Source organism: Ylistrum balloti, unplaced genomic scaffold (assembly GCF_031769215.1).
Source record: "Ylistrum balloti isolate Yb309-2 unplaced genomic scaffold, AGI_CSIRO_Ybal_v1 Utg370204, whole genome shotgun sequence".
Taxonomy (NCBI): domain Eukaryota; kingdom Metazoa; phylum Mollusca; class Bivalvia; order Pectinida; family Pectinidae; genus Ylistrum; species Ylistrum balloti.
In genome coordinates this window covers 1,079,183-1,140,130 of record NW_026782177.1, presented here as the reverse complement: position 1 = coordinate 1,140,130, position 60,948 = coordinate 1,079,183, and the positions used below count along the sequence as shown (strand labels likewise).

Here is a 60,948-nt window from a genome sequence, read left to right as displayed (position 1 = left end):
ATAGATCCATTCAAATATGATTCCCAATTTGCTGATAACTCTTCCCTTATCTTTTCATAGTTGTCATGGTTGTACATCAGTTTCCTGGTATTCTCCTGTTGATTATCACTGTTACATATAAACTTAAGTTAATGTATCCATGAACGCTTTTACCAATGGTGCTATTAACCTGTGCATTTTCCACAATGTTTTCCTCATTAGTAAATATGAGGTCCAATATTCTTTCGTGGCTTTCCATTTAACATGTTATCAATTGATAACATATGCATACGTACTTAATTAAATATGTGTGTGTAATAACAACTAAAAGTATGATAAATAAATGTGACCGGTACCAGGTGAATACGGAGTTTTAATTCTGCGCCAAAATGCCAAAACACTCTCAACGTCACAGGAAGTAGCATGGGAGAGCCTCCATCTGAAAAGGGAAGCCGCCATATTGTGTCGGGGTCTCGGGAAGTTAGGTACGGCTAGTCTGGTGTCGCTAGCTCAGCTTTCCAAAATTCCACTTTTCAGCCCCAAAATGCCACTGGCACAACTTGCAGATCCATGGAGGCGGATGGAGATGGTCCACGAAGCAGAGGTAAGTATATGTGTACATCATTTCTGTGTATATGCCATGGAAACATATCTGAGCCAAGGTTATTTATAGAAAGTTGTTTGACAGCGTTTGTGAAAATTGTTACTATACACGTTGTACGCCAGCCAGCATCTTTATGATGTTAATTCATAATGAATTATTCGTTTCTGACCAGTTGCTTTATTTTGACAGGCTGCCTCTACCGAAGACATGCTTGTGGACGAGCAGGTAAGAACTGAAACAGAATGCGGAAATGCATCTGACAACTAAAATGACAGTCAGTGGTAATTGCGGTTCATGTCAAATAACTGAGCGGCTCCGGGATTTGTATAATTTTCAAGAGACTTTGCGCATTTGATTTTGTGCACAGGAATGTCATCAGCAGAAAACGAGACATGTAAACCAGGAATGTTACACCATATTAAGCACTGAAATAAAAATGGACCAATATCTCAGTCTTTCATAATGAATAATAATTTGATCTTTCAAAACCGTTAATTGCTAAGTCACTACGTAACGATTTGTTTCCTCCTACATTGTATGATATATCAATTCCATTGTAAATCAATTTTAGATATGGACATAGAGGCATTGTTTCGCCTGCGACAGTGCCATTCACACATAACCTACCACATTGGGATACAGGGTGACCATATTAATTGTACAATTGGAAATGTTTTGCCTGTTAATCGTCCAACAATTATTAACATTGAGTGATCCTGCCAAATTCAGTGGTCTACCGATTTCAATTCTCACCAGAATACCCAGAAACTTTTGAAGCTGCCTTGTATGATATATTCACTTGTCACTGAAGAGACAAAAACAAAACTATAAAAATAAGTAAGAGTTTATAAAGACCCTGAGATGTTATGATTATTGTTTATATAGAAATAATAAAGAATTTCCTGTTTAACATTTTTGGACACAATTGGTTTGTAATAAGTGGGACTCTCTAATGGTAAAATTGGATCCCTGCATTCTAATTGGTTGTAGTTATGGAGTCTTAAATCTGAAAAGAGGCATATTTCACATTAATTGAAAGACTTCATATTCAGTTTTGAAGTGTTTCAGCTGATTTGCATAGAATATAATATCTTATGGGGTAGAAGTTGTATTAGTATATGAGATGGTTGAACCACATATCAGCTATCTTACGATGTGGTTACCATTAAGCTGACCAGATTTTGTTGATAAAACAGACAATGGAAGGCAATTTATCAAGATATTTGGTGAAAAATTTAATAAAGCTTGCAAATTAATTATGCAAACATAATTCCTTATTTTTTTTTATAGTATTCTGATTGTTCAAAATACATAAAATAGCAAATATCTAACTTGTTTGGCTCTGGGCATTCAAAGATTGTCTATGCACAGATATAGGGCCTAACTTAACAATCTCTCCATTGAAATCTGTTGGTTAAATATCAGTGAAGCAATCACTATGAATTTGTACAGTCCATTGGTGCAATTGGTTATTGAAAATTTTCGGGGAAGCATAAAGTCACTGTCATGTCTGTTTGTTGTTCCACGTGCAGAGGATAACTGCGCACATTTAAACTAGGAACATGAAACTAAGGCAATGTGCAGTGTACCAAATTCAGGACCCTTGACCCCTTAATTGCACAGTTTCCTGACTGCCCTTAGTTAAAATTTTATGTCTGGATTAGAACTTTGTATTTAAGCTAGTGCAATAATGAAACTTGGTGTATACATTCATCATACATAGACAACATGCATTGTACCAAATTCAGGGCCCTCGACCCCCTCCATAATTATTGCCGTTTGATAGAAATTTTCTGACCGGAGCATAAGTTTAAATTTGATCACGGTTAAGCAAGAATCACAAAACTTAGTGTATACATTGATCATACAAAGACAATTTTGCTGTGTACTGAATTGAGAGCCTTTGACCCCTTGATTACAGAGTTATTGCCCTTTGTTAAAAATATCTTTTCCAGAGCATAACTTTGCTTGCATTTAAGCTAGTATAATGAAACTTGGTGTACACATTAATCATACAAAGACAATGTGCAGTGGACCAATGGTAGGGCTTTCAATCCCGTAATTACATAGTATTGCCCATTATTAAAGTTTTGTATGTTTTGGGTATTACTTTGCCTGCATGTAGATAAACTAGATTATTGAAACATGATATATATATCAGTCATACAAAAGCAAGGTGCAGTGTAGCAAAGTCAAGGCCCATGACCTCTCGGACATTGCCCTGTGCTAAAATTTTGTGTCATGAGCATAGCTTTGCTTGCATTAAAATCATGAGCATGGAACTTGGGGTATACATTGGTCATACTAAAAAAATGTGCAGTATACCAAATTCAGGGTGTGCTACCCCTTAATTACAGAGTTATTGTCCTTTGATAAAATTTTATGCCCAATAAAGTCAATTTTGGGGAGCATTCATCAATTTTGCTGATACTCTTGTTTTTTTGTTTCCATCACTGAAAACTTTTGAAAAGTGTTAGATATTCTTTACATTGTTTCATTCAGATTAGAGGAACACTATTAAGATTATAAGATATCCACTCATAAAATATACTACATACCAATGTTCATATCATAAAGCCTGTGTAGTGAACTCATCCGTAAAATCACATATCTCGGACAATGGGTTTGCCACAAAACTTCATCCTCTTCATCATCAACACCACTTTGGTCATCGCATATGTCCTCATCATCATTGTATTACAAAATGAGATTTCCCATCAGAAATGTCTGTATTTTTTCTACACGTTCTACATCACATAGTTCCAGACTCACCATCATATTCCAAACATTCAAACTCGTTCTTCAACTCCATTTGAAATTTTCTGTTCCTGGCATTTGATTCATATTTCTGATTTCTTTCTTTCTTAGTGGCATTTAGCTTTATCCTTTTGTTATGTGTATTTTGATACTGTAACACATTATTTAAGTTCACTTTGAGTGCATTGTGAGCAATAGATCCAGGGTTATGATATTTTTGTAGTTGCATGTTTACGTATAAGGAATAGGATTTCAGGTTTGCAGACAATGTTTTTAGGAACCAACAAAGTCTTTAATTCTTATTAAGCTGTAGAATAGTTGAGTAAATTCATATATAGGTCTTTATAGTCAGAAGACTTTTAAGGCCTTATGACCTCTTGTTGAGAAAAACACACAAAAGATGATTACTGATGGACAGGAAATATTAAGTAGTGATAAATCTACATGTGAGTCCAGAGTCCTGTTCTCATAAAAAACATTTGAAAGTACTTCCTTTGTACATTGCAAGAACCATTGTTTTTTAACAAAGTAGAAAAGGACGCATGAAAATGAATTGTAGATTGATAACTAATAAAGGCATCATGATATTAAGTCTTGTATCGCACTGTAGGTATTTATTTTTGCCAAATTTTCTTCGCAACAGCTCACAATTTTTTACCTCTATGTCCACTGACCATTAAAGCATATGAGTCTCTTGTTCATCATTAATACATCAAAAAATTGGCTTTCACCTTTTTATTACATGGTTGTAGCTTATTTAAATTTAATGTTTTATTTTTCCCCCTTTCCCTAATCCCCTCACAGAAAACTAAAAACCAAATGATAATGAAGAAATGGTTAAGTGAAAACTACGTGTCTTTTCAATACCGTGGGAAAGATGTTGAGTAACTTTTGTGTTTTCAGAATGACAATGAAATGGACAGAGAGATTGATGTTACCAATCTTATGAGGGATGGAGAAAGAGTATCAGCATCTGACTTCGAACTTTTGAAAGTGCTGGGACAGGGGTCCTTTGGAAAGGTATGAAGTACTGGGACAACTTGTATACAACTTTTGTATGAAGTATAACTGTAACAGGGTGTATTCAGCATTTATGTTTATAAATAAGTGCAAAGTTGAGAAACACGCTCAAATACCAATTTCAGAGATAAAAATGCCCTTTTTTGGGTCAGCTGTAATGCCGTTTTATACTTTGAACAGTAATGATGTGAGATTTTTCATGTCAACAAATTTTAATTATTTGGAAATAGTACAGGCATATGCAATTGAATAAGACATGGCTTATCTTTTCTATTGGTGATAAAGGTATACATCATACGAATACAGACATTGTTTAGTTAGGATATTAGTCATAAACACTAACAAACACTCATTTACACACACTCTTTCATTTCACTTCATTCTACTGCTCACATTGTCATATCAATATCATAACATATAGACTCAGTGATAGTAACAATGAGTAATAAAAAAATCACTGTACATTATTTGATTTTGTTTATAGGTGTTTTTGGTGAGAAAGGTAACAGGAAGTGATAGTGGTGGACTCTATGCAATGAAAGTGTTGAAGAAAGCAACACTTAAAGGTAATGCAGTCTAACCCACAATTTTTGTGTTGCAGTCTAACCCACAATTTTTGTGTATTGATTCTGATTGGTGAATAAAAGATTATGCAGCCTTCCCCAGAATTCTAGTGTAATTGATTCTGTTTGGTGAATAAAAGGTAATTTAGCCTTACCCAGAATTTCAGTGTAATTGATTCTGTTTGGTGAGTTACAGGTGAAAAGCACAGGGATTTGGCACAAATACCCAACCCATGCTATAGATACATGCATTATAGCGGCAAGGGGTGTAACTTATGTTTTTTTTTTTATGTCGTCAATCACTGATGTACACCATAACCCAGTCTTGGCCCGGATCACAAAACCAAGTTTAGGAAAGTAATTTATATCTCAAGAACAAAAAGACATCAAATAAATTTCATATTTTCTGTAAGAATCTATTTCAATATATTAAAAGTCTTACACTTTGAATGAATTCAACTCCAATTCTTATTTGTTTATATAAGGGACATATGCTGTATATATCAGCAATTTGCTTTTTTGAGGGGCAAAAATTTGAATGCATTACTGAAATGTTAATGAAGTGTAACAATACACAAACAACACTGTAAGAGTGTATAACATAAAAAAAGAATACAATAAAAATTTGTATTTGGTATATTTACATGTATGTCCAGTAAATGAATTTAATCTTAAACTAATATGTTAATGGCAAACTAGTATTCATATCAAGCTGCATAGCGCGGTAGTTATCACTTGTTTTTGTCCTTGTTGTTGCGACAGCCATGCACAAAGTAAACAAAACACTGATTTACAGTCAACAGACTACAGTGTATTTTATTTCAAGTCTGGTTGCCTGATTCTTTATAAATTCACACTGGCTCATTAACAATGTTCAACATAAAAAAGGAAATTTTGGTAGAATTAAGAAGGGATGGACCACAAAATGTATTTGACTCAACAGTGTTTGAATCCACCGTGTTTAATTTAAGGTGAAGAGAAAAGATTGTGACAGTACAAAACAATAAACTCATCCAATGTATTCAATTCAAATGTGTTAGACACAAGCTAGTTTTACTGTAGACATGTTTGTTTTCATTAGACCTACCTCAGGCAAAGTTAAGGCTGATGCTGTGTAAAGTAATAAAGGAAAAAAATAACATATATTTTTCAAAATTATTTTCTAATAAAAAAATGCCCTATAGGGTAAAGTATAACAGCTGATTGACCTCTTTATTCATTCTTTTTATCAGGATTCCAGGGAGAAAGTGAGTTCAGATGTATATATTAATAATAGATATACACGTTTTTAATATTTTGTTTTTTAATAATTACAGTTCGAGATAGACAGCGGACAAAGATGGAAAGGGACATTCTAGCTGATGTTAATCACCCTTTTATAGTAAAATTGGATTATGGTAAGTAATCTTCCTTGGTTCTGTGGAGCCCTATCATTATGATATGGGATGTTATCATCCTGTTTATGATATTCTGCTTATCATCATACTCTTTCCATAAAGTGTTTATCATGATATGGTCTGATGTGAATTATTGTGGTATTTTTAGGTCAGCTAAGCAAAGGTTTCATGCTGACTTATCATGTATCTGTTATCTTTTTAAATTTTGTTTACTTCTTATGGAAAAACTCCCAAACTAATGTCATTGAATGTTGGCAGAATCCTTCCATGGTGGAAAAGTTATACAAAATTGTAAATTATATGGACCCCAACCCCCAGTGGCCTGATAGAAGAAATGGAGCAATTTCTTTAAAACCCTTCCCCTGCAGGAATTATTGGATTTGTCCAAATTTGATCTGTAGCATGTTTGGGTAAAGGGGAATCAGTTTTGTATGAAATATATATTTTGGCCCCCTTGGACAGGAGAGGAGCTCAATAGGAAAGAAGAGTTATTTCTTTGAAACAGTTTAGATCCCCATACCATAACATGTATAGTATTGCAGGTCATAAAGAGACAAACACAATCATGATGTAAGAATTATCCTTGGGGTCTAGCTCTACTCCTAGGGACTCAGTTTGTTGGTAATTTCTTTGAAACAGTTGAGATCCCCATCCTGAAACCATATTGTAATGCTGGGCATCAAGTGATAAACCCATTAATGATGTAAGAATGAAAAACCATTCACGATGTAAGAATGAAAAGTACTGCAAGGATGTATAAGATATAGCATATAATGTTCTGTCATTTTTCAGCATTCCAAACGGAGGGCAAACTCTACTTGATACTGGAGTTCCTGCGAGGAGGTGACCTCTTCACACGTCTGTCCAAGGAGGTAGGGACATTTTTATTACTGGGCCAAAGGGTCATGATCCGTTGTCTTATCAATTTTTCCTATAAATTGCAAATAGTCATGAATGACTGAACTGATTTTAATCAAATTTTGTCTAACGCATTCTTGGTGGGGAGGGGAACCAATGAGAATTGTAGGATATTGTCGAAATTTGGTCTAAAGCATCCTTGGGTGAAGAAAAATCAGTTTTGTATAAAGCATGGGTTATCGAGCACCCTGGGGCCAGAGGGGTGGGCCCAATAGGGAAAATCTATCAATAACTTTAAAATCTATCTTGCTGTTTAAGAAATGCAGGATAGTGTCAAAATTTGGTCTGAAGCATCCTCAGGTGAAGAAAATCAGTTTTGTATAAACTGTGTGTCCCTTTTAAAAACCTTCTTCTGTAGGAATACCTGGATGTTTTCTTGATTTGACCTAATGCATGCTTGGATGAAAAGGAATCAGTTTGTACAAATGGTGGATTTTAGCCCCATATGGCATGAGTGATGGTCAAGTTTGATACAGGGAAATAGATACAGATGTTTTAAGTGTTTCTCCCTTAGTTGAAATATATCAATTTCAGCAAATCTAACTTGGTGAGTGATTCAGGCCATATGGGCCTTTTCTATTACTGTGTAATAACATGTTCTGCTGTGTAATAACATGTTCTGGAGGACTTTTAGGTCTCATGGTGACCTATTCTAATACCCTTCATGAAAACTAGATTTTTTATTATAATTTGTTTAATTTCCATTGGAAATATTTCAAACTTGGTTAGAATTATGAGAGAAGGATGGCGGCTTGATGGTATACCCATTTTGATCCTGACTGACCCCAAAGGGCTGATGGGCGTGGCCAAAAAGAAGTCAGATTGACTTAAATTTCAAAAATCTTCCTCTCAAGACCTAGATAAAGTAGAATCAAATACCCTTCACGAGTGGAAGCATCTTAAAGTGCTTTACCAAAAATTGTGAATTTCATGGCCCCAGGGTTGCACATTTTCCGGTGGGAAGGAAGGGGGGGGGGGTTAAATTTTACTATCGTGTATATAGGAAAACTAGATGTTTCAGCATCATTAGTTTAATTTCCATCAACAACACAAATGATACTAGAACTGTCACCAACAGCAACACAAATGATACCAAACCAATCACTACAACATAAATGATAATAAATGTGTCATGATGTTTTATTAAGTAGATTTCAGTATTTTAGCAAACTTGTGATTCTAACACAGATGATCAGCTTTGAGCCATTATTTTTCTTTAGGTGATGTTTACAGAGGAAGATGTCAAATTTTACCTGGCTGAATTAGCACTAGCTCTGGACCACCTCCACTCTTTAGGCATTGTCTACAGGGACCTCAAACCAGAGAAGTCAGTATGCCTGTTCTAAGTACTCCCCAACAATATCTACTATAATCCTCACAAAAATATCTACTGTAATTAGAGGTGAAACGATTCACCGATGCATCAATGAATTGCCCAAGCCTGAATGGTATCGCGATACCTATATTATTTTTAAAACCGTAGTTATTTCCCCTGACAAACGTATATGCTATGCTAAAATGGACAACAAAACTTGTGATGAACTGAAATTTGTATCTGCACCGGCAGCGTTTAAAGCTGCATGTTGACGAAATTTCAAATTTAGAGCATACAAATCAAACGATAGGCGGGAAACAGATAAATCACACATATTTTGCAATGAATGTGGGCAGAAACTGAAGTATTCCGGGAACACTACCAACATGACAACACATTTACGAGACATCGGTAGTACACACGACACGAACTATATGTCAGTCAGTGAGTACAGATTCATCATCTTCAAGTACGTCTGCTGAAGGCCAGTATAAACCAGTCCAGCTAGTGTCATTCAAGTCGATGTTTCACAGAAAATTCAAATGTGATAGCACACGTCACATGCCAAATCGATCACAAAATCTATCGCCATGTGGATACACTTGTCTTTTTAAAGAAGAATTCAAACCTAAGTAAACAAAAAATAAACAAGAGGAAGCTTTTTTTCATTGCTGAGCTTTTATTCAGTAATAATTATCATGTATTTATTTCACGAGGATTGAAATGTGGCATTGAAATCTAAAGGTAGTCCGCATTGTAGAAGTGTGATATCAGATAATTATATAGTTTTGTCTCCAATGTATCGTGATACATAAAATATCGTGACCCATGTATCGCAATACGTATCGTATCATCACTACCCTGGCAATACACAGCTCTAACTATAATCCTCACTACTCCCCAACAAGATCTACTATAATCCTTACAACTATATCTACTATAATCCTCACTACTCACCAGCAATATCTACTATAATCCTTACAACTATATCTACTATAATCCTCACTACTCCCCAACAAGATCTACTATAATCCTTACAACTATATCTACTATAATCCTCACTACTCCCCAACAAGATCTACTATAATCCTCACTACTCACCAGCAATATCTACTATAATCCTTACAACTATATCTACTATAATCCTCACTACTCCCCAACAAGATCTACTATAATCCTTACAACTATATCTACTATAATCCTCACTACTCCCCAACAAGATCTACTATAATCCTTACAACTATATCTACTATAATCCTCACTACTCCCCAACAAGATCTACTATAATCCTTACAACTATATCTACTATAATCCTCACTACTCACCAGCAATATCTACTATAATAATCACAACAATATCTACTATAATCATATTCCTTTGTTTTTCAGCATATTACTAGACACAGATGGCCATATCAAATTGACAGACTTTGGGCTCAGTAAGGAGTCAATATTCGATGAGAAGAAAACCTATTCCTTCTGTGGAACAGTTGAGTATATGGCTCCAGAAGTTGTCAACAGGAAAGGTCATGGTACAGCTGCTGATTGGTGGTCTTATGGTGTCCTGATGGTAAGTTGGCAAGAACAAATGGTCTTATGGTGTCCTGATGGTAAGTTACCATGTCAGGAACAAACAGATTCTACCAGTAGTGTCAGTAAAGATAGAATAAGATTCTACCAGTACTAATCCTGTAGTGTCAGTAAAGATAGAATAAGATTCTACCAGTACTAGTCCTGTAGTGTCAGTAAAGATAGAATAAGATTCTACCAGTACTAATCCTGTAGTGGCAGTAAAGATAGAATAAGATTCTACCAGTACTAGTCCTGTAGTGTCAGTAAAGATAGAATAAGATTCTACCAGTACTAATCCTGTAGTGTCAGTAAAGATAGAATAAGATTCTACCAGTACTAGTCCTGTAGTGTCAGTAAAGATAGAATAAGATTCTACCAGTACTAATCCTGTAGTGTCAGTAAAGATAGAATAAGATTCTACCAGTACTAGTCCTGTAGTGTCAGTAAAGTTAGAATAAGATTCTACCAGTACTAATCCTGTAGTGTCAGTAAAGATAGAATAAGATTCTACCAGTACTAGTCCTGTAGTGTCAGTAAAGATAGAATAAGATTCTACCAGTACTAATCCTGTAGTGTCAGTAAAGATAGAATAAGATTCTACCAGTACTAGTCCTGTAGTGTCAGTAAAGATAGAATAAGATTCTACCAGTACTAATCCTGTAGTGTCAGTAAAGATAGAATAAGATTCTACCAGTACTAGTCCTGTAGTGTCAGTAAAGTTAGAATAAGATTCTACCAGTACTAATCCTGTAGTGTCAGTAAAGATAGAATAAGATTCTACCAGTACTAGTCCTGTAGTGTCAGTAAAGATAGAATAAGATTCTACCAGTACTAATCCTGTAGTGTCAGTAAAGATAGAATAAGATTCTACCAGTACTAATCCTGTAGTGTCAGTAAAGATAGAATAAGATTCTACCAGTACTAGTCCTGTAGTGTCAGTAAAGTTAGAATAAGATTCTACCAGTACTAATCCTGTAGTGTCAGTAAAGATAGAATAAGATTCTACCAGTACTAGTCCTGTAGTGTCAGTAAAGTTAGAATAAGATTCTACCAGTACTAATCCTGTAGTGTCAGTAAAGATAAGATTTCTGTCTGTCTGCAGTCACCAATTTTATTTCAACCACCTCTTCTCAATAACCAACTGACCAAAAGTCATCTTTGGCTGGTTTGTTGCTGGGTAGAAGCTTGACAAAAATTTTGAAAAAACTGTTACACATATTCAAAGTCACATGTTGCATTTGTTAAAATCTTTAAACAATTTCTTCTGATCAACAAAGAGGTCCACAAGCATATTAAACTGATAGGTTCTGGAATGAATCCTGGCAGTTTAGCGATAAGAAAGAAATGGCCTTGACCCATAGTCAATGTCACAAGGGTTAAATTTGTTTTCCCTGGGAAATGTGTTAGCGAGGCATACTAAATTTGGCTCCATTTGTCCATGCTTCCATCTGACCATCTGTGTAAGGTCATTCTCCATTTTTAGCTCACCTGTAAACAATGATCTGAAGGGCAAGTAAGCTTCTGCTGTCCTGGGTCATCCGTCCAGCTATAACTAAGTTTTTCTGCTATATTGTTTGACCAGCTTCTTTCCTTGATTTCAAAGAAAGCTATCAATTAAATTTAACTGGAAACATCATAAGAAAGTCTCAATTCAACATTGCACAGATGAAGGGGCTGGCTACTAAGTGACAGAACCCATATGGAGTAATTTGTCATATTGCTTTAAGCATCTACTATGGAACATATGCACAGATATTGTACTGTTTGTCATACAGATCCAGGTGAGCGATACAGGCCCTATGGGCCTCTTGTTTGTACAGTTATCAAGCAAGTAATGTAGTTAGTAGTGCCTTTTGCTATGGAGAAGTTCTCCGTTTAGATACTTCTTCTGTTATAATGGAAACAGAAAGGTCGAACCAGGAAGCTTATGTTTTTTCCAAATCAGCATATGGGGATGGTGAGGTGGTGTAACAGTTTGGCTGTCTGGGATTTGTTGGTGATTTGGTGCTGTATGTTGTGAGTTTAAGGGCCAGACCGGGCAAGAGTAAAAATTGTCTTTCTTCAGTTATTGTGATACAATGTCAAATATCTATGTATAAATATGTTGAAATTTAAAGGTTGAATTCACAGTGCTTAATGTTTAGGGCTTAATGTTTGGAGTTATTTTAATGTGACTGTGTGTCTTTTAAACAGCACGGTGTGGGAGATATTGTCACCTTCTGTGATATCTTGTTAGGATGTTAAAACGTCTTCTTCTGATCAACTGAAAGGCCTAGAAACCTACAAGAAAATACAAACATGTCAACAGTTATGATCCAAATTCAAATTTAATTAAAGTAAGGAAAAATATGAATAAAAGAAAGATTTCCATAGAAACTCCTGAAAAGATAATTGGAGAAGACCAGGTGTTCCAGATTAGTAAGTGTCCTCTGCTCCATCAATGACACAGTTACATTCTCAAATGAGAACAAGGTATACAACAGAACCAACAGGCAGACTAACAAGCATCAATCACGTCCAGCTTCATCTCACATAAAGAATTAGAATATTTCTGAATGAGATAACTATGGCAACGGTAAAACTTTCTTATGAACCTGCATCTTTTGAAACCTGATGTTATGAGTTTGTCCGTCAATTGACGACTTCTGGCACTAAAAATCTTGTATATCGAATCAACTAAGACTTGTCAAAACTATAGATTGAGTACAGAGGAATGTTGCTATCCAGAAATGGAAAATTCACAGTAGGAAAATAGAAATCTTTCTGGTTATCATACAGCTTTATGGAAAGCTATCCATATTTGACTAATGTTTTTTAATGTGGAATCCCAGCTGAGTGATGCAGGCCCATTAGGCCTCTTGTTATTGTCCTTTTATTGATTTTTTTTTCTTTCCAGTTTGAAATGCTGACAGGTGCATTGCCGTTTCAAGGATCAAATAGGAAAGAGACAATGACTCAAATTTTGAAGTGAGTTGAATCAACTACATTTTGAAGGAAGAATTTTAATCACAACAGCATCAGAATAAGTTTATGTTTCTGGATTCATGAAAACTTACATTGATGCTGTTGTATTTGATAATCTCACCTGATTTTTTTCTATTGCACAATCATCCAGTATACTTCTGTGAATACATTCAAAGAGTAAAGGTTTCTTAGATCCACCAAGTGCACAAGTGAATGGTGTTGACTCTACTGCCTGAAGCAACTACAAGAATGAACATTTTCAGTGAAACTCTGTTAATTTTCTTCCTTTTTTTTCATTTCAGAGCAAAACTAGGAATGCCACCATTTTTATCCCCTGAAGCACAATCATTACTCAGAGCTCTATTTAAACGGAATCCACAAAACAGATTGGGTAAATCTTTTTATCACTGATCCGACAGTAAATGACAACCAGACTCCTCTATATCACTGATCTGACAGTAAATGACAACCAGACTCCTCCATATTACTGATCTGACAGTAAATGACAACCAGACTCCTCTATATCACTGATCTGACAGTAAATGACAGTCAGACTCCTCTATATCACTGATCTGGCAGTAAATGACAGCCAGGCTCATCCATATTACTGATCTGACAGTAAATGACAGCCAGACTCCTCCATATTACTGATGTGACAGTAAATGACAGCCAGACTCATCCATATTACTGATCTGACAGTGAATGACAACCAGACTCCTCCATATCACTGATCTGACAGTAAATGACAACCAGACTCCTCCATATCACTGATCTGACAGTAAATGACTGCCAGACTCCTCTATATCACTGATCTGACAGTAAATGACTGCCAGACTCCTCTATATCACTGATATGGCAGTAAATGACTGCCAGGCTCATCCATATTACTGATCTGACAGTAAATGACAACCAGACTCCTCCATATTACTGATCTGACAGTAAATGACAACCAGACTCCTCTATATCACTGATCTGGCAGTAAATGACAGCCAGGCTCATCCATATTACTGATCTGACAGTAAATGACAGCCAGGCTCATCCATATTACTGATCTGGCAGTAAATGACAGCCAGGCTCATCCATATTACTGATCTGACAGTAAATGACAAGCAGACTCCTCCATATTACTGATGTGACAGTAAATGACAACCAGACTCCTCTATATCACTGATCTGACAGTAAATGACAGTCAGACTCCTCTATATCACTGATCTGGCAGTAAATGACAGCCAGGCTCATCCATATTACTGATCTGACAGTGAATGACAACCAGACTCCTCCATATTACTGATCTGACAGTAAATGGCAACCAGACTCCTCCATATCACTGATCTGACAGTAAATGACTGCCAGACTCCTCTACATCACTGATCTGGCAGTAAATGACAACCAGACTCCTCTATATCACTGATCTGACAGTAAATGACAACCAGACTCCTCCATATTACTGATCTGACAGTAAATGACAACCAGACTCCTCCATATCACTGATCTGACAGTAAATGACAGTCAGACTCCTCTATATCACTGATCTGGCAGTAAATGACTGCCAGGCTCATCCATATTACTGATCTGACAGTGAATGACAACCAGACTCCTCCATATTACTGATCTGACAGGAAATGACAACCAGACTCCTCCATATCACTGATCAAAAGAAGCAGTTAGCATGCCTAAGGTTCAAAATATATAGAATTTGACATCTGACTGTGACATGTTGTAATAATTCTTTCAGCTTCTAATATTCAAATATTTTCATGTCAAATAAACAAACATTAAATTGCTCAGTAGTTACTTACCTTGTTGAATTTCAATCAAACTTTTCTTCTTGCAGGAATGGGAGCCAATGGTATTGAAGACATAAAAAAACAGCCCTTTTTCTCGACCATAGACTTTGATAGACTGATGACAAGGAAAATTAACCCACCATTCAAACCAGCTGTTGTACAGACAGATGATGCATTCTACTTTGATACAGAATTTACTTCCAGAACACCTAAAGGTAAATATGGTCTGTAGTGCTGTTATATCAGAACACCTAAAGGTAAACATGGTGTGTAGTGCTGTTATATCAGAACACCTAAAGGTAAACATGGTCTGTAGTGCTATGTTATATCAGAACACCTAAAGGTAAACATGGTCTGTAGTGCTATGTTATATCAGAACACCTAAAGGTAAATATGGTCTGTAGTGCTGTTATATCAGAACACCTAAAGGTAAACATGGTCTGTAGTACTATGTTATATCAGAACACCTAAAGGTAAACATGGTCTGTAGTACTATGTTATATCAGAACACCTAAAGGTAAATATGGTCTGTAGTGCTGTTATATCAGAACACCTAAAGGTAAACATGGTGGTAGTGCTATGTAAATATGTCTGCTGTTATATCAGAACACCTGGTAAACATGGTGTGTAGTGCTATCAGAACACCTAAAGGTAAACATGGTCTGTATGTTATATCAGAACACCTAAAGGTAAACATGGTCTGTAGTGCTATGTTATATCAGAACACCTAAAGGTAAACATGGTCTGTAGTGCTGTTATATCAGAACACCTAAAGGTAAACATGGTCTGTAGTGCTGTTATATCAGAACACCTAAAGGTAAACATGGTCTGTAGTGCTGTTATATCAGAACACCTAAAGGTAAACATGGTCTGTAGTGCTATGTTATATCAGAACACCTAAAGGTAAACATGGTCTGTAGTGCTATGTTATATCAGAACACCTAAAGGTAAACATGGTCTGTATCAGAACACCTAAAGGTAAACATGGTCTGTAGTGCTATGTTATATCAGAACACTTAAAGGTAAACATGGTCTGTAGTGCTATGTTATATCAGAACACCTAAAGGTAAACATGGTCTGTAGTGCTATGTTATATCAGAACACCTAAAGGTAAACATGGTCTGTAGTGCTATGTTATATCAGAACACCTAAAGGTAAACATGGTCTGTAGTGCTATGTTATATCAGAACACCTAAAGGTAAACATGGTCTGTAGTGCTATGTTATATCAGAACACCTAAAGGTAAACATGGTCTGTAGTGCTATGTTATATCAGAACACCTAAAGGTAAACATGGTCTGTAGTGCTATGTTATATCAGAACACCTAAAGGTAAACATGGTCTGTAGCGCTATGTTATATCAGAACACCTAAAGGTAAACATGGTCTGTAGCGCTATGTTATATCAGAACACCTAAAGGTAAACATGGTCTGTAGTGCTATGTTATATCAGAACACCTAAAGGTAAACATGGTCTGTAGTGCTATGTTATATCAGAACACCTATACTCAGACATCTTTTTCATTTCAGATTCCCCAGGAATTCCTCCAAGTGCAACAGCCCATGAACTGTTCCGTGGCTTTAGTTTTGTAGCACCTGCATTACTACATGACAACTCCGAAATCCCTCATCCGTTAGATAATGAAGTTAGCCTTAAAAAGGTAAATATTCATAAATGATTTATCAATTCTGATGACATTTTTGTCTACTATGAATTAGTACATGGCAGTTCAAACAGAGAGTGATTTTTCCCCCCTCAGAAATAGACATATTGAGACTTAATCCTTCATATGAAGTGGTTTTTATCCGAAACTTGTGTCATGTGGCGGGGTCTGTTATTGGTCATTTCTAAATGAATAATGGTTGCAGGCAGCGAGGTTACCTCTAACACTAGATATACGTTAATATTTTTATATTCTTAATGGCCCGTCAGCACATAAAAGGTCATTAGGGTCATCAACACATAAAGTTGGAGTATTTTATTAGCTCACCTGGCCCAAAGGGCCTAGTGAGCTTATGCCATAGCGCGGCATCCATCGTCCGTCTGTCCATCTGTCGTCCATCTGGCATCCTTCAACTTTTCATTTAAACAACTTCTTCTGAAATACTGAAAGACGTAGAGTTATCATATTTGGCTGGAAGGTTCCTTTGATGAAGCCAAACAAAGTTTGCAAAAAGAAATGACCTTGACTCATATTCAAGATCACAGAGGTCAAATGTGTTAAAACCTTTAAACGACTTCTTCCAAAATACCAGAAGGCTTAGAATCATTATATTTGGCTGGAAATTTCCTTTGATGAAGCCCAACAAAGTTTGCAAAAAGAAATGACCTTAACCCATATTCAAGGTCACAGACGTCAAATGTGTTAAAACCTTTAAACGACTTCTTCCAAAATACCGGAAGGCCTAGAATCATTATTTAGCATCCTTAAGGAAAGGGGAACATTATTTGTATAAATGGTGTGTCCCAGCCATTAGGTGTAGCACACCTTAAGGGACTTAATATCTGGGTCGTATTTTTGAAACAACTGGTTGAGATATCAACCCGATAACCATAAAAACTTTTACTAAGCATCAAAAGAGAAAAACAGTTATGATAGAAGAATTTACACATTGGTTTTGCCCTAGCAAGGAGATTGACTGACACAGCTACGCAAGTAAACCATCGTTGGGCTTTTAAGATCCATGTGATCAATACAAGTTCTTGTTTTTTGTAGAAGTGTGGTGGAATTCTGTGGCAATGGGGCATGCTATGTAGGTTTCTTCACAGGACACACATGCTTCATACAATTATATTATCAATTCAGTCATTGTATCTCGCTAAAAAACCTGTAAAAATAGGTAAAGGTGTAAATAGGTGTCATAAAATTTCAGATGTACCTACACATGCATTGTATATAGCATACCATAATTAAGTGGGACAAGAACAATGTCATTAACCTGGACTTTTGTGTTGTAACATATAATAACTAAATGAACCCTTTATAATCTGTAAAATTTTAAATGTTGTTCTTGGTTCAATATCCAGCCCAGATATCAGTGGCAATTCCTTAGACATTGTTTCAGTGAATTTTATATTTTATACAAATGTCACTTATTTGATGGAAAATGTATTAAAAATTTCAAACTTGGCTGTTAGTAGTCATCATCTATAAAAGTGTTTGATTGTTTTGCATGTGATAGATTATATATCACATTTAAATTTATATATACGGTGATTACAAACTCTGTATGTTAAGCATTTCATTAATATCAGTGCTCTTTTTTTCAGTTGCCAGGTGTGAAGTCCATTCAGTTTTCCGATGAATATGAAATGAAAGAGGTACAGTACATGTTTTACGTCTAATAAGTTTCAAATAATCCCATATCAACAGATGATGAGCTATTCAAATTGTTCTGTGTCTGTGGTCCATTGCCCTCCACCCGTCTGTCTTAGAACAAACACCAGCTACACACATTGATACAGGTAGCTCATACTGGAATCATCAAACGACTATCAGTGTCAGGTACACCAATTGATGGCTCTTGTAGCGTGTACTATACCATTTATGTGAATGACAAATATGAAGAATGTATGACTGTGAAATGGTTTTTTTCAGGATATTGGTATAGGGTCCTATTCTGTATGCAAACGCTGTATCCACAAGCTGACAGGAGGCAGCTTTGCTGTAAAAGTAAGTACATTGTGTCTGGTTTTCTGTCCTCATTTTGAACAATGTTAAGATAAAAACATTTGTTTTAGGCTGTGTCAGGGGTTTACATTGTTTTGAGTCGGCAGCCATTATCACAATTTTAATGTAGGTAGTACATCAGCTGTTGATCAGTTGTAGAACTATAGCTACCTCAATTGAAATTTACTGAAAGACCTTGCTTCAGCTGAATTTCTTAACCATTTTTCATGATCGATTAATTATCAAGGTGGATGATGTGGACCCAGCTGGTTTCACTTTGCTGTGTATTTGTTTAGTTTGACAAAATGAAAAATATGTGTTTGTTTCACTAGATCATGGACAAAGAGAAGAGGGACCCCTCCGAAGAGGTGGAAATTTTGCTCAGATTTGGCCACCATCCAAACATCATTTCTTTGCGGGATGTAAGTATTTGTTATACTGGATCCAACTGACTCCCTCATCAAACTATTGATAAGGTACCTTGATCCCAAGAAGCATTAACTTACGGATGATTTTTTTTTATTTTACAGGTTTTTGATAACGGGAACAAAGTATACATGGTAACAGAACTAATGCAAGGTGGAGAACTGCTAGATAAAATTCTCAGACAACGATTCTTTTCTGAAAGAGAAGCCAGTGCTGTGTTACAAGTTGTAGCAAAAACTGTGGAATATCTACATTCAAATGGCGTAAGTCTTTCCAGATATGTTATATAAAATATGTTGTGTAAAATAACCAACCCAGTGTGATTCAATTGACGAAATCTGTCAAAGTAGTGCAATCTTACCATGTACACCCAGACCAGTCTCTGATCTCGCAATGTAAGCCCAGACATTGTTGCAGTATAAGACCAGCCAGAAGTAGGTATTGAAATGGCACCAAGCATTTTATGTTACAAATAACATAGAATATCAAAAAAGGTGGCATATTTTGAAGTGTTCAAACTGATGTTGACCTTTCCACACTTTATGAATGATGAAGGATACATATTACAACACACGTTATGATGATATGTAGTACTTTGTTATAAAGTAAAATTCTTTTCAGACTGACTCAATAGCAAAGTAGTCTCAGTTTTTTTCGAAATTTTACTGAAGGACAAACATTTTAGCAGGAAATACAATCTAGCAATGATAATCCGGACACCTTCTTATGGCCAAAATCATCTGGATTACGAGTTTTCCAGACTGCCTTGTTCAGTCAAGTGGCTGATATAAGTGGAGTTATCTCCCTTGATTAGATGACAATAGACTTGTCAATATGATGCTGTTGGTTGTTTTCAGATTGTCTTTATAGTATTTACTGTGAATGCATGTATTTATAAATATATTTTGTAATCTAAATATGTTTCATTTTTAGCCCACCATCATCAGATGGTAGACTATTCAGATCGCTCTGTGTCGGTGGTCTGTCATCTGTTGTCAGTCTGTCCATCTGTCCTTCCATCTATAAACAATTTTGGTTAGGCTATTTCTTGAGAAGTCCTGTAAGGATCTTTCTCAATGTAGGTTCTCCTTGGTCTCTAGTTGTGCCTGCGTAATTTTAGGACTGATCAGAAAAACGAAATGGCCAAAGGCAGTCATCTTTGATTTTAACTTTGAAAGTTTTTTATTGCTATTTATTTAAAAGTAATTGATGGATCTCTGTTAAATTGCATATCTATGTTCCCCTTGGTCCCTAGTTGTGCCCAAGTGATTTTGGGTCCGTTAAAAAATTTAATTGGCTGACTGGCGGCCATCTTGGATTTTGTTTTTGAAAGCTTATTATTGCTATTTCTGTAGAGGTACAGGATGGATCACTTTAAAATTGCTTATGTAGGTTCCCCCTGGTCCCTAGTTGTGCCCATGTGATTTTGGGTCTGATCAAACAAGATCAAACAAGTAAACTGGCTGACAGGTGGTCATGTTGAGTTATGACTTTGAAAGTTTGTTATTGCGATTTCTTGAGAATTACATGACGGATCTCTTTCAAATTTCAAATGTGGGTTCCCCTTTGTCTCTGGTTGTACCCATGTAATTCTGGGACTGATAAAACAATTAAATTGGCTGACTGGTCACCATCTTGGATTTTGACTTTGCTATTTCTTGAGAAGTACTTGATGGATCTCTTTCAAATTTTATTGTAGGTTCTTCTCGGTTCATAGTTGTGCCCATTTGATTTTGGGTTTGATAAAAAAAATAAAATGACCGACAGGTAGCCATCTTGGATTTTGACTTTGAAAGTTTGTTATCGCTATTTCTTGGATCTTTGTTTGGTTATCTCATGAATATGGTTTGGTTTATCTCATGGATATTGTTTGGCCATCTCATGGATATGGTTTGGCCATCTCATAGATATGGTTTGGCCATCTCATAAATATGGTTTGGCCATCTCATGGATATGGTTTGGCCATCTCATGAATATGATTATCTCATGAACAAAGTCCAGAGCAGCAATGTTTCTCTCAGTATAGAACTTAATTATCCTAGTGAACAATACAGGCCTTTCTGGCTTCTTAAAAAATCTTTGAATATCTGATGTTTGTCTGTTACAGGTTGTACATAGAGACTTAAAACCATCCAATATATTGTATGCTGATGAGAGTGGGTCACCTGACAGTCTTCGGATATGTGACTTCGGTTTTGCTAAGCAGCTAAGAGCAGATAATGGTCTCCTAATGACTCCCTGCTATACAGCTAATTTTGTTGCACCAGAGGTGAGTTGATTATCAGCTTCCCTGTCCCCAAGGTCAGGTGAGCTCATGCTATGTTGTCTAAAAATTAAACCATGGCTTTTCTTTCAAACCACTTCTTCTCAATAACCAGAAGGTGAAATGTCAATTCATTTAACTGATATCACAGACTGTAGGTACAGAATGTAGGTATCACTGACAGTAGGTATCACATATCACTGACTGTAGGTATCACATATCACAGACTGTAGGTATCACTGACTGTAGGTATCACAGACTGTAGGTATCACATATCACTGACTGTAGGTATCACATATCACAGACTGTAGGTATCACTGACTGTAGGTATCACTGACTGTAGGTATCTCAGACTGTAGGTATCACATATCACTGACTGTAGGTATCACTGACTGTAGGTATCACAGACTGTAGGTATCACATATCACTGACTGTAGGTATCACATATCACAGACTGTAGGTATCACTGACTGTAGGTATCACTGACTGTAGGTATCTCAGACTGTAGGTATCACATATCACTGACTGTAGGTATCACATATCACAGACTGTAGGTATCACTGACTGTAGGTATCACAGACTGTAGGTATCACATATCACTGACTGTAGGTATCACATATCACAGACTGTAGGTATCACTGACTGTAGGTATCACTGACTGTAGGTATCACTGACTGTAGGTATCTCAGACTGTAGGTATCACATATCACTGACTGTAGGTATCACTGACTGTAGGTATCACAGACTGTAGGTATCACATATCGCTGACTGTAGGTATCACATATCACAGACTGTAGGTATCACTGACTGTAGGTATCACTGACTGTAGGTATCTCAGACTGTAGGTATCACATATCACTGACTGTAGGTATCACTGACTGTAGGTATCACAGACTGTAGGTATCACATATCACTGACTGTAGGTATCACATATCACAGACTGTAGGTATCACTGACTGTAGGTACACTAATTGTTGATATCACTAACTTCTTTTTCAATTGGTGTCAGCCAGTTAAAGCCTTATTTTTGTTTTTCAGGTACTGAAGCGTCAAGGATATGATGCAGCCTGTGATATATGGAGTTTGGGTGTACTGCTGTATACTATGCTGGCAGGGTAAGTCAGTGCTACTCAGTATGGTGGTTATGATAACTCGTGTAGTGTAGTGGTATGAAATAACCACTTAGTTGATGTCTTCCTGCCATTCTAATATCAGATTTGTCATGGACTGTCCAGCTGTCATCCCACTGTTTGTCCATGTGTCATGTCTGACTATCTTTATGTCAGTTCTTTTCTGTCTGTCTCTCTCTTCATCTGTCAGTTCTATGCTGTATCTGTCTGTCCATGTCTTCAGCTGTCAGGTCTTCTCTGTATCAGACTTTCCATCTCTTCATCTGTCAGTTCTACTCTGTATCTGTCTGTCTATCTCTTCATCTGTCAGTTCTACTCTGTATCTGTCTGTCTATCTCTTCATCTGTCATTTCTACTCTGTATCTGTCTGTCTATCTCTTCATCTGTCTGTTCTACTCTGTATCTGTCTGTCTATCTCTTCATCTGTTAGCTCTACTCTGTATATGTCTGTCTATCTCTTCATCTGTCAGTTCTACTCTCTATCTGTCTTTCTATCTCTCCATCTGTCAGTTCTACTCTGTATCAGACTTTCCATCTCTTCATCTGTCAGGTCTACTCTGTATCAGACTTTCCATCTCTTCATATGTCAGTTTTACACTGTATCTGTCTGTCCATGTCTTCATCTGTCAGGTCTACTCTGTATCTGTCTGTCAATCTCTTCATCTGTCGGTTTTACTCTGTATCTGTCTGTCTATCTCTTCATCTGTCAGTTCTACTCTGTATCAGACTGTCCATCTCTTCATATGTCAGTTTTTCTGTTTGTCAGACTCTCTTCCTCTTCATCTGTATTTTCTACTGTCTTTCTGACTGTTCATCTCTTCATCTGTAATCTCACCTAAAATGTGTCTGACTGTTCATCTGTTCTATATCCAATCATTAATGTCTTCTTCACAGTTTCACTTTCTGTTGATAGTCACACACCATTTGCAAATGGTCCCAAGGACACACCTAATGACATCCTGTCGAGGATTGGCACTGGTAAATTTACATTATCTGGAGGAAACTGGGATTCTGTGTCACCAGCAGCAAAGGTAACGACAACAAATTATCAGTTTGTGATACATGTACCAGGTGATTCACTGATATCAGCCTAGTCATGATATTTTTTAATGATATAAGCATAATAATTAGAGCCATACTGGTGAAATGGGAGAGGAGGAGGGTTGGGATTTTCATCAAAAGTTAAGGTCAAGGTCACTTCTGAGGGTCGGGTCGGTGGAGGACATGTATTGTTTCAGCTTCAGCAATATTCAGTATGCTTAATACACTACAAATCACCCTCTTACATGTGTTCTCCATGTTAACCAGTGGAGGGCCTTAGCATGGAGTGTATACAAAAAAAAGGAAAAAAAAACCACCTCATGCTCCATGGTGGTAATGCTCCAGCGGTTAAAGAGGAGACTATATACTGTCCCCACACTCCACCGTGGTGACGCTCCAGCGGTTAAAAAGGAGACTATATACTGTCCCCACACTCCACCGTAGTGACGCTCCAGCGGTTAAAGAGGAGACTATATACTGTCCCCACTCCACCCTGGTGACGCTCCAGCGGTTAAAGAGGAGACTATATACTGTCCCAACTCCACCCTGGTGACGCTCCAGCGGTTAAAGAGGAGACTATATACTGTCCCCACTCCACTGTGGTGACGCTCCAGCGGTTAAAGAAGAGACTTTATGCTGTCCCCACAGTCCACCGTGGTGACGCTCCAGCCGTTAAAGAGGAGACTATATACTGTTCCCACACTCCACCGTGGTGATGCTCCAGCCGTTAAAGAGGAGACTCTATACTGTCCCCACCCCCGACACATTTTTTCTCCCTACCTAACTGAGTGGACTGCATATCCTGTGTGCTAAAGAACTTAAAAATTTGAGCTAAAAGAAATTAAAACTCATGGAAAAATTGATAGAAATGACCAGGGCAAATACATAACATTATAAAAAAAACCAAAAACAAATCCTCATTTACAACTTTGATGTCTGTAGCAACTTTACGCTCTTTTCTAATAATCAACCTTGTTATTAGGATATATATTGTTTACATTTGTAATTGTTATATACATCATTCAGGATACCTTTGGATTGTAATTTTAGTTGCCTAAGGATATACATATATTTGTATTTTCATTTCAGTGCAATTTCTATGTCTTGATTAACACGGACAGGTTAATTGAGAAAGTCTTTCACCAAATTCTTTATTTTTAGCCCACCATCTATTATTCAAATCGCCCTGCATCTGTGGTCCGTGGTCCGTCCGTCCGTCCATCCGTAAACAATTCTTGTTACTGCTCTTTCTCAAATTTCATATGCAGGTTCCCCTTGGTCCCTAGTTGTGCATTGTACCTTTTTTGGACTGATTCGAATTCAAGATGACCTACAGGCAGCCATCTTGGATTTTGGAAGTAAAAGTTTGTTACTGCTATTTCTTGGAAAGGACTGGATGGATCTTTGTCAAATTTTATATGCAGTTTCCCCTTAGTCTCTAGTTGTGCATTGTACCTTTTTTGGACTGATTTGAATTCAAGATGGCAGACAGGTGGCCATCTTGGATTTTGAATGTAAAAGTTTGTTACTTCTATTTCTTGGAAAGTACTGGATGGATCTTTCTCAAATTTCATATGCAGGTTCCCTTTGGTTCCAAGTTGTGCATTATACCTTTTTGGACTGATCCGAAATCAAAATGGCCGACAGGCAGCCATCTTGGATTTTGAGAGTAAAATCTTGTTACTGCAATATCTGAGGAAGTACTGGATGGATCCTTCTGATATTTCATAGATATTGGTTTCCCTTGGTCCCTAGTTGTACATTGTACATTTCTTGGACTGATTTGAAATCAAGGTGGCCCACAGGCAGCCATCTTGTATGTCGACAGTAATACAGCACAAGCATATTGTCCATTATCCACCTGTAACTGACTGCTATCTAATGATACTTTGGGATCTTTTTCAAATGATATTTGCTAATAGGTGCTTAATAAAAATATCTTGTGCCATCATTGAGTACATTCAATGAAGACCAGTTCATGAACATTTACAACACCTGTAACAAACAAAAAAAAATAAACAAATCTTCAAGAACTGAAAACAGATCCTCAAATGGTGGGCGCCAAGATCCCTCTGGGATCTCTTGTTAAGCATCTGTTATTTTATCAAAAGGCTCATTATAAACTTATTTTATCTATATGAAGATTTATCTTCATCACCTTGTATTTCCTTAAACAAATTTGTATATCTGGTGCATCAGTTTGAACAGGTGAACTGTCATTAGCCTAAAAAAGCAAAGTAGTGTTCTTTGGACTTCTACATTAATCTTTATTTCAATAAAATGTTATACCTCAAACGATGCACTGCACTTAATCTAACCCTGTTAATAGGCACTGAAGTTTGCATTTATCCATATTGTTGAGGCTTGTGTGTATCAACACACATCCAATAGTGATATGTCTTTATAAATCATTCGGCCTATTGGTGGATTCCATCACCAGCATATTGTTGGTTATGAATAATGCATTACAAATGATTGATAGTTCTGAAAGTCATGAGTATCATAGTATTGTATCATATTATGTGATATCATAGAAGTCTTTTATCTGTACTGATCACATACATAATTGATTCTGTCTAAACTTGTCCTAAAATAGGATAAAACTGGAAACTGTTGGTCTCTAGACCCCCTGGGGCCAGAGGGATGGGGCCCAAGAAGGGAAATAGATCAAATTTGTTAAATCATACTCCTCTTGCAGAAATGATTGGACTTTGCTAAATTTTGCTGAAGCATCCTTGACTGAAGGGAAATCAATTTTGTGTAAATGATGGGTCATGGTCCCCTGGGGCCAGACTGACGGGGCCCAGTAGGGGAAATAGAACAATTTCTTTAAAACCCTACTCCACCTGTAGGAATGGTCAATTTTGCCCCAAATTGGTCCAAAAACATTAACGAAGGAGAAATCAGTTTTGTATAAACGATTGGGGCCTGAGGGGGACAGAGCCCACTAAGGAACTTCTTCAAAATTTTACTTCTGGTGGAATCTTTGTATAAACCTAGGGTCTCAGCCCCCTGAGCAGGAGGGGCAGGGTCAAATAGGGGTGAATTCTTAAAATAGAGTTTTAAAATTCTACTCCTCCTTTAGAAATAATTGGATTTTGCCTAAATTTGATCTGCATCATTGTTGGGTGAAGGGGAATCAATTTTGCATAAACGGCGAGTCTTGTCACTGTGAGGGAGGAGGGGCAGGACGCATTAGAAGGCTATATTATAGATAAGTGATGTGACTGGCGAAATCACTGACTCCATGTTCCTCCACTATCGAAGAGAGTGGGGGCACAGTGTAGCTTAGAGTCAAACTCCAACTTTGAGCGCTGGTGACCAGATAAACATCCGAGTCATAGTAATGAGAAAGGTAACTGGCCAATGTCTCCATATGAAATGTATTTCACTGATATTAGTCTTAAGATTTGTATTACCAACTGTTGATGATATCTAACACTTCAAGTATTAACTTTGTTGTTTTTTTTCTGTTACCAGGATCTTGTACAGAAAATGCTTCATGTTGATCCTCAGAGTCGACTGACAGCCACACAAGTGCTCAACAACTCCTGGATTGCCCACAGAGAAACACTGCCCCACCTACGACTTACACTTCAGGATGCTCAATTAGTTAAGGTAAGTTTTCACTGTACATTAAAAAGCCCTCGAACAACTTCTAACCAAAACGTCTCAATCATGGAAACATCTCGGTATGTTTCCTCAGTAAGATTATCCTCGAATGTGCTGGGCAGGATCCTAAGATAGCTAAACAAACGGTTATTAATTTGGTATGTAGCCCACTATCTTAAAACGCTGTGCTTCTGTAGCAAAGCAATATATAGCCTGGACCTAAGTTTACACCACAAAAACACCCAACAATCTAGATATATCTCAGCGAAAAAGATATAAAATGTGTTTTGAAATTATTTCATGAAGTAGTTGATGCTGTGATTTTATGAAAATGTGCTAATAAGATCAATAGATATAAAAGAGAAAGCAGAAATGTCGTGTTTTAAATGACATACAGATATTACTACACTTCTTCTCTATTTGGAACAAATATCTTATCATCTACACTGATTTATCTCCCTTTGTCTATACTTTAAAAGTTTCTTATACACTAGATAGTTTGTCATTATTCCATAACATAACTAAAAAGGGGCTTACATGGTGAAACATGTAGACAGTCACATATTGTCCAAGCCTTGTCTCAGGAGTTCATGCTCTATCTTTTGATTTTAATCTACTTTTTAAGAGCACCTTGCGTACTATTTGGTATCCTTCTGGGACATAGAAGATTTTTTCCTTATCTACACTGAATGAACGTTGGTTATTGTTTTTAGTTGTTGTATACTTGTATGCAAAAGTACAAAAACAGCACAGAAAAAGGATATGGTATTAAGTAAGAAAAACGTACACAGGCTTTGTGTGGGACAGTTTAACATACAAAAAGTATGAAAACAGTATTCCTTTAGTATTTAATTTGTACATTTCAACAGTATCCAAAAAGTATGCAAAAGGACATAAATGTGTCATGAAAAGGACTATTAAAAGTACGAAATAAACCAGTCTGACTTCCTATCAAAAGAATACTCCAAAATACAGAAATTTGTCACAGGAAACTCTCGGTACAGAGATCAAAATTTCTCTAGTAACCCTCCCAGTTACAATAACAACAGTTTTCAAACAAACTGAAATGTCTACTCTCTTCCCAACACATTCCTCTCAATGATAATAAAAATGATAACACAATACCACAATGAAATTTAAAACAGATTATGTAACATTTTGACAGAAATTTTTTTTATTTTTAAATGTTTTGTGAAACTTTCTGAAAGTTTTTTTTTATTTTAATCTGAAAATGAAAAGTTATAAAAAAAAAAAAAAAAAAGACAAAAAAATTAATTTTTGATACTTTAAAAACTTGAGTCTTTGTGGGAAATGTTAAGATAGTCTTAAGTCAGATACATGTAGGAAAAAAGTACACTGTTTCACACCCTATGTGAATATGTCCTAAGGCAGAATATAGTAAATAAAACTAAAAAAAAAGTACGGTTGAAAAATTTAATGTCGTACAAAAGTAGGGGAAAAGTAATACAAAAGCTTTGAGCAGTATTGTGAAATTTGTAAGTTAGAATTTGGAACAAAAAACGTACTCTGAAAAATTTATAAACCAAAAGAAATGTACATTGAAAAATTAGGAAATACATTTCAGAAAAAGTACAAATAAGTGGGTACTAAAAACAGCATTACAGTATACTTTGGTGTTCCTTTTTTTAGTATGGGCATGAGCACTTGAAAATATTCAACCAATTCTATGAGATTTCACTACTTTAAACCTTCAGTGGCCTATAACCATACACTACACTGCAAAAGGTACAGATTTGAGAGTCACACTTGACTGGACATGATCACTTATTACCACTCATACTACACTCATACCAAAATGATTATATGAAGATCTCATGACTATGTGTCTAGAACCTTCACATTTACATAATGAGCGTGACCAATCACTCAGATTTATTTGCCAGTACATGTTGATATGTCACCTCCTTTATTTCTTTAATTCAATACATATCATACACTGCATCTATGAGTGTCCTTGACACTTCGATTTAAATTTTTTCTCCATTTCCTCTGTTTTCATTTGTTAGTTCGGGAATGCATATTAAAAAAGTTTCCGATTTCGGTTCAAATTGCTTTCCACATGGAATTCACCAGGTAAGTGATCTGTAACACACTGAAGTCAGACACACCAGGTTAGTGATCTGTGACACAATGAAGTCGGACACACCAGGTTAGTGATCTGTAACACACTAGGTCAGACACACCAGGTTAGTGATCTGTAACACACTGAAGTCAGACACACCAGGTTAGTGATCTGTAACACACTGAAGTCAGACACACCAGGTTAGTGATCTGTGACACAATGAAGTCGGACACACCAGGTTAGTGATCTGTAACACACTAGGTCAGACACACCAGGTTAGTGATCTGTAACACACTGAAGTCAGACACACCAGGTTAGTGATCTGTAACACACTGAAGTCAGACACACCAGGTTAGTGATCTGTGACACAATGAAGTCGGACACACCAGGTTAGTGATCTGTAACACACTAGGTCAGACACACCAGGTTAGTGATCTGTAACACACTGAAGTCAGACACACCAGGTTAGTGATCTGTAACACACTAGGTCAGACACACCAGATTAGTGATCTGTGACACAATGAAGTCGGACACACCAGGTTAGTGATCTGTAACACACTGAAGTCAGACATAACAGGTTAGTGATCTGTAACACACTGAAGTCAGACACACCAGGTTAGTGATCTGTGACACAATGAAGTCGGACACACCAGGTTAGTGATCTGTAACACACTGAAGTCAGACACACCAGGTTAGTGATCTGTGACACAATGAAGTCGGACACACCAAGTTAGTGATCTGTGACACACTGAAGTCAGACACACCAGGTTAGTGATCTGTAACACACTAGGTCAGACACACCAGGTTAGTGATCTGTAACACAATGAAGTCAGACACACCAGGTTAGTGATCTGTAACACACTAGGTCAGACACACCAGGTTAGTGATCTGTGACACACTAGGTCAGACACACCAGGTTAGTGATCTGTGACACAATGAAGTCAGACACACCAGGTTAGTGATCTGTAACACACTGAAGTCAGTCATCTTGCCTTAGTGAACTGAAAGCTGGCATCATGGAGTATTGGAGACCAGAAATTCTGGTACACTTTATCAGTGTAATGGATGAGGAAGTACATCTTTTGAAGTAGACTTTCTAACCACATTCTCTATTGTTTCAGGGAGCGATGCATGCCACATTTGAGGCACTAAAAGAACAGCCAAAGCCTGTGTTAGAACCAGTTGGAGCCTCAATTCTGGCTCAAAGGAGGGGAAAAAACAGACCAAAAAGTTCCACAGCTGTGTGATCCTTGTCTGAATGTTATTTCAGGACTGCAATCTCACACTTTTGTCATGAATTCAGACCAGTCAAGTTCATTCTGGAAAGCTTGGCTCTCACTGCAGGACACTTAGACTTTCATCTGCATTATCACTTGTTTGTATTTTGATATCATTGAAAACAATATTTTAAGTTATGTTTACTTGTGCAGGACACTTCACCAGTTTAATCGATGGCAAGTTATTATCTTCAAATGGTGTCTCTGCTATTTTTGTACAAAGTAATTTGTCAAACCTCGTCTGTTCTTTAATCCCCTCAGATCACCATTCCCAAGCACTCCCTTTTAAATCCCCTCTTGCCTGAAAGATAATACTTAATAATGACAGGTTTGAAGTTAATTTCTAACCTGATAGACAATATAACAGTATAGTGGGGAAAAACGTCAGCTGTGAACTTGTTCTCCCAGTGCTAAATTCTCCCAAAGATTTATGAAAACATAGCTTTAACTTCTAAACTACAATATTGAAATTTTTGGCTCACCTGGCCTGAAGGACCAAGTGTGTTATTGGCATACTGTGGTGTCTGTCATCCGCCTGTCAGCTTTCTACGTAACACCACCTATCTTGAATGATTAAGCTGATTTTGACCAAATTTTGTCAGAAACATCCTTGGGGGAAGTAGCATAAATTTTGCATAAATGATGGTTCTCAATCCCCAGTTGCATAAGGGATGAGACTCAAAAGGTTTTGCTCCTCCCGCTGGGCTCAATAGGGAAATTGCACAAATTCTTTAAAATCCTACTCCTCATGAAGGAATATATAGATAATATAAATTTTATTTTACAACAATTGCAAAGCAAGTTTATCCAACTTATGTTAATCACTCTTGTTGGCCTGGAATAATTGGAAGGAATAATTGGATTTTGTCCAAATTTGGTCTGAAGATTTTTTAGGTGAAGGATAATCAATTTTGTATAAGCAGTGTGTCTCGTCCCCAGGAATGGAACCCAACAAGGAAAATAGAGCAAATTCTTTAATAATCCTATTCCTGTTGTAGGAATGTTTGGATTTTGGATCTGAAACATTCTTGGTTGAAGGTAAGCATTTTGTGTAACCTTTGGGTCTCCGCCCCCAAGAGAGGGAGGAGTGGGGCCCAATATTGGAAATAGGGCAAATTCTTTAGTATTTTACTCTCCTGTAGAATTGTTTTGGCCTGAAGTATAAATGGTTTGGCTAACCCCTTAAGGACAGAGGGTTGGGGTTCGATAGGAAAATAGATGTTTTGTGTCATGTGCTTGAATATTTAAGATTCCCTTTCCTTCAGTTAAATGAAGCAATTTCAGCCAAGCAAATTTAGGTGAGTTATACAGGCCCTATGGGCCTCTTATTAGCTTTACTAAAACGCAAATTAAACATATCAAAGTGTTCACATGTGTAAATTCTTACCATCACCATAAGTAGCTGCAAACTCTTGACCAACATGGTTAGAAGATTAATTTATTGATCGTATGATATCACACCTGGATCTTTGTATGACCTGTAAGTGATACTATGACCTCACATGTATGATATCACACCTGGATCTTTGTATGACCTGTAAGTGATACTATGACCTCACATGTATGATATCACACCTGGATCTTTGTATGACCTGTAAGTGATACTATGATCTCACATGTATGATATCACACCTGGATCTTTGTATGACCTCTAAGTGATACTATGATCTCACATGTATGATATCACACCTGGTTGTTTGTGTGACCTGTAAGTGATACTATGATCTCACATGTATGATATCATACCTGGATGTTTGTGTGACCTGTAAGTGATACTATGATCTCACATGTATGATATCACACCTGGATGTTTGTGTGACCTGTAAGTGATACTATGACCTCACATGTATGATATCACACCTGGATCTTTGTATGACCTGTAAGTGATACTATGACCTCACAAGTGATATGGTCAAGTTGATCTTACATGGGCATGCATGATAACTCTGTGTAGGATTGTGGACACTACTGACAGATATGATATCACTGTGTAGGATTGTGGACAGACAAATATGATATTACTGTATAGGATTGTGGACAGACAGATATGATATCACTGTAGGATTGTGGACAGACAGATATGATATCACTGTGTAGGATTGTGGACAGACAGATATGATATCACTGTGTAGGATTGTGGACATACAGATATGATATCATTGTGTAGGATTGTGGACAGACAGATATGATATCACTGTGTAGGATTGTGGACACTACTGACAGATATGATATCACTGTGTAGGATTGTGGACAGACAGATATGATATCACTGTAGGATTGTGGACAGACAGATATGATATTACTGTGTAGGATTGTGGACAGACAGATATGATATCATTATGTAGGATTGTGGACAGACAGATATGATATCATTGTGTGGGATTGTGAACATTACTGACAGATATGATATCACTGTATAGGATTGTGGACAGACAAATATGATATCACTGTGTCGGATTGTGGACAAACAGATATGATATCATTGTGTAGGATTGTGGACAGACAAATATGATATTACTGTAGGATTGTGGACAGACAGATATGATATCATTGTGTAGGATTGTGGACAGAGAGTTATGATATCACTGTAGGATTGTGGACAGACAGATATGATATCATTGTGTAGGATTGTGGACAGAGAGATATGATATCACTGTAGGATTGTGGACAGACAGATATGATATCACTGTGTAGGATTGTGGACAGACAGATATGATATCACTGTATAGGATTGTGGACAGACAGATATGATATCATTGTGTAGGATTGTGGACACTACTGACAGATATGATATCACTGTGTAGGATTGTGGACAGACAGATATGATATCACTGTAGGATTGTGGACAGACAGATATGATATTACTGTGTAGGATTGTGGACAGACAGATATGATATCATTGTGTAGGATTGTGGACACTACTGACAGATATGATATCACTGTGTAGGATTGTGGACAGAGAGATATGATATCACTGTAGGATTGTGGACAAACAGATATGATATCACTGTGTAGGATTGTGGACACTACTGACAGATATGATATCGCTGTGTAGGATTTTCGACACCACTGACAGATATATCGCTGTGTAGGATTTTCGACACCACTGACAGATATGATATCACTGTGTAGGATTTTCGACACCACTGACAGATATATCGCTGTGTAGGATTTTCGACACCACTGACAGAATATCCTCTTTATTAGTTTTGGAGTTACATGAACCAAACAACATAATAAAACATCAACAGATGGTCACTTATTCAGCAATCTCTAAAATGGAAGGTACATCTTTATCAATATAGAATGACTTCGATTTATAAAGAGGGTTAATGATAAATCCAGGATCCAGTTAAATACCTGGTTTCAAATGATTCATGTTTAATTCTCAAACAAATGGGAGAATGAAAGGCTATCACTATTAAGTTTTTTTCAAATGAAGACCTTGATTGATATTCAAAGGTACAGGATTCAAATTTGTTAAAATCTGTTTTTAAGTATTTCACTTACAACGGACTGCAATTAGTGTGTGTTACCCTGCAGTTTCTTCATCGTTCTGTAGTGAAGTCATAAGTTACCATATGCATTTAAAATATTGTTATTTTCATATGAATACAGCTAGAAAAGTATTTCATGATGGAAATGATGAATAATTCTGAGAAAATTGTTAACTCTAGTTAGTGTTTACATTCAGATTCCAATGTTGTGTCCTGCTTAAAGTGCAAAGGCAAAAAATAGGCTGGAAAAGCTAATTTTCAACAATGTTAAATAAGCACATGATTTTGATGGAAAATAACAAATGTCAGATTATAAAAATCCAGATCTAAGTAAAAATATCCAATTTTTTATGTGAGACTCTGTCAATATTTAAGACAAATCTCGTGTAAAATGTCACTTATTGGTGATGAGTGATATTGGTTTTCCAACAAAAACTCATCACAATCTAGGTAAGTTTTGAACTTGGACAAGCAGAGAGTGAAATATATTTTAGAATGTTATCTCTTATGCTGATGTTTTGTATCGTATGTTATCCTGTAGCATGGAAAATGCTCTTTGATGTGGGGTGAACTACAAAAGTTCTTTTTTTTAATCAAATTCTCATTTAAAATACCCATGTACCTCTTAAAAATCAGTACTCCTCATCAATGCCAATAACACTAAAAAGCTTCATGCTTCTCACTGGTTGCTAACAGATAGATGTATAAGATTATAGTGTACCTGTAACACAGTAGTATATATAAACATGAATACTTAATTGAGTAATACATTTTATAATTTGTGTACATACAATTAATGGAGTGAGTTTAACGCTAGTTGCGAGGTTGTGTGCAGGAATGAATGATAAATTTTATATTAGGTGTAAATCTTGATGCTATAAACTTATCTTTGTTCATCAATATATTTTCCCCCCATTTTCTACTCATTTACAAAGGCTTTTTCTTTGGGCAATTTTTTGTACATTTAACCATCTTGAAACTTTATAGAAGAACCTGTTGTTAATTGTGACTTATATTGTTGACATGTTATGATACACAACTTTGTTGAAGAAAATTCACAACTGTATGCATTCTGTGAATTTTTGTTTTTTATTTCATGATTGTTGTACCCAACATTACATATTTACTAATGTTATTGGCTCTTCTCGTGTACCTGATAATTTACCATTTCGCAGTGAATTCTGAATGGGTTGATATATAAAGGATAGAAGCTCATTATCTGCACTCAAACAAGCTGAAAGGCATTTTGTTTCCGCCAAAATTAATATACTGGTTATATTGTTTATACTCTTTGTTACAAATTGTAAAATTATTATGAGTTTAGCTCCTCTGGCCTAAAGGTTCAAGTGAGCTATAGGGATACTGCAGTGTCCATTGTCTGTCAAATTTTGGTGATCGTCGTTTGTCTTGTGTCATAAAGAACATTTTCAACTTCTGGAAAACTCTTGCACCAATTTCAGTGAGTTTTAATAAAACCTTCCATGGATAATGGCACATCAGAATTGTAAATTAAATGGTTCCCAACCCTCAGGGGCCTGAGGGGCGATGCCAAATGAGTAAAATTGATTGAATCGTCAAAAATCTTAGTATAGTAGAATCAAATAAAGGCCTTCAGATGTTTTACCAAAAGTGTAAATTTCATGATCCCAGGTTCTCACATTTCCCTCTGGGGAGGGGGTAAAATTTACTGTAGTTTATATAGGGAAATTACATTTGTCAGTGTCATTTCTTTTGATTCAACCTTGGATAAAAGCTTTAGCATGGGACAGTTAATGTTGTGCACAGTTAACCTTTGCATAATGTGTACATTGTAGTCATAGTTATCTTACTTTTTCTAACAAAATTATTTCTTTGACATGTTACAAGAAGCATTTAAACTCCAGTGACCATTAAGACCTTTGGGCTTTTTGTTTTACAACTGAGAGGATGCTGACCAAATTTGGTCAGAAGCATCCTTAAGGAAAGTTGACTATATTTTTTTATAAATGGTGTTTGAAGGTCCTTGCCAAAGGTCCGAAGTGCTAGGCCTAAAAGGGGAAATAGAGTAAATTCTTTAAAATCCTACTACTCTTGTAGGAGTGATTTGATTTGGCCAAATTTGATCTGAATCATGCTTGGTAAATGGGAATATATTTTGTTTAAACAGTGGGTATCAGCCCCTTGGGACATGACGGGCAGGGCCTAATAGAGAAAGAGCAAATTCTTTAAAATCCTATTCTTCTTGTAGGTATGATGGCATTTTAACCAAATGTGGTATGTAGCATTTTTAAGTGAAGGGGAATCAATTCTTGTAAAAATGGTGGGTTTTAGCCCCCTAGGGTAGAAGTGAAGGGACTAAATTTTGGAAATGTGTTATATCTTTGAAACAATTTAGATCCTCATCCCACCATCATATTGAGAATTGCTTGGCATCAAGAGATTAACACATGCATCATGTATAAATTGTACCTTGGGTGTGGCACACCTCAGTGGACATCATTTCTAGGTAATTTTTTTTTTTCTACATAGTTAAGGTACCAACTCAATAGCCTCATAAACTTTTGCTGGGTTTCAAAGGAGAAAAACAGACATGATATAAGATTTTACCTATTGGTCTTGCCCCATTAAAGAATTTGGAAATATTTGAAATACCCAACCTATAGGCATATATACCATTGCTGGACTATTGCTTGGATCTAGGTGAGCAATACAGGTCCTTTTGTCCTCTTGTTATGTAGTGTCCTATCTTCATCTCACATGACCTGACTGTTTGTGTCCCAATCTACATATCACATGACACTGACTGTATCCCCTTCTACACCTCGTTTGACTGTTTGTGTCCCCATCTACATCTTGTATGACTGTGTCCCCGTCTACATATCACATGACCCTGACTGTTTTGTGTAACATTCTACATCTCACATGATGACTCTGACTGTGTGTGTCCCATTCTACATCTCACATGACCCTGACTGTTTTGTGTCCCATTCTACATCTCAAATGACCCTGACTGTTTGTGTCCCATTCTACATCTCACATGACCCTGACTGTTTGTGTCCCATTCTACATCTCACATGACCCTGTTTATTTGTGTCCCATTCTACATCTCACATGACCCTGACTGTTTGTGTCCCATTCTACATCTCACATGACCCTGTTTATTTGTGTCCCATTCTACATCTCACATGACCCTGACTGTTTGTGTCCCATTCTACATCTCACATTACCCTGTTTGTTTGTGTCCCCTTCTGCTCACTATTATGAGCTTGTCATGGTTTTTTTTAATATGACAGTGAAGTAATCTTCATCTTATGTTTAAATTGATCAAAGTGGTTGGTTTTTGCTTTAAAATGTTAAATGTTTTTTATATAAAGTAAGTATTCATAACAGTTAAGTGTATGTCTGTACACTTGTACCAGTGGAACTTGGTATAAACATGTACACTTGTACCAGTGAAACTTGGTATAAACATGTACACTTGTACCAGTGAAACTTGGTATAAACATGTACACTTGTACCAGTGAAACTTGGTATAAACATGTACAGTTGTACCAGTGAAACTTGGTATAAACATGTACACTTGTACCAGTGAAACTTGGTATAAACATGTACACTTGTACCAGTGAAACTTGGTATAAACATGTACACCTGTACCAGTGAAACTTGGTATAAACATGTACACCTGTACCAGTGAAACTTGGTATAAACATGTACAGTTGTACCAGTGAAACTTGGTATAAACATGTACAGTTGTACCAGTGAAATTTGGTATAAACATGTACACTTGTACCAGTGGAACTGGGTATAAACATGTACACTTGTACCAGTGGAACTGGGTATAAACATGTACAGTTGTACCAGTGGAACTGGGTATAAACATGTACAGTTGTACCAGTGGAACTGGGTATAAATTGCGAAGCCCTGTGAAACTCGGCTTACAATGTATATTTAAGTTGATTTCTATCCTATATTCATGAGCCTCTTTCTGAAATTAAAATAACAAAAGTAGATCATGCATTTTTCTTATAAATTTGTTATCCTTATAATATACAACTAGGACTTCCACACAGTATTGTATGACTACGGAGGTAGTTTATGATTTTTGTTGTGTCTATATAGTGGTTGTACTAGATTTATCAAGTCTGGCAAGATTTGTTTAAAGGATCATGGCTGTTAAGTGGTTTATCAACACCTGGCATTGCATTCATTTGTTATCCAACAGTCACCCCATAACTTTATTACAGTGACTTCTTTGTCAACAATGCTAACATATCTTTCTGCTCAGGTGATGTAGTAATCATACAAACAGCCTTCATCAGATTGATAGAGAAATGTTTTGGAGGAGAGATATGTATCCTAGATATATTACACCAGAAATTTGTTTACAAAGCTGTCTAGTAAACACATCAAATAAGATATTGTCAACTTTTCAAGAATGTCAACTTTTTCAACATTACGTATCTTTACAGTTGTACATATATGCAAGTACTAGGAAAGCTTTAACATCTTTTCAATAATAAGTGTCAGTGTAGTCCACATAATTGTATTGTTATATTTTTTCTTATTTAATCAAAACTGATACAAATATCATCAGTGTTAATGAATATTGTAATACCATTGATGACCCTATGGACATTTATATATACTTCATGAAAGATAACTTTGTAGTGCTCATATTTTTCTATAAAAAATAAACAATTATTAAAAATGTCAGGCTGTGTTTTCGCTTTAGACAAATGATCCAAAGGCCTTGGAGCTGTTGTTAGGTCATGACGTTAGTATTTCTAAAAGTTCTAAACAAACGTGACACAACCTGGTATCAAAAACAATATAGAGCTTGTCTGTTCCATGTGATGCAAAGAAAAACAATACTGTGCTCTTCAATCAATTAAAGGGGAACAAATTCAATCTTGGTTTATTTCTTTCATGAAACAATATGTTCAGAAAAATATTAACAATTTATATTCTAAAACAAGATCTGTATTAATAAGAACAAATATAGTGCATTTCTGAGAAAAATTTGAAGTGTCCTTGAATTTGCCAACTTAAGTTACATGTAGAAACGACAGAAATGTTTGTGTTTTGTTCAAAAGTCGGGAAGAGAGATGTACATTCAAGAAAGAAGTAAAATTCTTCACTGATTCTGATTCAAGCAAGATGTCAAATTCATCATCGATTTTCTGATGGTAACAAGATGTCAAATTCATCATCGATTTTCTGATGGTAACAAGATGTCAAATTCATCATCGATTTTCTGATGGTAACAAGATGTCAAATTCATCATCGATTTTCTGATGGTAACAAGATGTCAAATTCATCATCGATTTTCTGATGGTAACAAGATGTCAAATTCATCATCGATTTTCTGATGGTAACAAGATGTCAAATTCTCATTTGAGACCGTGACTGCATAGACCAAGGTAAATATGGTGGGTGTCATCGATATGAGACATGACTTGTGTAGACATAAAACAGGACTTGTGTACACATTAGACATGACTTGTGTACACATTAGACGTGACTTGTGTACACATTAGACATGACTTGTGTACACATTAGACGTGACTTGTGTACATATTAGACATGACTTGTGTAGACATTAGACATGACTTGTGTAACATTAGACATGACTTGTGTACACATTAGACATGACTTGTGTACACATTAGACATGACTTGTGTACACATTAGACATGACTTGTGTACACATTAGACACGACTTATGTACACATTAAACATGACTTGTGTACACATTAGACATGACTTGTGTACACATTAGACATGACTTGTGTACACATTAGACATGACTTGTGTACACATTAGACATGACTTGTGTACACATTAGACATGACTTGTGTACACATTAAACATGACTTGTGTAGACATTAGACATGACTTGTGTAACATTAAACATGACTTTTTAAACTGTTTGGTTGGTCATTTTTAACATATCGACTATTTCTATTTTGTGTTTTACGTTTTTGTTTGAGTTCAATGGCAAAAACACGTGACATTGGCAAGCCCCAGACTAATCAATCTTTCCTATGGTTCCTACAGAGGTCAAATTTCCCTCACAGCTCTAAACTTACATTTCATAAATGATCGGAAATTCTTTTAGATTTACATGACCGATATCTCCGTTCACAATATAACTACAATAACTTCGTGGGCGGGCTATTAGAGTCAACCGACAATTTCCGTCTCCCGGAAATATCGCAATGTCCTAGTCTTCTGGGTCGCTTTACTGTTACAAGATTAACTAGATTATATGATATGCCATTGGGAAATCGAAATGGTGCATCAACTGTTTAATTCGTACGCAAAATGATATGTCATTTTTTACCTCATTACAGCGAATTATCTTCATAATGACACAATGAATCAGACATTTGGTTAATTTGAAATTGCAGTATATAGTCAATGGAATGAAATGGGATGAACATTCTCAAGTTCATACTTTGTGTGTTCACTATTCGGTTGATACATACCACACATCTCTGAAGTATGGAATTGATCAAATAACGTAGAAATATTTGGGGAATGATTTGTCATATCTCTAACAAGGTCGACGTCACACGTCCACGTCACGGGTTTCTTTGCCTCGTGACGACCGTCACTGTAATGTTTTCCAGTCTGACTGTACACCCGAACACGACCGTCACTGTAACGTTCTCCTGTCCGACTGTACACCCGAACACGACCGTCACTGTAACGTTATCCAATCCGACTGTACACTCGAACACGACCGTCACTGTAACGTTCTCCAGTCCGACTGTACACTCGAACACGACCGTCACTATAACGTTCTCCAGTCCGACTGTACACTCGAACACGACCGTCACTGTAACGTTCTCCAGTCCGACTGTACACTCGAACACGACCGTCACTATAACGTTCTCCAGTCCGACTGTACACCCGAACACGACCGTCACTGTAACGTTCTCCAGGCCGACTGTACACCCGAACACGACCGTCACTGTAACGTTCTCCAGTCCGACTGTACACCCGAACACGACCGTCACTGTAACGTTCTCCAGTCCGACTGTACACCCGAACACGACCGTCACTGTAACGTTCTCCAGTCCGACTGTACACCCGAACACGACCGTCACTGTAACGTTCTCCAGTCCGACTGTACACCCGAACACGACCGTCACTGTAACGTTCTCCTGTCCGACTGTACACCCGAACACGACCGTCACTGTAACGTTCTCCAGTCCGACTGTACACCCGAACACGACCGTCACTGTAACGTTCTCCTGTCCGACTGTACACTCGAACACGACCGTCACTGTAACGTTCTCCAGTCCGACTGTACACCCGAACACGACCGTCACTGTAACGTTCTCCAGTCCGACTGTACACCCGAACACGACCGTCACTGTAACGTTCTCCAGTCCGACTGTACACCCGAACACGACCGTCACTGTAACGTTCTCCAGTCCGACTGTACACCCGAACACGACCGTCACTATAACGTTCTCCAGGCCGGTGACAACATTGTCAAACCTACTAAATCTCGTCCCCAAGTGACAACATTGTAAAACCTACCAACTCTCGTCCCCAAGTGACAACATTGTAAAACCTACCAACTCTCGTCCCCAAGTGACAACATTGTAAAACCTACAAACTCTCGTCGGCAAGTGACAACAATGTAAAACGTACTAAATGTCGTCTCCAAGTGACAACATTGCTAAACCTACTAAATTTCGTGCCCAGGTGACAGCAATGTCAAACCTACCAACTCTCGTCCCCAAGTGACAATATTTTCAGCCTTCTTTACTCCCGTCCTTACGTGAAAACGTTGTCAGATCTATATTCGCCAGCTATATACGGACATGTAATCGGGTTTGATGGGCATACTTAATGTCCTTGTATCAGTGGCTGTGGGGATCTGATTATTAGGATGGAATCCCGTTGCAGTAGGGATAAATGTCTCGTTTCACACTGACACGGAACCCGATAAGCTGAAATGGAAGCTTTAAATGTAGCTGATGGAGAGCTGTGTGAGTCAGTGGATTTAGCGTCTATATCTCTACGTTAAGCTTCATACACAAATTTTAATCCGTATTTCCAAATAATAAAGCTTAAAATCATCTTAGAAGAAAATAAATTGTTAATGTTTGCTTATCCGTAATTATTGTATCAAAGCAGGAAAAAAAACCGATGACGCGAATTCGGTTCCTGACTCGTTCTTAGGTCATCTAAAGACGAAGCATCTTATCAATCAAGTCGGAAGCACTCTCCTTACATCGATACAAAGCACCGTCGCTTTTCTACAAATTACAAACATCATAATTTATGATATTGAGTGTCCTGAAGAAACTCATAATTATAATGTACCCTTAGCGACACCTACCGTTATTTACAGACCAATAGATTATTCGTTTTTACAGGACATCACAAACCGTAACTGACACTGTAGGTTTGTACAGGACATCACAAACCGTAACTGACACTGTAGGTTTGTACAGGACATCACAAACCGTAACTGACACTGTAGGTTTGTACAGGACATCACAAACCGTAACTGACACTGTAGGTTTGTACAGGACATCACAAACCGTAACTGACACTGTAGGTTTGTACAGGACATCACAAATCGTAACTGACACTGTAGGTTTGTACAGGACACCAGTAACGGTGACTGACACTGTAGGTTTGTACAGGACATCACAAACCGTAACTGACACTGTAGGTTTGTACAGGACATCACAAACCGTAACTGACACTGTAGGTTTGTACAGGACATCACAAACCGTAACTGACACTGTAGGTTTGTACAGGACATCACAAACCGTAACTGACACTGTAGATTTGTACAGGACATCACAAACCGTAACTGACACTGTAGGTTTGTACAGGACATCATAAACCGTACCTGACAGGACACCAGTAACGGTGACTGACACTGTAGGTCTGTACAGGACATCAGTAACGGTGACTGACACTAGGTTTGTACAAGACACCAGTGACGGTGACTGACACTGTAGGATTGTACAGGACACCAGTAACGGTGACTGACACTGTAGGATTGTACAGGACACCTGATACAGAACACTTGATACAGAACACTTGATACAGAACACCTTATACAGAACACATGATACAGAACACCTGATAAAGAACACCTGATACAGAATACAGATCACCTGATACAGAATACAGAACACCTGATACAGGACAACTGAAACAGAACATCTGGAACAGAACACCTGATACAGAACATCTGATACAGAACATCTGATACAGGACAACTGATACAGAACACCTGATACAGGACATCTGATACAGAATACAGAACACCTGATACATGACACCTGATACAGAACATCCGATACAGGACAACTGATACAGAACACCTGATACAGGACACCTGATACAGAACACCTGATACAAGACAACTGATACAGGACACCTGATAAAGAACACCTGATACAGAAACCTGATACATGACACCTGTTATGATGTACAATACTGCAGATTTTAACATATTACTTAGGAAGGTATTTGAGACAAAAATCGTCCAGCTGTGTATAGGACACCATACGTCCACGGAAGTCCGATTAGAACCCGTCAATCGACACTTTTCCTAATCCCTTGGGTGGTGTACTGTGGAGGAGACCGGAGAGCCTTATCACAGCTGATTACACTAGTTTTGACCAATGATTCGGCAAATCGTGATCACGCAAAAAAGAACCCGGAAACATATCATCAATTGTGTGGCTGTTAGGTATGTACATTTGTGTGTCTGATGAATATCTGCTTAATGACCCTATACATGTAAAACAAAAGTTTGCATAGCTTAGCTGACTGACGACACGTACAGCTATTGATTATCACCCGCATTTTAACTTCCGTGATCCGTGTTCTTTGTATTATTTACGCACTACCATTCTATGACGTCCTGGATATGGTCGTGTACAGCCAGAGTCACTTGTATGGACATGCCCATTAGACTGCAGAGTAACACCTACTTTACCACCCACTAGGATAACCCGGATAACTCAGTGGGGACCACTATTGTTAACAATTTCTATTTTAATGTGATAGATGGCAGGAGATATCCAAACGAGAGTCCGGACGAGATAGTATTCGAACTTATTAGATGGGTGCTTCTCTCTATCATGCGGTAGTACTATTGATACTTTTTTGTGACTCTTCTGTATCACGCTCTCACACAACGTCATCCTTTCACACATACAATCTCACACACAATCACCCTCACACATACCCGCACACACCCTCATTCACACAACGTCATCCTTTCACACATACAATCTCACACACAATCACCCTCAGACATACCCGCACACACCCTCATTCACACAACGTCATCCTCTTACACATAGAATTTCACACATAGTCACCCTTACATACCTCCACTCACTCTAACCATCATCCTCTCTCTTACATACACCCAAACACCCACACCCCCTCACACACCATCACCCTAACACACACGCTCACACACACACCCTCACACACCCAACCCCCCCTCTAACACATCATTATCCACACACACACGCACACACACCGACCCTCTAACATACATCCTCACTCCCACACACTCCCACACACACTCTCACACACCATCATCAATACACACCCACACTTACCCTCATCCTTACCTCCAAACCATACACTTACGCTCTCACATATCGTCCTCACATACACACACCCTCACCCTCATACACCCTCACATACACACATCCTTACACACCAACACCCTCACCCACACTACCCACTTCACATATTACTTAACATACAATGCCCTCACACACTAACAACCTCGTACACAAACACACCCACACCCACCCACCTACACACCAACACCCACCCACCCACACTCACACACCCACCAACACTTGCACGCACGCACACACACACCCTCACACACACACACACACACACACACACACACACACACACACACACACACACACACACACACACACACACACACACACACACACACACGCACACGCACACGCACACGCACACACACACGCACGCACGCACGCACGCACATAACAATAGATCACCGTGTTTTGGAGCACACCGTTGTTTGATCTATATCTGTTCTTTGACAGTTGGATATTTCCCCTTCTTTCTTCTTTCTTCTCTTTGTTTGCTCTAAATGATAAGAAATTTGAATGTTCATGTGCAGAAAAACTGCCAAATCCGAGATGGTCGCTTGTCTGCCATTTCATTTTTCATATCAGTTCTAAAATCAAACCGGCACGACAAGGACCTAAGGAGAACCTACGTATCAAATTTGAACGAGATCCATTCGCCTCCTGTCGGCCATTTTGTAATGATGATCAGACCTAAAATAAAACGGACGGAATCTGGGGTTAAAATAGTGTGTGGTTAAAAATATGGAGTATTCAAATAGTGTGTGAGGTTGAAATAGTGTGTGAGGTTTAATACTGTGTGGTAATAAAAAAGTGTGTAGTTAAAACGTTAGTGGGTTTGAAATAGTGTGTTGGGTTGAAAAGTATCTGAGGATAGAAAAAAGAGTGTTGGGTTGAAATATTCTGTAGGGATAAAATAGTGTATAGGGATAGGATTGTGTGGCTGAAGTGAGGAGAAGCATAAAAGTGGCTCGGGTATAAAAGCGGTTGAGGTTGGGACATTATCCAGATATATACAAGTAGTAATCTCTTCCTAAGTAAGGGAATCCGATGTATATCAGTAGTTACCTCCTCCTAGTTCCGGGAATCCGATGTATATCAATAGTTATCTCCTCCTAGTTCCGGGAATCCGATGTATATCAGTAGTTACCTCCTCCTAGTTCCGGGAATCCGATGTACATCAGTAGTTACCTCCTCCTAGTTCCGGGAATCCGATGTATATCAATAGTTACCTCCTCCTAGTTCCGGGAATCCGATGTATATCAATAGTTATCTCCTCCTAGTTCCGGGAATCCGATGTATATCAGTAGTTATCTCCTCCTAGTTCCGGGAATCCTACGTATATCAGTAGTCATCTCCTCCTAGTTCCGGGAATCCGATGTGTATCAGTAGTTATCTCCTCCTAGTTCCGGGAATCCAATGTATATCAGTAGTTATCTCCTCCTAGTTCCGGGAATCCGATGTATATCAGTAGTTATCTTCTCCTAGTTCCGGTAAGCTGATATATATATCAATAGTTATCTCCTCCTAGTTCCGGTAAGCTGATATATATCAATAGTTATCTCCTCCTAGTTCCGGGAATCCAATGTATATCAGTAGTTATCTCCTCCTAGTTCCGGTAAGCTGATATATATCAATAGTTATCTCCTCCTAGTTCCGGTAAGCTGATATATATCAGTAGTTATCTCCTCCTAGTTCCGGGAATCCGATGTATATCAGTAGTTACCTCCTCCTAGTTCCGGGAATCCGATGTACATAAGTAGTTACCTCCTCCTAGTTCCGGGAATCCGATGTATATCAGTAGTTACCTCCTACTAGTTCCTGAAATCCGATGTACATCAGTAGTTATCTCCTCCTAGTTCCTGAAATCCGATGTATATCAGTAGTTACCTCCTCCTTGTTCCGGGAATCCGATGTATATCAGTAGTTATCTCCTCCTAGTTCCGGGAATCCGATGTATATCAGTAGTTACCTCCTCCTAGTTCCGGGAATCCGATGTATATAAGTAGATATCTCCTCCTAGTTCCGGGAATCCAATGTATATCAGTAGTTATCTCCTCCTAGTTCCGGGAATCCGATGTATATCAGTAGTTATCTCCTCCTAGTTCCGGGAATCCAATGTATATCAGTAGTTATCTCCTCCTAGTTCCGGTAAGCTGATATATATCAGTAGTTATCTCCTCCTAGTTCCGGTAAGCTGATATATATCAATAGTTATCTCCTCCTAGTTCCGGTAAGCTGATATATATCAGTAGTTATCTCCTCCTAGTTCCGGTAAGCTGATATATATCAATAGTTATCTCCTCCTAGTTCCGGTAAGCTGATATATATCAATAGTTATCTCCTCCTAGTTCCGGTAAGCTGATATATATCAATAGTTATCTCCTCCTAGTTCCGGTAAGCTGATATATATCAGTAGTTATCTCCTCCTAGTTCCGGTAAGCTGATATATATCAATAGTTATCTCCTCCTAGTTCCGGTAAGCTGATATATATCAGTAGTTATCTCCTCCTAGTTCCGGTAAGCTGATATATATCAGTAGTTATCTCCTCCTAGTTCCGGTAAGCTGATATATATCAGTAGTTATCTCCTCCTAGTTCCGGTAAGCTGATATATATCAGTAGTTATCTCCTCCTAGTTCCGGTAAGCTGATATATATCAATAGTTATCTCCTCCTAGTTCCGGTAAGCTGATATATATCAGTAGTTATCTCCTCCTAGTTCCGGTAAGCTGATATATATCAGTAGTTATCTCCTCCTAGTTCCGGTAAGCTGATATATATCAATAGTTATCTCCTCCTAGTTCCGGTAAGCTGATATATATCAGTAGTTATCTCCTCCTAGTTCCGGTAAGCTGATATATATCAGTAGTTATCTCCTCCTAGTTCCGGTAAGCTGATATATATCAGTAGTTATCTCCTCCTAGTTCCGGTAAGCTGATATATATCAGTAGTTATCTCCTCCTAGTTCCGGTAAGCTGATATATATCAGTAGTTATCTCCTCCTAGTTCCGGTAAGCTGATATATATCAGTAGTTATCTCCTCCTAGTTCCGGTAAGCTGATATATATCAGTAGTTATCTCCTCCTAGTTCCGGTAAGCTGATATATATCAGTAGTTATCTCCTCCTAGTTCCGGTAAGCTGATATATATCAGTAGTTATCTCCTCCTAGTTCCGGTAAGCTGATATATATCAGTAGTTATCTCCTCCTAGTTCCGGTAAGCTGATATATATCAGTAGTTATCTCCTCCTAGTTCCGGTAAGCTGATATATATCAGTAGTTATCTCCTCCTAGTTCCGGTAAGCTGATATATATCAGTAGTTATCTCCTCCTAGTTCCGGTAAGCTGATATATATCAGTAGTTATCTCCTCCTAGTTCCGGTAAGCTGATATATATCAGTAGTATATATCAGTATCTCCTCCTAGTTCCGGTAAGCTGATATATATCAGTAGTTATCTCCTCCTAGTTCCGGTAAGCTGATATATATCAGTAGTTATCTCCTCCTAGTTCCGGTAAGCTGATATATATCAGTAGTTATCTCCTCCTAGTTCCGGTAAGCTGATATATATCAGTAGTTATCTCCTCCTAGTTCCGGTAAGCTGATATATATCAGTAGTTATCTCCTCCTAGTTCCGGTAAGCTGATATATATCAATAGTTATCTCCTCCTAGTTCCGGTAAGCTGATATATATCAGTAGTTATCTCCTCCTAGTTCCGGTAAGCTGATATATATCAGTAGTTATCTCCTCCTAGTTCCGGTAAGCTGATATATATCAGTAGTTATCTCCTCCTAGTTCCGGTAAGCTGATATATATCAGTAGTTATCTCCTCCTAGTTCCGGTAAGCTGATATATATCAGTAGTTATCTCCTCCTAGTTCCGGTAAGCTGATATATATCAATAGTTATCTCCTCCTAGTTCCGGTAAGCTGATATATATCAGTAGTTATCTCCTCCTAGTTCCGGTAAGCTGATATATATCAATAGTTATCTCCTCCTAGTTCCGGTAAGCTGATATATATCAATAGTTATCTCCTCCTAGTTCCGGTAAGCTGATATATATCAATAGTTATCTCCTCCTAGTTCCGGTAAGCTGATATATATCAATAGTTATCTCCTCCTAGTTCCGGTAAGCTGATATATATCAATAGTTATCTCCTCCTAGTTCCGGTAAGCTGATATATATCAATAGTTATCTCCTCCTAGTTCCGGTAAGCTGATATATATCAATAGTTATCTCCTCCTAGTTCCGGTAAGCTGATATATATCAATAGTTATCTCCTCCTAGTTCCGGTAAGCTGATATATATCAATAGTTATCTCCTCCTAGTTCCGGTAAGCTGATATATATCAATAGTTATCTCCTCCTAGTTCCGGTAAGCTGATATATATCAATAGTTATCTCCTCCTAGTTCCGGTAAGCTGATATATATCAATAGTTATCTCCTCCTAGTTCCGGTAAGCTGATATATATCAATAGTTATCTCCTCCTAGTTCCGGTAAGCTGATATATATCAATAGTTATCTCCTCCTAGTTCCGGTAAGCTATATATCATATATATATATATCAGTAGTTATCTCCTCCTAGTTCCGGTAAGCTGATATATATCAATAGTTATCTCCTCCTAGTTCCGGTAAGCTGATATATATCAATAGTTATCTCCTCCTAGTTCCGGTAAGCTGATATATATCAATAGTTATCTCCTCCTAGTTCCGGTAAGCTGATATATATCAGTTATCTCCTCCTAGTTCCGGTAAGCTGATATATATCAGTAGTTATCTCCTCCTAGTTCCGGTAAGCTGATATATATCAATAGTAATCTCCTCCTAGTTCCGGTAAGTATATATATCAATAGTTATCTCTCCTAGTTCCGAGCCCATATATCATAGTTATCTCCTCCTAGTTCCGCCTTTCCGGTAAGCATATATATCAGTAGTTATCTCCTCCTAGTTCCGGTAAGATATATATCAGTGATCCCTCCTAGTTCCGGTAAGCTGATATATATCAATAGTTATTTCAGTGATATACTGATATATATCAATATCCTAGTTCCGGTAAGCGAGATCATAGATCAGTGAAAGACGTATATCAATACATTCCTCCTAGTTCCGATATATCAGTGACTTTATCTCCTCCTAGGTCCACACCTGTTATATTTCAGTAGATTCACTAGTGATATCAGTAGGTCCTCGCTATAACACAGTAGAACTGATATATATCAGTTATCTCCTCCTAGCCCACCTTATATATCAGGTTATCTCCTCCTATAAGCTGATATATATCAGTAGTGGTACATATATCAGTAGGTTATCTCCGGTAAGCTGATATATATCAGTATCCCTCCTGTTCCGGTAAGTAATTGTCCATGATTTGTTTTATTCTGATTATCTGGAATACTTCCGTTAAAATTATTACCCGGTTATCTCAACGCCTGAGGCATCTTCGTAACACAATATACGAAAAGGACATGACCTAATACGGATTTCTTTCTATCCATCATTTCCTTCCCTTATGCATATGCTGTAATTTTAGCTTGGTCACGTATCCTGCTAAACCAAACATTTAATGAGGTGAAATGCATTACTTCCGTTCATTCAAATGCTACCGGAAATAGGATTTCTTTCTGTCTCCTTCCCTCATATGCTGTAATTTTATTGGCGTGTGGCTGCATATTTAATGAGGTGAAATGCATGTTCATTCAAATGCTTGGGGACTACGAAAACACATTTTTTGTCAAATCGTATGATATTCTTACGAAATAGAACACAGAATTTAAAAAAAGGTAAAAGATTAGCGTTTACGACCCGATATCTTAAGAAGATACCCGACAGTAACTTTGGGGCCGACAACCCCAACATCTCTTGTAGACATAAGTCAGTAACCCCAACATTTCAGTAGATATACGACAGTGACGTTAGGGCCCACGACCCCTACATCTCAGTAGACGCACGACAGTGACCTTAGGGCCCACGACCCCTACATTTCAGTAGATATACGACAGTGACCTTAGAGCCCACGACCCCGACATTTCAGTAGATATACGACAGTGACCTTAAGGTCCACGACCCTTACATTTCAGTAGATATACGACAGTGACCTTAGGGCCCACGACCCCTACATTTCAGTAGATATACGACAGTGACCTTAAGGTCCACGACCCCAACATTTCAGTAGATATACGACAGTGACCTTAAGGCCCACGACCCCAACATTTCAGTAGATATACGACAGTGACTTTAAGGTCCACGACCCTTACATTTCAGTAGATATACGACAGTGACCTTAAGGTCCACGATCCCAACATTTCAGTAGATATACGACAGTGACCTTAAGGTCCACGACCCCGACATTTCAGTAGGTCTACATCAGTGACCTTAAGGTCCACGACCCCAACATTTCAGTAGGTCTACATCAGTGACCTTAAGGTCCACGACCCCAACATTTCAGTAGATATACGACAGTGACCTTAGGGTCCACGACCCCAACATTTCAGTAGATATACGACAGTGACCTTAAGGTCCACGACCCCAACATTTCAGTAGGTCTACATCAGTGACCTTAAGGTCCACGACCCCAACATTTCAGTAGATATACGCCAGTGACCTTAAGGTCCACGATCCCAACATTTCAGTAGATATACGACAGTGACCTTAGGGTCCACGACCCCAACATTTCAGTAGATATACGACAGTGACCTTAAGGTCCACGACCCCAATATTTCAGTAGGTCTACATCAGTGACCTTAAGGTCCACGACCCCAACATTTCAGTAGATATACGCCAGTGACCTTAAGGTCCACGATCCCAACATTTCAGTAGATATACGACAGTGACCTTAGGGCTCACGACCCCAACATTTCAGTAGATATACGACAGTGACCTTAGGGTCCACGACCCCAACATTTCAGTAGATATACGACAGTGAACTTAAGGTCTACGACCCCGACATTTCAGTAGGTCTACATCAGTGACCTTAAGGTCCACGACCCTTACATTTCAGTAGATATACGACAGTGACCTTAAAGTCCACGACCCCAACATTTCAGTAGATATACGCCAGTGACCTTAAGGTCCACGATCCCAACATTTCAGTAGATATACGACAGTGACCTTAAGGTCCACGACCCCAACATTTCAGTAGATATACGCCAGTGACCTTAAGGTCCACGATCCCAACATTTCAGTAGATATACGACAGTGACCTTAGGGCTCACGACCCCAACATTTCAGTAGATATACGACAGTGACCTTAGGGTCCACGACCCCAACATTTCAGTAGATATACGACAGTCACCTTAAGGTCCACGACCCCGACATTTCAGTAGATATACATCAGTGACCTTAAGGTCCACGACCCTTACGTTTCAGTAGATATACGACAGTGACCTTAAAGTCCACGACCCCAACATTTCAGTAGATATACGACAGTGACCTTAAGGTCCACGACCCCAACATTTCAGTAGATATACGACTGTGACCTTTAAGTCCACGACCCCAATATTTCAGTAGATATACGACAGTGACCTTAAGGTCCACGACCCCAACATTTCAGTAGATATACGACAGTGACCTTAAGGTCCACGACCCCAACATTTCAGTAGATATACGACAGTGACCTTAGGGCTCACGACCCCAACATTTCAGTAGATATACGACAGTGACCTTAAGGTCCACGACCCCAACATTTCAGTAGATATACGACAGTGACCTTAGGGCTCACGACCCCAACATTTCAGTAGATATACGACAGTGACCTTAGGGCTCACGACCCCAACATTTCAGTAGATATACGACAGTGACCTTAAGGTCCACGACCCCGACATTTCAGTAGGTCTACATCAGTGACCTTAAGGTCCACGACCCTTACATTTCAGTAGATATACGACAGTGACCTTAAAGTCCACGACCCCAACATTTCAGTAGATATACGACAGTGACCTTATGGTCCACGACCCCAACATTTCAGTAGATATACGACTGTGACCTTTAAGTCCACGACCCCAACATTTCAGTAGATATACGACAGTGACCTTAAGGTCCACGACCCCAACATTTCAGTAGATATACGACAGTGACCTTAAGGTCCACGACCCCAACATTTCAGTAGATATACGACAGTGACCTTAAGGTCCACGACCCCAACATTTCAGTAGGTCAACATCAGTGACCTTAAGGTCCACGACCCCGACATTTCAGTAGATATACGACAGTTATATATCTTCAGTATTATATCCCGAGAAGACAAATGGCAGTAAGTTTGAGGCCCTCGATTCGGATATCCCGAGTAGACATGTGACAGGAGGTATGATGCCCACGATTCGGATATCACGAGTAGACATGTGACAGGAAGTATGAGCTCCTCGATTAGGATATCCCGAGTAGACGTGTGACAGGAAGTATGAGGTCCTCGATTGGGAGATCTCGAGTAGACATGTGACAGGAAGTATGAGCTCCTCGATTCAGATATCTCGAGTAGACATGTGACAGGAAGTTTTAGGCCTTCGATTAGGATATCCCGAGTAGACACGTGACAAGAAGTTTCAGGCCTTCGATTCGGGTATCCCGAGTAGACACGTGACAGGAAGTTTTAGGCCTTCGATTCGGATATCCCGAGTAGACACGTGACAGGAAGTTTTAGGCCTTCGATTCGGGTATCCCGAGTAGACACGTGACAGGAAGTATGAGGCCCACGATTCGGATATCCTGAGTAGACATGTGACAGGAAGTTTACAAATGCCGATCATTTTGGATTTTCTACGTAAGGCTGAGGTTTAAGATTAATCGCTTCGATGGCTTGTAATTAACAGAATGTAGATTGATATTGGCCGTTCTTTTATATTGTTTTCCCCAATTACATTATTTTACCTTTTTCATTACTTACCACAACTAGCTAATATATTTGATTACACATTTTTGTCAAAGAAACTGAACTGTTCTGTATAGCTCTTGATTCTGTCATGACTTTAACAGAAGTTACCTAAGGACTACTAGATATGACGGAATCCAGACGACAATAGCTGTTGTATACAGGTCTCCTCTATGAATAGACAGCAAAACATTATACCACTGATCACGTGTAGTGATTTCATTACCCCGCCCCCACCTAAACAATGAAAGGGTAGACGTTCCGAGAGGGGAAAACAGCCGAACGAAAAGTTAGTACAGAGGAGAGAACAATAGACAGGGGCTTTGCCGGCAGCAGCTCTGATTAAAAGTTATGTTATCCCACCCACCAGCAAGCTTATAATCTAACTCACAAAGCCAAATTCAATATTATGACTGATGGTGACAAAGACGATAGTGTCTTGCCACCGATGATGGGCATCGTTCATCTTGGCCACCAATCTCTCTTTACCACAGAGTGGTACAGTCAACATTACACCGTTTGTCTTTACCACAGAGTGTTATTGAACATTACATCGTTTGTCTTTACCACAGAGTGTTATTCAACATTACACCGTTTGTCTTTACCACAGAGTGTTACTGAATATTACACCGTTTGTCTTTACCACAGAGTGTTATTCAACATTACACCGTTTGTCTTTACCACAGAGTGTTATTGAACATTACACCGTTTGTCTTTACCACAGAGTGTTATTGAACATTACACCGTTTGTCTTTACCACAGAGTGTTATTCAACATTACATCGTTTGTCTTTACCACAGAATGGTACTGTTAACATTGTTAATACATATGTAAAATTTATAGTGTAACTTAATCTTCGATTGATTTAAAGGAATGCGTTTTGTCCACTATAATTTCCACAAATGGTGAAAGCTTTTAACTAAATAGCATACTGACAGCGAATTGATTGTCTCCCGAAAATACTGCGACCATTTAGCGGGGGAGTATGTCAAACCGGATATGAATATTTATACTTATTTTGTCGGATTATTGTGCGCTTTTGAACACATATCAATATATAGATCGATAAATATGGCCTAGAGAACAGATGTAAAATACACTGGATACACTGATGTCTTTTCATTATTTCATGATCAGCCTTATTGTTTATGGACACAAAATGCTTAAAATCAAAGAAATATTTTGTTGGTAAAAGCAGCGTGGAGTAACACAAAGTGTGATGTTACAGAGAGTGTGGTGTTACAGAGAGTGTGGTGTTACAGAGAGTGTGGTGTTACAGAGAGTGTGATGTTACACAGAGTGTGGTGTTACACAGAGTGTGGTGTTACACAGAGTGTGGTGTTACAGAGAGTGTGATGTTACAGAGAGTGTGATGTTACAGAGAGTGTGATGTTACAGAGAGTGTGGTGTTACACAGAGTGTGATGTTACACAGAGTGTGGTGTTACAGAGAGTGTGGTGTTACAGAGAGTGTGATGTTACACAGAGTGTGATGTTACAGAGAGTGTGATGTTACAGAGAGTGTGATGTTACAGAGAGTGTGATGTTACAGAGAGTGTGGTGTTACACAGAGTGTGATGTTACAGAGAGTGTGATGTTACAGAGAGTGTGGTGTTACAGAGAGTGTGATGTTACAGAGAGTGTGATGTTACAGAGTGTGTGATGTTACAGAGAGTGTGATGTTACAGAGAACGTGATGTTACAGAGAGTGTGGTGTTACACAGAGTGTGATGTTACAGAGAGTGTGGTGTTACAGAGAGTGTGATGTTACAGAGAGTGTGATGTTACAGAGAGTGTGATGTTACAGAGAGTGTGATGTTACAGAGTGTGTGATGTTACAGAGAGTGTGATGTTACAGAGAGTGTGATGTTACAGAGAGTGTGATGTTACAGAGTGTGTGATGTTACAGAGAGTGTGATGTTACAGAGTGTGTGATGTTACAGAGAGTGTGATGTTACAGAGAGTGTGATGTTACAGAGAGTGTGGTGTTACACAGAGTGTGATGTTACAGAGAGTGTGATGTTACAGAGAGTGTGATGTTACAGAGTGTGTGATGTTACAGAAAGTGTGATGTTACAGAGAGTGTGATGTTACAGAGAGTGTGATGATACAGAGAGTGTGATGTTACAGAGTTTGTGATGTTACAGAGAGTTTGATGTTGCAGAGATGTGATGTTTCAGGGTGTGTGATGTTACAGAGAGTGTGATGTTACAGAGTGTGTGATGTTACAGAGAGTGTGATGTTACAGAGTGTGTGATGTTACAGAGAGTGTGATGTTACAGAGTGTGTGATGTTACATAGAGTGTGATGTTACAGAGTGTGATGTTACAGGGGGTGTGATGTTACAGAGAGTGTGATGTTACAGAGAGTGTGATGATACAGAGAGTGTGATGTTACAGAGAGTGTGATGATACAGAGAGTGTGATGTTACAGAGTGTGATGTTACAGGGGGTGTGATGTTACAGAGTGTGATGTTACAGAGTGTGTGATGTTACAGAGTGTGATGTTACAGAGAGTGTGATGTTACAGAGTGTGATGTTACAGAGTGTGTGATGTTACACAGAGTGTGATGTTACAGAGTGTGTGATGTTACATAGAGTGTGATGTTACAGAGAGTGTGATGTTACATAGAGTGTGTGATGTTACATAGAGTGTGATGTTTCAGAGTGTGTGATGTTACAGAGTGTGATGTTACAGAGTGTGTGATGTTACAGAGTGTGTGATGTTACAGGGGGTGTGGTGTTACAGGGGGTGTGATGTTACAGAGTGTGTGATGTTACAGAGTGTGTGATGTTACAAAGGGTGTGGTGTTACAGGGGGTGTGATGTTTCAGGGGGTGTGATGTTACAGAGAGTGTGATGTTAGAGAGTGTGTGATGTTTCAGAGAGTGTGATGTTACAAAGGTTGTGATGTTACAAAGGGTGTGGTGTTACAGGGATGTGTTGTAACAATGAGTGTGATGTTACAAAGGGTGTGATGTTACAGAGAGTGTGATATTTCAGAGGGTGTGATGTTACAGAGAGTTTGATGTTACAGAGTTTGTGATGTTACAGAGAGTTTGATGTTGCAGAGAGTGTGATGTTTCAGGGGGTGTGATGTTTCAAGGGGTGTGATGTTACAGAGAGTTTGATGTTACAGAGTTTGTGATGTTACAGAGAGTTTGATGTTGCAGAGAGTGTGATGTTTCAGGGGGTGTGATGTTTCAAGGGGTGTGATGTTACAGAGAGTGTGATGTTACAGAGGGTGTGATGTTACAGAGAGTGTGATGTTTCAGAGGTTGTGATGTTACAGAGAGTGTGATGTTACAAAGGTTGTGATGTTACAGAGAGTGTGATGTTACAAAGGGTGTGATGTTACAGAGAGTGTGATGTTACAGAGAGTGTGATGTTACAAAGGGTGCGATGTTACAGGGGGTGTGATGTTACAAAGGGTGTGATGTTACAGGGGGTGTGATGTTACAGAGAGTGTGATGTTTCAGAGAGTGTGATGTTACAGAGTGTGATGTTACAGAAAGTGTGATGTTACAAAGGGTGTGATGTTACAGGGGGTGTGATGTTACAAAGGGTGTAGTGTTACAGGGGGTGTGATGTTACAAAGGGTGTAGTGTTACAGGGGGTGTGATGTTACAAAGGGTGCGATGTTACAAAGGGTGTGGTGTTACAAAGGGTGTAGTGTTACAGGGGGTGTGATGTTTCATAGAGTGTGATGTTTCAGAGGGAGTGATGTTACAGAGAGTGTGATGTTTCAGGTGGTGTGATGTTTCAGGGTCTGTGATGTTACATAGAGTGTGATGTTACAGAGGGTGTGATGTTTCAGGGGGTTTGATGTTTCAAGGGGTGTGATGTTACAAAGAATGTGATGTTTCAGGGGTGAGATGTTTCAAGGGGTGTGATGTTACAAAGGGTGTGATGTTTCAGAGAGTGTGATGTTACAGAGAGTGTGATGTTTCAGAAGGTGTGATGTTACAAAGAGTGTGATGTTTCAAGGGGTGTGATGTTACAGAGAGTGTGATGTTACAAGGGATTTGATGTTACAGAGAGTGTGATGTTTCATGGGGTGTGATGTTACAGACAGTGTTATGTTTTAGGGGTATGTGATGTTACAGAGAGTGTGATGTTTCAGAGAGCGTGATGTTACAGAGTTTGTGATGTTACAGAGAGTTTGATGTTTCGGAGAGTGTGATGTTTCAGGGGTTGTGATGTTAAAGAGAGTGTGATGTTACAGAGAGTTTGATGTTACAAAGGGTGTGATGTTACAAAGGGTACGATGTTACAAAGGGTGTGGTGTTACAAAGGGTGTGGTGTTACAAAGGGTTTGGTGTTACAGAGAGTGTGATGTTACATAGAGTGTGATGTTTCAGAGGGTGTGATGTTACAGAGAGTGTGATGTTTCAGGGGGTGTGATGTTTCAGGGGCTGTGATGTTACATAGAGTGTGATGTTACAGAGGGTGTGATGTTTCAGGAGGTTTGATGTTTCAAGGGGTGTGATGTTACAAAGGGTGTGATGTTTCAGGGGTGTGATGTTTCAGGGGGTGTGATGTTACAGACAGTGTTATGTTTTAGGGGTATGTGATGTTACAGAGAGTGTGATGTTTCAGAGAGTGTGATGTTTCAGGTGGTGTGATTGAACAATGAGGGTGATGTTTCAGAGAATGTGATGTTTCGGAGAGTGTGACGTAACAGAGAGTGTGATGTTTCAGGAGGTGTTATGTTACAGGATGTGCGATTTAAAAGGATTTGCCATTACAGGATTCAGAGTTTGCATTTAAACATGTGTCTGGTTATCCTCCAGAGATTTCGTATTTTCGATATACATCTGACATATAATATCTCCTAACGCCGAAATTTTATACATTCATCAGCTAAAAATCTGGGAGTAGAATTATTGATTAAATGTTCTGGTTTCGTTGAATATTTTATAATCTACTAATTTTTAGCATTGTGTATATCGCTTCCTCACTTGTATTAGATTTTGTGATCCTGTTATTCAAACAACAATACCATTAGTCTGCTTTGACTGAGCAGGGTCCATTACAAATGTTATTGATCACAAGCTATGGCGTGATCCTGCCACGCTGTCGTAAATAATAAACACAGAAACCTTCCGATTAGTTACTATTTTATATTAAGACTGATTGCCAATAGGACGTTAACAATAATTGTGAACAATAACATATCATAGCGGCCATCTTAAAATTCAACATAATAATAAAAAAAAAAAAAAAAAACTCTCTTCACTTATGACCCGATTTGATCTTTTACCTTTAGATGACTTACACTATTCTGTTCCGATGGCACTGAAATATCACGGCGGATGTTCAGAGAGATGGTTAAGTTCAAGTCTGGTGACAGTGAACAACATAACGTCGGATGTTAAAAAAAGCGGCTCAGATGGTAAAACTTATAACATAACGGAAGGTATTCAGGACAGCGGTTCAATTCTGGTGACATCGATAAGATGATATTTACATGACAGAAGTGTGACTGATGATAGATGATACTTACATGACAGAAGTGTGACCTATAAAAGATGATACTTACATGACAGAAGTGTGACTGATGATAGATGATACTTACATGACAGAAGTGTGACCTATAATAGATGATACTTACATGACAGAAGTGTGACTGATGATAGATGATACTTACATGACAGAAGTGTGACTGATAATAGATGATACTTACATGACAGAAGTGTGACTTACATGACAGAAGTGTGACCTATAAAAGATGATACTTACATGACAGAAGTGTGACTGATGATAGATATTTACATGACAGAAGTGTGACTTACATGACAGAAGTGTGACTGATGATAGATGATACTTACATGACAGAAGTGTGACTGATGATAGATGATACTTACATGACAGAAGTGTGACTGATGATAGATGGTACTTACATGACAGAAGTGTGACCTATAAAAGATGATACTTACATGACAGAAGTGTGACCTATAAAAGATGATACTTACATGACAGAAGTGTGACTGATGATAGATGATACTTACATGACAGAAGTGTGACTGATGATAGATGATATTTACATGACAGAAGTGTGACTGATGATAGATGATACTTACATGACAGAAGACAGAAGTGTGACCTATAAAAGATGATACTTACATGACAGAAGTGTGACTGATGATAGATGATACTTACATGACAGAAGTGTGACTGATGATAGATGATACTTACATGACAGAAGTGTGACTGATGATAGATGATACTTACATGACAGAAGTGTGACTGATGATAGATGATATTTACATGACAGAAGTGTGACTGATGATAGATGATACTTACATGACAGAAGTGTGACCTATAAAAGATGATACTTACATGACAGAAGTGTGACTGATGATAGATGATACTTACATGACAGAAGTGTGACTGATGATAGATGATACTTACATGACAGAAGTGTGACTGATGATAGATGATACTTACATGACAGAAGTGTGACCTATAAAAGATGATACTTACATGACAGAAGTGTGACCTATAAAAGATGATACTTACATGACAGAAGTGTGACTGATGATAGATGATACTGATGACAGAAGTGTGACTGATGATAGATTATGACAGAAGTGTGACTTACATGACAGAAGTGTGACTGATGATACTTACATGACAGAAGTGTGACTGATGATAGATGATACTTACATGACAGAAGTGTGACTGATGATAGATGATACTTACATGACAGAAGTGTGACTGATGATAGATGATACTTACATGACAGAAGTGTGACTGATGATAGATGATACTTACATGACAGAAGTGTGACTGATGATAGATGATACTTACATGACAGAAGTGTGACCTATAAAAGATGATACTTACATGACAGAAGTGTGACTGATGATAGATGATACTTACATGACAGAAGTGTGACTGATTATAGATGATACTTACATGACAGAAGTGTGACTGATTATAGATGATACTTACATGACAGAAGTGTGACCTATAAAAGACGATACTTACATGACAGAAGTGTGACTGATGATAGATGATACTTACATGACAGAAGTGTGACTGATGATAGATGATACTTACATGACAGAAGTGTGACTGATGATAGATGGTACTTACATGACAGAAGTGTGACTGATGATAGATGATACTTACATGACAGAAGTGTGACCTATAAAAGATGATACTTACATGACAGAAGTGTGACCTATAAAAGATGATACTTACATGACAGAAGTGTGACTGATGATAGATGATACTTACATGACAGAAGTGTGACTGATGATAGATGATATTTACATGACAGAAGTGTGACTGATGATAAAAGATGATAATTACATGACAGAAGTGTGACTGATGATAGATGATACTTACATGACAGAAGTGTGACTGATGATAGATGGTACTTACATGACAGAAGTGTGACTATGATAGATGATACTTACATGACAGAAGTGTGACTGATGATAGATGATACTTACATGACAGAAGTGTGACTGATGATAGATGGTACTTACATGACAGAAGTGTGACTGATGATAGATGATACTTACATGACAGAAGTGTGACTGATGATAAATGATATTTACATGACAGAAGTGTGACTGATGATAGAT

At 38.1% G+C, this 60,948-nt stretch overlaps 1 protein-coding gene across 1 annotated transcript; it reads left to right on the top strand.

Annotated features, from left to right (window-relative positions):
* Positions 1-522: 522 nt before the first annotated feature.
* Positions 523-38,560, top strand: LOC132551536 (ribosomal protein S6 kinase 2 alpha-like). Its single transcript, XM_060215688.1, has 21 exons — positions 523-583; positions 773-808; positions 4,244-4,360; positions 4,845-4,926; positions 6,240-6,320; positions 7,113-7,192; positions 8,459-8,565; positions 9,942-10,122; positions 13,021-13,091; positions 13,391-13,479; positions 14,923-15,090; positions 16,404-16,534; positions 18,145-18,195; positions 18,473-18,547; positions 18,877-18,966; positions 19,075-19,233; positions 21,078-21,239; positions 22,272-22,348; positions 23,277-23,394; positions 26,885-27,022; positions 30,221-38,560. Exons 1-21 carry the CDS (start codon positions 524-526, stop codon positions 30,344-30,346), a joined length of 2,199 nt encoding a protein of 732 aa, XP_060071671.1. The 5' UTR covers position 523; the 3' UTR covers positions 30,347-38,560.
* Positions 38,561-60,948: the final 22,388 nt, after the last annotated feature.

Coding starts and splice junctions, on each gene's coding strand:
- LOC132551536 (XM_060215688.1), top strand. CDS start 524: ATGCCACTGGCACAACTTGCAGATCCATGGAGGCGGATGGAGATGGTC. Junction 584..772: donor AGATGGTCCACGAAGCAGAG/GTAAGTATATGT, acceptor TTATTTTGACAG/GCTGCCTCTACCGAAGACAT. Junction 15,091..16,403: donor TACTTCCAGAACACCTAAAG/GTAAATATGGTC, acceptor TTTTCATTTCAG/ATTCCCCAGGAATTCCTCCA.